The sequence below is a fragment of the Neovison vison genome, chromosome X, assembly GCF_020171115.1.
Source record: "Neovison vison isolate M4711 chromosome X, ASM_NN_V1, whole genome shotgun sequence".
NCBI classification, from domain to species: Eukaryota; Metazoa; Chordata; class Mammalia; order Carnivora; family Mustelidae; genus Neogale; species Neogale vison.
In genome coordinates, this window is record NC_058105.1 from 97,114,502 (window position 1) to 97,186,245 (window position 71,744).

A 71,744-nucleotide genomic window follows, 5' to 3' on the forward strand; every position below is an offset into this window, starting at 1 on the left:
TTAAACACGACAACTGCCCGCCTTATAATTTAAGTATTTTTTAGCAATGGCTGTCTGATCATCTCTTCTAAATAATAATAATAAAAGGTGGGGCCGGTTTCGTTCTTCCTTGTTTTCTCCCTTAAAACACTTAGGAGTCCAGTGGCTCTGGGGTCCCTGAGGTCCTTCTTTTTGATTCCAATGTGTCACGACCCCTTAACCCAGCGGGCTCTGTTCTTTCTCTCAAGTTCCCCGTCGGCTCCCACATAGGGCCATCATCCTCAAGCTGTGGATAAACTTGCTGGATATTTGAGTTACAGACAGAAGCTCCTCAGTGCATGGGTTCAGAGAGCTGGAGCCTAGCCATCATCTGAGAGAGGGGAAGAATCTGGGGTCCCCTCTCTCTGCCACTGCTGTCCGCTCTCTGTGTCTTGCTGCCTTTGCTCATTCTGCTTTCCTATTTGTTCTCTCTGCATCTCTCACTGACGGCCTTTGCTCTCTTTCTCTGTGTCCTCTGTCTCCCTCTACCTCCCTTCGTTCTTGTCTGACTTGTCCCATCCCACCTCCTTTCTCTCTGGGAATCTGTCTGTCCACAGGGTTCTCTCCGTGTCTCATTGCACCTGTGCGTCTCTCTTGGTCTCTGTCACTCTCGCATCACCTTCCTGTCTTCTTGAGGTTTCGTGTCCCTGAGCCACTCTCTGGCAGCATGTCTTCTCCTGTCCCTGCCATCTATACTTGTCTGCCCTGCACAGTTTGCTCTCAGGTTCCAACTCAGGGCCCTGGCCTGATCCGAGGTGTGGAGGGCATGGGGGTGGGGGAGGGGGGAGAGGGATGGAGTAGCTCCAGGCCCCTGTCGGGTGGCTTCTCTGCGAGCAAGCTTGGCGTTCTCAGCTGCTCTGCTGTCCTCATCCTTCCCCAGACTGGCCCAGAAAAATCAAGCTCAGGGGATGGAGCGGTCAGTGGCTCCGGTGGGAATTCAGTGCAGGAAGACAAGTCTAACTGGGAGGACAGAGAACACAGGCCGACAAACCACCCTCACACTCTGAAGCAAAAGCTCTCACGCTTGGCAGCTCGACCGATGGTCCACTGAGATCGCAGCAGTGGGGGTGGGCACCCTCCAGCCATCAGGTCAGGAGGGATGCTGTAGGTGGCCCAGAGCACCTGGCCTCAGGCCACACCGCTGCTGGGCAGCCCGCATCCGGTGACTGAATGACAGCTACTTATTAAGACATGGCCTTTTCAACCCATCAACCCATCTCGGAAGGCCCATTCTGGCTCCGTGGCTCTCCGTGGGGTTGGCCAAGGCCCGCTTCATGGCAGTGAAAGACCCTTCCCCCAGTTGTTAACTAATTAACTGCTCTTTTGCCTTTCTGTAACCGCTTGGTCAGCTCCAACTGTCCACTGCTGCTTCTTTCCCCTCCTTCCCCAGATGTAGATCCCAAAGTCTCTCCCTAACTAACATCTTGCCTGCTAACCCAGCCTCCGGGTTTGCTTCTGGAAAGCCCAGCTGGTGATGCTCACTGTCTCCATATCTCTCTCTCTCTCTCTCTCTCACACACACACACACACACACACAGAAACAGACACAGACACACACTCTCTACCTAATTTCTTCTCTCCCCAATTCCTAAAACCTACCTTTCTCCTTGGATCTCTCCTTCATCATGTACCAAAGCCCTTTTCCCCAGGCAACTCACCTCGCCTCACTGTCCCCCACAGCCTGGTTCAGTCATACACTGGTCTCTCTCAGATTGCGCTAGAATCTTTGGCAATTCCCTGCTTCCCTTTCTCCTCATCATCACAGTAGAAAGAACTTGGGCTTGGAAGGGGAGAGGCCCAGTTGGAAATCCTGACCCCGTCACTAACCAGCTGGGGGACATTGTGCAAATCACTCCCATACCCTGTGCAGCACATTTCTTTGTCTGTGAAAGGGGTTCCTGAGAAGTCGATCTCACAGTGTGAGAAATGGCGCCTGAGCTCGCGGGGTGACGGTACCACACAATCCTGCAGTCCTGAACATGTGTCACGTTGGTTCTTTAGTTCCTGTGACAATTTTTTCCTTTGATTCTTGTTCTCAGGTTTCTACCTTTTGGTTCTCTGATTGTTTAATGGCAATGGAGCCCTCGCCACAGAAACAAAAACAAAAACCAAACAGCAATTGTACTATTTACTAAGCCCCTACTATGACTTTTCTTTTAAGTGCCTCATTTGATTCTCACAGCTGTCCCATGGTGAGGGCTCTATTATCCTCTCCTACAGAAGGCGGCACAGAACCTTGGGAGGCAGAGAATTTATCCAAGGTCACGTGGCAAGTGACTGGCGGTGTAAGACCTGAACCTAGGTTTGATCATGTCCGAGGCCCACGTGGCACAAGGGGGACAGAAGTCTCTCAGACATCATGACCTGTGCCACGACATGGAATAGGATCCATCCATGGTTGTGAATCCCAGGAACCTTAGGGAATGGATGATGACCTTGACACTTCATTAGAAATTTGGTTCTAGCCGATTCACTACCCAAGAGCCAGGGGAGCACAAAAAGGTCGGGAGCCCTGAGACCTAGTTTAAGTTCTGTTTTTAACTCACTGACCTCCTCCATTTCCGGCTGCCTGGGAGCCCTAACTCTTTCCACATTCATTTACATGCCTATTCATGGGTCATGGGGCAGAGTACAAAGAGCTTGTTTTGGGACTTAACCCCACAAACCCTACATTTCAATCTAGGGTCTGTAATTTACCTGCTGTGTGACTTTGAGCAAGTCACCGAGCCCTTCTGAACTCAGTTTTCTCTTTATAAGGGGGTGGTAAACTTCTTTTTTTTTTTTTTTAAAGATTTTATTTATTTACTTGACAGAGAGAGATTACAAGTAGGCAGAGAGGCAGGCAGAGAGAGAGAGAGGAGGAAGCAGGCTCCCTGCTGAGCAGAGAGCCAGATGCGGGACTCGATCCCAGGACCCTGAGATCATGACCTGAGCCGAAGGCAGTGGCTTAACCCACTGAGCCACCCAGGCGCCCCGGGGGTGGTAAACTTCTTACTTCACAGGGTGATCATGAGAAAATGAGATCATCATTTAATGTATGGAAAACTTCAAGGTATTGTATCAATCTTAGTTTATATTATCATTATTATGAGGAATCAGTAGTTCATATGCAATCCTACTGAGAATTTCTGGAAGCTGGGACTTCCCCCTTTGCAGTGTCTACAACGCGATTTGTGTACAGTTGGCACTAAACACTTGAACCGGCCTGAATGGAGTCTGATAATCCAGGAAGAATATCTGCTGTCTTCTCTTTAGGAAGGTAAGTGGGCTTTTGAGAAGCAGGCAGCACCTCATTCATACCTTGAATTTTATAGGGCAGACGACCAAACAATTTCTCCAACCACCCATTGGCATAAGCTGGAATATTCATTTTGCATTAAGATCAAAGAACAGAGGCTCGAGGCTTCCCTCCAGGATGGCTCTATATGACAGGTGGCTGCCATATTGGAATTGCAAACTCTGGCTCTCCGGAGCTTTGGGCCCAAATCACATGTATGTCAGCAGAAGCACACGTTCAGGGGGAGCGCCGACTCTGCAAATGGGAGCCCAGGGATAGGCTGTCCCAGGAAGAGGAAAAGGAAAACTCTCTCCTGGAAAGAAGAAGGGCTCAACGACTGCCCATGAAACACCCCCCTACCCCCAATCCTGCAACTGCCCAAAAGAAACAGGGAGGCACTGGTCGGAAATCAGAAGGTGGGAGTGGAAAGCAGCGGTGCCTGCCTCTCTTTCTCTTCCTGCTGTTGCTTTCTTCCGCTCTGAGAGTCTCTGGGAGGAGCTGCATCCACTTCTCTAGGGTCTCTGCTCCTGCAGGGGTGGTCCCTCCCTCTCTCCCTCCCTTCAAGTCCTTGTTCCCCACCTGCCTCTTGTTTTCCTAGCCTTGGGGGTGGGAGACTCCTGCTTCTGCTTCTCGCCTTTGGGTTCACTTAGCTTCTTCTTTGGCGTCTTTTAAGCCTTCCAACACCTGTTTTAAATCCCCTCTGAGGGGTGCCTGGGTGGCTCAGTCAGTTAAGCATCTGCCTTTGGCTCAGGTCTTGATCCCAGGGTCCTGGGATCCGACATCGGCTCCCTGCTCAGCAGGGAGTCTGCTCCTCCCTCTCCCTCTGCCCCGCCCCCTGCTTGTGCTCTCTTTCTGTCTCAAATAAGTAAACAAAATCTTAAAAAAAAATCCCTTCTGAAACACCTCACTGGTTTCTGCTTTCCTGACTAGGTATTCCATTATGTGAAGCCAAGATCAAAAAGCAACAGCATTTGGTGAGACCTATGGACGAAGTCTCCCTTCCATTCATCGCAGAAGACATGTGATGTCATAATCTTACGATGCAAAATGAATTTTGTTGCAACAAACAGGTTAATAGTAATAATAATAAGAAGAATACTAGTTAACCTGGTACATAGAGGCCAGCATAATATGTTGAGAAGCTGAATCACTATGTTGCACACCTGAAACTAACGTTAATGTTGTGTGTTGACCAGGGTCCAATAAAACATTTTTTATTAAAATAAATAAGTAAACGGGAAGAATTGCCTGGTGAAAATGTGTCAGAGATCAATGTGTGCCTTTGTCATATCTGGGTCTGATATGAGGCAGTAGTGGAGTGTAAGAGGAAGCAGGCTGGCCTGGATTCCGCGGACACAAATTCTAAGAGCTTGTTTTGTGGCAAATGATGAATTTGACCTTGGACAAGGTGGTCGATCCCGCTGAACCTTTGTCTCTACATATATGAAATGAAATGATTGCAATAAATCGCCTCCGTCTTGCAAAAATATCTTGGATTTGGTGAATCTCAGTATACATACTGGTGAGTTATTTCATAAGTATTATGCGGGCAGGGACTCTGTCTTGTTGGTCTTCATAACCATTACACTGTTTGGCCACAGAAATACAATAAATATTGATTGACATGAAAAATAATATCAGACACATAAATAGTACTTACTATGGGCTGGCATTATTTGAAGCACTACACATATAGTAACTCATTTAATCCTCCCAATAACCTTGTGGGAAAGGCACTATTATTGTTTGCATTTTATGGGCAAACAGAGTGAGGTGCAAGGCCCAGAGAGTGAAGTTGCTTGAAGACAAACAGATAGGGGCACCTGGGTGACTCAGTTGTTAAGTGTCTGCCTTTGGCTCAGGTCATGATCCCAGGGTCCTGGGATCGAGCCCCGCGTCTGGCTCCCTGTTTTCCGGAGAGCCTGCTTCTTCCTCTCCTAATTCCCTTGCTTATATTCTCTCTCTTGCTGTCTTTCTCTCCCTCTCTCTCTCTCTCTGTCAAATAAATAAATAAAATTAAAAACAAACAAACAAACAAACAGATAGTCAGAGGCCAATTGGTATTCAAATACAGGAAGTCTGGCGCCAGAGTCCAGCTTTTTAAAAAAAGATTTTATTTATTTATTTGATAGAAAGAGAGAGAGAGCGCAAGCAGGGGTGGGGGTAAACGGGGAGGGAGAAGTAGATCCACCCCACCCCCACCCCCACCACTGAGCAGGGAGCCGGATCGGGAGCTGGATCCCAGGCAGAGCCCAACTCTTAACCACTGTCTTAGCATGGCTTTCTCCAAAAGCGGACCTGAAGACAAGCATTCAGGTTCAAGTAATTTATCTGGGAGATCACTTCTGGCAGCACTGTGAGCAATGAGGCAGAAAAGAGAAGAAAGCTGATAAAGAGCGTGCTAATAAGTGGGTTAGTGCTCTGGGCATTGGGGCTCCGTCCTGGGGTGGTCGTTCCACAAGGCTGGATATAGCCCAGTGTGGAGGACCACTCCTGGTGTGATAATCCCCTGGCCTTTTGAGCCAGTCCCCGAGTATGCCACATGTGCTCCCTGTGGCCAGAGAAGAGCCTCAGCCAGAGAGCTCTCGTAGGGCAGAGGCGCACAGGGGAACTTTCCTGCAGCAGCTTCCCAGCTGGGATGAGGGGAAATGGGCAGGGCATCGGCCGTGTCTACCACACTTGCTAGTCACATGGCTTCTTGCTTACTTGTTTGCATGTCTGTTGTCGTTTACAAGTGAGATGGCAAGTTCAGATCACTGTACAGATGCCAAGGACATGATCAGAGCCTCTTTTTCTACACCCAAGGGGATGTTGTTAATGTCAGTGACCAGGACGATCAGTCCCCAAGGCACATAGACCTCACCTCTTGCTTCTACCCCTCAGCCTCCCCACCATGTCTTCATGCAAGACTGACCCATCTCTCAGCAATCTCCAGTCTCTGACCCTTTCCGAGCTATGTTATCGCTGGGATAATCTCACGGAAAGGCAAATCAGATCATGCCGCTTCTTGGCGAAAAGCCCTTAGGACCTGCCACCGCTTTCAAGGAAGAAGCCGATTTCCTTAGGGAGGCACACAAGGCTACTGACTCTGTGTCCAACGTCACCCCTCCCACCTCATATATGCACGACCTCATTTTCACAAACGATCTGCTTTATCTATGCCTTTGTGCCTGAGAATCTCGTGCCTGAACACCTGTTCCGGCTGCTTCCAGCTCTGGTTTCTAAGACTAGCCCGGGTATCGCTTCTTCTGGAAGCACCACCTTCTTGCTCCCGCCCTGCATGTCCCCAGAGGAGGTACCTCTCTTAGCTTCCCACACCCAGCTCAGGGCTTGGCATACAGTTGTAGGTACGATATTGGTCCTCCACAGTCCTGGACTGTATCCATCAGGAATCACTAAGACCCTTTTGCTGACAGTGGAAAGTGCTTCGACACACTGCCCTGTGTCCAGCATCACATGAGTGTCCCAAGGAGCCTCAGGGTCATGGGACAAACGCATCTGAGACTGAGATTCAGGAGGACCAGGTTTGAATCCCCCTCCACCACTTACAAGCCATATGATCCTGGGTCTATCTCTGAATGGTATGGGGGCTCAGTTCCCTCATCTGTAAAAGGGGGTTGTATCACGTGCCTGATCTACTTTGTAGGATGGTTATTAAGTTGAAATAATGAGAAAGCGACTTAGAACTCCCCTGGGTTCCCCAAGAAGCAGACTCAGACAGGGTCGGCTTTTAAGTTGTTTGTGTGTGAGGAGATCTAGGGAGCACTGATGGGGTTGAGGAAACAACATGAGAAAGGAAGGCAGCCAATAAAGGGCAGGCTCATGAATGGCTTACTGCTCCAGACAACTGGGGCTCAGTCCTACTGGGAACCCTGGGGGATGCTGGGGAGCACACTTCAGCATTGTCCCACCCAAGGGTGAGCAAGCTGGAATATTTATGCACCAACTTCTGGTCTGACACTCATGGAGGGCTGTTCCCTTGCCGCTCCCCCTGCCGCCCCGCCCACCAAATAGTCCCGGGCTCTGCAGCATGGGCCAATAAGGTCCCCCAGGCACTCCCCACCCCAGCCCCATCGGGAAGAGTCCATTTGCGTGAAACTTCTGACTATTGGCAGCATTTATATTTATGCAGCACAAAGCAGTCCAGTGAGTAGTGATAAGCGCTGACCCTGGCTCCGGCTTGCCAGGGTTTGAATCCCACTTCTGCCACTTGCGGCAGATTATTCAATCTTTCTGTATCTCCATGCTTATGTGAAAAGCAGGCCTGCTAAGGGTCCTGATCTTGTGGGGTGGCTGTGAGGGCTGAAGAGATCCTCGGAATGAAAGCATATGAAAAAGAGTCAGGCACTTAGCAACTGATATGTCTGATGTCCTTACAGAACACACGTAAGAGTGTGATTCCTGTTTGAGACCTGGGGAAACTGAGGCACGGGGAAGCTTGCACTCACTGACTTGTTGGCCAGTGACCGCTTCCTTCGATTTCTGAGCCTCAGTCTCACTCCCTGGTCTGAGCCCACACAGGCCGGCTTCCAGGGGCTCCCGCGCCCCAGGCTGAGGCACAGCTGGAAACACTAGTGTATGTGTGTGTGTGTGTATGTGCGTGTGTGTGTGTGTATGTGTGTGCCTTGTCCTCCTGGTGCTGCCAAGCTGCAGGGGCTCAAGGAGAAGGAGGCGGTGTTTCCGCAGGAATGCACACAGCCAGCCCAGGCGGCTGCACTCCCAGGAGCTCCGGGCCCATCAGGTGGCCTCAGAGCAGAAGCTACGGGGTGATGGCTGGCGAGCTCCGCACCTTCCCCTCCCTGCATCGCGTCGGTGCTCTCTCTCTCTGCACACTGAGGGAGACAAACACCTCTCCCTCCTGGCCCTAGCATCTTCTGGAGACCTAGGGACACACAGATGGCTTAATTCTGATCACATTTGGTACCATCTCCCTGTTCTTGGTTCCCTGTTCATTAAAGCGCGGGCTAAGAGATGAGGGAGCTATGATCCGAGAGAGGGAGAGGGAGAGACAGAGAGTGAGAGAAGACCCCACTGGAGGAATAAGGCAAAAGGATACAGAAGAGCATAGATCAAAAGAAAGGATCAAACTTCCCTGATCTAAAGTCAAGGGTGGGCAAGAGCGGAGACAATTATAGTCTCTGCTTTCTGGCCCAAAGCTCCGCAGTGATACTGGGTTGCTAACTCCCAACCGGGGGCCTGTGTGCGGCTGTAATCAGGACATTCCTGTCGTTAGTACGACGGAAGAGGCAAGCACAAAGTGAAAGTCCCCGAGTGTGTTCTATTGATAGAGCTCAATCGAACATGGGGACCGGTCCTGGCCACGGGGCTGTGGTAAATAGGAAGGCATCTGTGGGACTCCCAGGGAGTGCGGGAGAGCGAGGTTTAAGTCAGGACCACAGGGCATCCCGGAGGGTCCCGTGCCAGCAAGCAGGACGGTAAGTGTCTCCCTCTCTACTTCAACCCTGCCTGTCAAGCAAGGGAGAGCGCTCTCCTCCCTCTTGGTCGTCTGTCATTAAGGGGACAGCTCCAGAGGCCCCTCCGAGAGGCAGGCATGAGGGCACACCAATGAGGAAGACCCAGCCGCAGGCTCCAAGGGCCCCCCCAGTCTGGAGGAGGAAGGGGGCTCATCTTGAGGGCCCACTTCCGTGGCAGAAAGGCTTGCAGAACAACATGCGTGTGCGGGCGTGCGGGACCACCTCCCAGACCACATCAACTCCAAAGTGCGGGAGAGGCAGTGACAGCGCTCTGAGTCACCTAGGAGGTGCGATTTGAGAATGCAAAAACCGTGACACACTCACACGCCCCAGCGGGCCCGCTGTGAAAGACGAGACTCCCTTCCGAGGCTGGAGACAGGACAGACTTGTCCTAGCACGCGGTTTGACACTGCCGTGCATTTACCCGGTACCACACAGCTGCCTGGAAGGAGGTGGCCGTCACCGCCTGGGGACAGAGGCTGTCCTCCTGGGCAAGGGAAGAAGTGCCCTCTGATGGAGTCATCTGGGGGGAATAGGAGAGGCCCTATGACGCTCCTGTCCCTACCCTCACCTCCGCCTTGCAATATCCAAAACGTCAGGGCAGAACAAATGCCTCCCCTTGGCATTTAAAACAGAATTTCCTCCACCTGCAGAGGACGTCACATCTGGGGCAGCAAGAGAAGCTCTTCTGCGCTCAGCTCGCTCGATGGCCAGAGTCTCTCTGAGCACCTGGTTTGTGGTGAAGGGGACTCTTGGGTGGGGGGTAGGTGGCAGGCCGTTGGGAAACACAGGGAGGTGTTAGCAGTTTCTCAGACCTCCTTTCTGAAGGTCCCAAGGCCGCAGAAGGCAACAGAGTAGAGGGTAAAGTGGCAGGTTCTAGAAGTGCAGAGAGGGAGCTGTCCCCCACCCCTTACCCCCACCCAGCTGTGGCCTTGAGCAGCACCACCTCTGGGCTGATGTGTCTTTAAGAGAGGGGCTTGCAAATGCTCATCAGATGGATCACGGTAGGCTCTGGATATGCGAAATACGACGTGACAGGGCGTCTCTATATTTTTAGAGACGAATTCATTATGGCTGCACGATGTTGAAAGGAAGTGGGGCACCAGCGCTCGGGTGTTTCTTCCAGTGGAAACCTTTTCATTTTCCTGTGTCAGCGTGTGAGTGAGGGCGTGTGGCAGACACGGATGGTTGTTCACACAAAGGTTGGTCCCCTGCCTTCCTCGCTAATAGAACCGTGGTTAGTTTGACGGCAACATGCACTGGATGAGGGAATACGTGACAATTAGACCAAGAGAACCAACGAGATGTCAGAGGATCTGTGATGGAGGGACCCTGAGAAGTAGTAGCCCCTGGACAAAGACACTTTCTTACTTCCTGTTTGGGATGCTGCCACTCACAGATGATGCTTGAGGCCCCAGCAGCCCTCTTGAGGCCATGAGGCAGCAAGCCTAAGAGGGAAAAGGGACCAGGACAAGGGATGCCAAACGGAGGGGCACCGTTGGCCTCATTAAGTTGCTGAACCCACCTTGCTACCACCCACATTCAGACTCCTTGTTTTTGTTTGTTTGTTTGTTTTGTTTTTAAAGATTTTGTTTATTTATTTGACACAGAGAGAGAGCGAGAGAGGGAACACAAGCAGGGGGAGTGGGAGTGGGAGAAGGAGATTCCCCGTGAAGTAGGGAGCCTGATGTGGGGCTCGATCCCAGGACCCGGGGGGTTATGAGCTGAGCCGAAGGCAGACGCTTAACAACTGAGCCACCCAGGTGCCCCCGACTCCTTGTTAAGTGTGCCTCATGTGTACTCATGGCAAAAGGTGCCATTTCTGCCATTGGCAGATTTTTCTGATGTACTGAAATATCATCATTGCTACTTCATACTCATGATGGCAGTTGAGCACCAGAGTGGTCAACGAGTTGAAAACATGGACTGTGAATTCAGCCTGATAGTAAATAGAAATTGTTCTCTGCTTAGGTAGAGTACAGAGCCTCACCCACCGACACTAAATCCATTCATAGATTGATTGATATCTCTTGCCTTTCACTGTGAAGGAGCCCGGGACAGCAGAAAGGTCAATGCTCTGTGTCCAGCTCTGTGATCCTGGGCCTTAGTTATCTCTCTTCATAGAAGAAACAAAAGGGGTTGAAATAGAATCAGGGTCTCCTGACATTCGACCTGGCATTAGTCCAGGACAAATTTTCCAGACTGCAAATTTACCACTAAAAACCTTTAGTTCTTAAAATCCATAAAATTCATCTTTAAATAAAATGTCTTTAATGTGAATTAATGTTTTATTTCAGTGATAAAAGAAATGGATGAGAAAGAGTTTAAATAGGTTTCCACTGTTTATTGAAGAATTTAATAAATATATATTACATCTATATAATTTTAATTGATCCATGGTGGAGAATTTAGAGCGCCTGCCCCTCCTTAGTCTAGTTTGTGTTGGGAAACAGTGCACTAGATGGATCTTTAAGATTCCTTCCAGCACTAACATTATGATTCTAAGTAGAAAAATGTGTTGGAGTTCTTTGCCAACACAGAGAGCCAAAATGGCGGCCTCGGCTGGTGGTGTTCTGCCTTTCTGGGTCAGGGAGCCGTTTGCCAATACCACGCTTCACTCGTGACCCTGAATGAATATCTGAACACATTGTTCTGTGGAAGTAAAGCAGAAAGCTCCAATTTCAGAACCCTGTCAGAACCTGGCCTGTGGAGAGCCATTTCTTCTGCCCTTCTAATTCTCATTTTAATAGAACAAGATCAATGGCTGAGAGTCAGACTGTCAAATAATGGAGGACTATTTACTGAGCCCTGTTACAGGCTCAGTGCTGTGTAAACACATGTCCCTTTTTTCTGGGATGTCTTCATATCCATACTCTAGAGAAGTTGATATTAAAAAAGGCCCAATCCCATTTTTTTTCTTCCAGGCAAGAGAAAAGCAGTTGGTTCCATAAGTGGATAGATAGGATTATTTTTCTCCGGAGTGGGGCTGCACTCTGATTATATTAAATCCAACATGATGAGCCCATTCCCATAATTGTTGAAGCTTATCTCTTTCAGGGTGGTCTGACAGAGCCCCTCAGACTGAATTCTTCTGACTTGAAACCACAGCTTAATTTGGAAAATGAAATTGAAATTGAAAATGAAATTTGGAAAATGAAACCCAATATCCCCCATGTCTTCCCATGATAGCCCCAAAGTATCTTTTCCCAGGGAGTCAGGGACTCAACACACTATGAGTTTCTATTCCATGCTCTGCGCCCAGCCAACGGAACTTCTGTTGAATTAATTCATTATCCCAGGACCAGCTTGCTATAAGATATTCTGCCATTTCGGCTGTGCGATGGTCTGACCCTCAGGACAGAAGATAAAGCAAGAAGGCAATGCTGGTTGAATATCTGGGATATTGGGATGAGGGAGTGTCTTAAGAGAAAAGGGAGCTGGATCAGAAATGGAGCTAGGCTCCAAGAACCCCATGGGTTAACAGAAGGCCAGTGTGCCATCTTTCCATGTGAGGAAAGACTGCCCAAGAATGACACTAATTCTAAGGAAAGCAGTGGGATGGATAAAATGAGAGAGATTATGAATCTGAACTCCAATTTCCCAACAAAGCCTTATATTTCTGATGGCTGTAAACCAATAGATTCCTTTTTCTGTTAAAAAATAATGAAACTTTATGTGGACCAGGGATGTGGTCCAAACTTTAGCAGGGAGACAAGCAACAGGGAAGGTCTCAGAATTTTCAGGAAGGTCAACTGAGCTCAGAGACCGAGAAAAAACAATGTTGATAATAAAAGATCTTTGGAAGTACAGAGTGTTTCGCGGTTTCTATAACATCATCAGCTCTCAAGAGCACACAGCATGTACTCCAAATGTGGTCTCAGTGCGGCAGGACACCAGGGACTATTAGATCTTGGACCTGAGTATTGTATGGTTACATGAGTCATACAATCTAGGGTGGCATTAATTTCAGGGGCACCTCATTTCCCTGCCACAACGTCCCTATGGGGTTGGTAGGTCAAATATTGTTATTTATTACTTTTTCCATTTTTTAAAAAGATTTTCTTATTCTTTGAGACAAGAGAGTGTATGAGCAAGGGGAAGGACAGGAAGCCCCTGTTGCGCAGGAAGCCCGACACAGGGCTCAATCCCAGGACCCTGGGATTGTGAACTGAGCTGAAGGCGGACACTTAACTGACTGAGCCACCCAGGTGCCACTACTGTTCCCATTTTTATTATGAAGAAATACTCAAGGTCACAAAGCTAGTAAATGGCATAAGTGAGAATGAAACACAAGCATCCGACTCCAAGATCAATGTTCTTTCTACAACAGTATCATCCAATTATCTCTTCAATCATTTATCTAGTCATTCACCTATCCATCTGTCCATCTATCCATCCATACATCCATCCACCCATCCTCTTATCCATCCATCCATCTATCCATCTGTCCATCCATCCATCCATCCATCCGTCATCCTTCTATTCATTCATCTATCTGTTCACCTATTCAACAAATACTCTTTGGGCCCTTATGTGACAGATGCTGTCCCCAGTTCTGGAGATGAAAAAAAAAAATGTAACCTTGGTATCTAGGCTTCCCCAGGCTTTGAGGACAAACAAGGTCAAGTTAGAATTCATCTGTATTAGTCATGGTTCTCCAGAGAGACAGAACCAATAGGAGTGAGTCCATAGAGACAGAGGGAAATTGATTTATTGTAAGAAATTGACTTACATAATTATGGAGGCTGGCAAATTCAAAATCTGCAGGGTGTGCTGGAAGGCTAAAGACCCAGGAAGGGGCTGATGTTGCAGTATAGGTCCAGAGGCCATCTGCTAGCATCATTTCTGCTTGCTGGTACAGGTCAGTCTTTTTGTTTTATTCAGGTCTTCAACTAATTGGATGAGGCCCACCATTATTATGGAGAGCAATCTGCTTTACTCAAAGCCAACTGATTTAAATGATAATCTCACCCCAAAGCACGCTCACAGAAACAACCAGAATAATGTTTGACCAAATATTTGGGCCCCATGATCCATCTTAGTTGACACATAAAATTAACCCTTTCAATATCATTCTCACTTATAAGGCTCAGAATCACAAAGTTGTCTCTAAATGTTTCTGGGAATGCCCAGAAAGAATCTTGACTATACATGAGAACAAGTCCTATCCTCATAGACCCTGCTTCAGGGCCTCCAAGAGGACACAGCTCCCCTGAGGGCCATGGTGGAACCCACAGCTCCACCACACAGCAGCTCTTTCCTGGAGGTGCCAACCTTGAACTCTTAGCATGCTGGGATCTGAGATGAAGAGAGATGAGAGAAGAATGACCTCTTCTCTAGACTTGGTGGGCTCTTTATCACTTGGGTCATGGGCAGCTACACTTGATCCTGTCTTGCATGTTGATATTTACCCAAAAGGACTAACTGATTTCACTTAAAATGTAGGACCACAACCACAAAAAGGTGCTCTAACCACATGGCAAACCTCTATTGGAAGTCTATTATTTGCCCTCTGATAAAACAATTTCATACTTTCCTCATTTTCTTCAAACTTCTGTATTTGCCCCACTCTGTGGTTGCAAGCTTGTGACCTCATTTCATCCTTTGTTGAGAAAGTGGAAATAAGCCCATGGAACCTCTATCTTTTCAACACCAAACCCAACATTTACTGATTCGGATCTCCATGCTACCAAGTTCCCCCATCTAGTGAACACACCCCTCTCCTCATCTGGTTGGTTTTCTAAGGAGCATCTGGCATAGCTGAGCCCTTTTGGTTTCTTAAAATACTCCCATCTCTCCACTTCCATGCCAAAAAATGTACTCCTTGTCCTCTACCTCTATGAAGAGAACTCCAAAGTTTAGTCCTAGGTCATCTTCTCTTCTTTATCTATGCTCACATTCAGGTAATCTCATCCAGTTCATGACTTTAAATATGGACCCATCTACATTCCAGATTTATTTTTTCAGCCCAGACCTCTCTCCTGCACTCCAGGTTCATGTATCTACCTGTCTAGTTGTGTTACTTTGGGTCCTCCAAGAAGCAGACTAGACTGGACACACAAGAGATTTATTGGGAGGAGGCGGAGGCACTTGTGAAGTAAAGCAGGGAGGGAGCTGAAGAAGGTGGCCAGAGTCTCCAGACAGCAATGTGGGATATGATACCTGCAGAGGGAAGGGGACAGGAAGGAGTCTTGGACAGAAATGTTCACCCAGTCCAACAGGGAGTCCTTGAGCCAATGCAGCCCATCAGAGATGTCCCCACATCTTACAGGAGCGAGCCTGCCTTAGTATCCCATTATAGCCAGTCATTGTCTGAGAGCAGCCTGCAGGAAATGTGGCCTCAGTGTGAAGCAGCTGATTTCAACAATAAATTTTGCTTCTTGCAACAAGAGATCTAAGTCTATGGTGCCTTTTCATGGCCCTGAAACCGATGTCTTGAAATTTCTAGTAAACACCTAAAACTTAACATCGATAAAAAATTAAATGACTCTCCTCACCACATTTGTGTTCCCTTAGGTTTTTATCATCTTGGTAAATGGTCTTGCTCTCTTCTAGAAGCTAAAGATAAAAACCCAGGACTCCTCCTTGCTTTATTCCCCACTCCTATTCCCTACTTTCAGTCCACAAGTCCTTCTGGACTTACCCTCACAATCTTGTATTCTATTACTACTTCTCTTCATGTCCACAGCTACCACTTTATTCTAAGCCTCTGTCCTCTCCCACCTGACCTCCTAAATGGCCTCCCCACTGTCACTCTTGCTGATTCTTCACCCACATGACCAATTCTTCACAACACCCAAAGTGATCTTTGCAAAGTAACTTAGAACATGTCATATGCCTTTGCTTCTATGGCCTCCCATTATGAATAATTACACTAAAATCCCAGCACATTGCCTTGTTCTACAATGTTCTACAATGACCTGTGTCATCTGGCCCCCATCTACTTCCCCACGCTCATGGGATCTAGGCACACCTGCCTAGGCCTTCCCTCTATTCCTCAGACACATTCCCTACCCTCCCCCAGAGCCCTTGCCTACATTCCCAGAGCTTCACATCCCTTACTTCTTCTCATTCTTTAAAGATCACTTTGCTATTGTCTTCTGAGACAGCATTTTTCCAACTGTCTTGTTTAAAGTAGACACCCTCAAGTTATGCATTAGTAGAGAATGGTTGTTCTTTTCATAGCCCATATCACACCTTGTCTATTCATCTCATTTTTGTATTTTTCTGTTTCCCCTCATGTGAATCTAAGCTCTGTGAGAACAGAGTCTGTCTTATTTAATGCTTTCCGTCCCAATACCTAGCACAGACCTGCAAATCCTAATGGAAGCATACTCACTATTTGTTGAATGCTCAGTAAATTAACCCTTCTTTTGCAGGGCCTCAAAACTGTCTTTCATGTGCTATTGATGGCTATTTTAGTTAGAAATAGGTTTTGTTGCATATAACAGTGGCTTAGCCATATGGTGATTTCATTTTCATTTTTCATGGTTCGGGACCGTACCACATTTCCACAATGCCACCAGAAGCCAAAGCTCCTTCTTGCCTCCATTCGGCTGCCCTGAGTGTATGGCTTTCTTCCTTCGCATCTTACCTCATGGTCACAAGATGGCTGCTGCTCCATCTGTGTAACATCTATGTGCCAGGTTAAGAGAAAGAGGGAGGCCAAAGGCCAAAAGCCATCTATTGAATAAAGCCTGCCTCTTAAAGGAGCTGTCGCAGCATGAGTTCCTCAGGCTTCAGACTCTTCGATGGACAAGAGATTTATTAGGGAGTACTCGTAGGATCAGGACACAGAGAAAGGAGAGGAAGGAAGCAGAAGCAGGTATTGCAAGAACCCAGGCCATCATGCAGTCCCAATGAAGGTCTCAACTAATCCCACTGGGATCTCAAGAGCCTGGATGACACTTTGGAGTTGACTCAAGTTGGGATGAATAGGCCAGATATTGTCAATATTCCATGCAGACAAGTCTCCTGTGAAGGTGATTCCTTCAGCGAGGCAATCCATGCATGTGCTAACAGCCAAGGGATGTCTGCCGGCAGTGCTCCCATGGCTAAAGCAACAAATTCTTCATTCCTGAAGAGACACCTGGGTGGTGTCTAGCAGGGAGTCTAGTCCACAAGCTCTCTTAAAAGCCTTGTATAATGATTTCTGCTTCTAGCTCAGTGGTCAGAATGGTGGAATGTAGCTACCATCAGCCGCAAGGTAATTGGGAAATGTAGGCTTTTATCTGGGCACACTGCCACCATGAAGAAAAGGAGATTTGGTTAATTTAGGATAATTAGAAGGCCATCAGCAGCCTCTGCCATGGTAGACTAGATGCTACGTCCTCTTCTTCACGTCCCTGTCTCTCTTCTCTCTACTCTTCTAGTGCTCTAGCATTAAAAACAAGTAAACATGGGGTGCCCAGGTGGCTTGGCCATTTAAGTATCTGATTCTTGATTTCGGCTCAGGTTATGATCTCAGGGTTGTGAGATCAAGGCCTGTGCCGGGCCCCACACTCAGCGAGGAGTCTGCTCCCCTCCTTCCCTCTCCCTCCCTCTGCTCCTCCCCCTACCTGTGCTAGCTCTCAAATTTTAACAATTTAAAAATTTTTTAAAAAGAAGCCAACAAGCCAACAAACCAGATAAATAAACAAAACAAATGCATATGAGCAAATCTCCTCCCTTCTTTATTAGCCAAAACACAAAGTCTCCCACCCACGTCAAAGTCTTTGTGTGTGGAACTTGCAAGGAAAATGGCTGCCGGCTGAGTTAAGATGAAGACATGTCGACCCCACCTTTAGGAGACTCACAATATAATGACAAAACGGTCTAATATAAGGCAATCTGGTATAAGACAATGACCTAAGTGAAAGGAGAGAAAGATTCTAGAAACAAAGAGAAGGAAAAGGAGATGCACCCTGGTCTATGTCAAGGAGTCTGGGATCTAGAAGCAAAGAGAGACTGGAGACATCACCTTGAGGAAAGAGGAGCAGATATTTTCCAGAGACCAAGGGGCAAGGAGCTGGATGACAGGAAATAATATAACCTAAGGTGGGGAGACTGAGCCCGGGGCAGCCAGCATCTAACCTTGGGAGACACGAACTGTGGGATAGGCTCGGGTAGCTACAGCAAAAACAGCATTGGCCAAGTAGCCAGAGTCCCTTCTCTGGCTCCTCACTCATTGCTGCCCAGGTCCCGAGATGCTTTTCTGGGCAGGTCTCCAAGCTAAGGCAAGTATGGCTTCTGACAGAATTGCTGGAGAGAGGGGGAGAGAGGAGGCTTATAGCCAATGGTGGGTGTGTAACACCTATGAATGAATTAAATTTACACAAACAGCCCTTTTACAATTGTCTAGACAGGAAATAGAGAAGGGAGCTCAGTGGAAAATATCAATTGTGCCCACACACCTTAAATGTTCCAGTCACATGAAAGCAGTAGCAGCTGGAGGTTCTTAAGACAGCCGTGGTATGACAGAAAAGGCTCCGGGTTTAAATTACAGCTGTAGCATTTACTAAATGCATGGTCACAACTCTGAGCCTTGTTTTCCTGTCTTTCAAATGAGATGCAGGACACTGTTGGTGGCCTACCCAGTTATTATTTACCTCCTCCATCCTTTCTTAACCAACCTCAGTGTCATTCAGGAATGCCCCTTGCTCAAGGAGGCCATGTGCTTCAAGGAAACTGTGCTGCAGCCCTGTCCTCAGAAGGCACAGGACTCATGATATGACGAAATGAAATATGGCAGTCATGTTCCCTTTGGTATGGTTTGACAGGGGCATGAGGTTTATTTACTTTTATTATTTGTTATTTATTGTTATTATTTTTTAAGTAGGCTCCAATGCCCTAGCACAGAGCCCAGCATGGAGTCCAAAACTCATGAGCCTGAGACCAAGACCTGAGCTGAGATCAAGTGTTGGGTGCTTAACTGACTGAGCCACCCTGGAACCCCAACATGTGATTTAATTTTGGCCAATGCTGTGTGAGGGAAAGTCTGTTGAAGCCATCTGGAAAAGATCTGGTTAAGAAAAAAAGATAGGTAAAGATAAAAATCACTCTTCTTCTATTGGACTTTGTGGTATCTGCAAATGACTTCTTAAAAAACAGCAGCCATCTTGTGACCATGAGGATTAAAAGTAATCCAACTGCTACAAAGGCTATCTGCCACAGTAGGGATTAAACATGATGACATGTGAAACCACTAACCCAAAGCCAGTACAGTACACTAGACCCATAATATCTATCTATTAATTTATTTGAATTCCATCTTGTTACAATCTCTCCCCAAATCCCCACTATTCATGTAAAAATAGTGTTTGTTTGTTTTTTTTTAAGCTTGAAAATGTTCTTGTCCTTGGCTCTGGCTGGGGGTCATCCCCAAACTGGGTCATTGTCCAGCCAATTCAGTATTTGACCTGCTTCCCAACCACTTCCATCGGTTGTTCCAGAAGTGGTCCCCAGAGTATGTCTCCTAGCCAGAAACCACAGCATGGGACTCTGGGCACAAAGACAGAGCCTCCTATTTCTGGTCTAGGGATAATTCCTCCTAGAAAGAATGAGGACATCTTACAAGGCAGTGCACATTTTTAGAAAACATGATTTAGGAAAATTGGAATTAACTTTATTTGGAAATTGGTCTCATAACCAAGTCAAGAACCTCCAAAAGGAGCCTTGAATTTACAATTTCAGGATTCTTGTATTCCTTGTCCAATTTGGGAATTAGTGCATAGACTCCAGATGAAACAATTTGACAAGCACAAAAGCAATGTACAGTATAAATATTCTTATTTCCTAACTACTTGTCAGCTATTTCCAGTGAGTAAATATTTACACATTTTCCTCTCCCCCTGCGGAAAGCAGTACTCACATATATGAACATAAATATTTTGGTGTATGTAAATATTTACTCGCGTGAGCAATATAGTTCTTTTTCTAGTCTCCCTTGTAAGTTCTCTAATAACAGAACAATTCCTGCTTACAAATAAGTTCTGATCTTGCAACTCCTCTAGAATATTCTTCAAATGAGAGGCATTTTATGGTAGAGGTTAATTGCTGGTTAGCCAAAACAACTGGGATCAAATCTGAACTTGACATCCTGCTAGCTGTGTGACCTTGGGTAAGTTATTTAGCCTTGCTGAGCCCAGACTTTCCTCATCTATAATAAGATAGGGATAATAATAGTATCTACCTTATAGGATTGTTGAGGTTTTTAAATGATTTAACAGATAGGAAGTGCTTCAGAAAGTGTCTAGCACACTGTAAGCCCTTAATAAATAAATATTAAATGTTATCATTGCCAGTCACTGAAAATAAGTGTTCCTTTTTTTTTCTATTTAGCACCATGGATTTAAATATGTTTACAAACAATGCCATAGTTTGATTTAAGTGTCTCTTTTTCTTCTAAGTGTCATTCAAAGAATTTTTAAAAGCTGACCATAGATTTCCTGTAACCGAATTTCCCCAGACTGGCTGTTGCTGATTTCCCACCATCCACCGGGTTCATGGCCATCATTTTTCAAGCATTTTTCTCTTTGCCAGGCCTTGTGCTTAGTACTTTTAAAGGCAATATTGCATTAAATCATTGTAACCGCCTTATGAAGGGGCTAACATTGGTGTCTTCATTTTCCAACGAAGAAATAGAGGCTCAGGGAAGTTAATTAACTTGCTTTAAGTCAAACAACTAAAAAGTGGTGGAGTTGAGACTTAAACCAAGGTCTTCTTGATGGGCAGGTCCTTGCTCCAAACCACTGTGCCATTCTCTCCTCAACATTCACACAGAGATGCCCCTCAAAGCAAGGGCTTAAGGGGCTCTTTGTCACTGTTGTTGTTATGGAAGTGGAGTAAATTCCATTGTACTTTCGAAATGTCATGGCCCCGAGCTGGCCTCATCACTGCCATGTTGTAAAATGAGGTTGAAAACAGAGTGCTTGAGGCTCATGGCACAGTGCCCCATCTTTTGAGTTTTCACCTAGATTCTTCTCAGTCACACTAGACCAGATACAGACTCTCCCCACCCCAGCTCCTGATCTTAAGTTCACATTGTTCAAGCAACTCTCGATGGTGCCTGGAAACACTGGGTTTGGTGTCTGTGGTCCCTGTCCCTGTGAAGCCCCCAGAGGCATCCCCGCATCAGACCTCCTAGTTACAGGAGGGAAAACAAGCCTTCCAATCACGCCATTCCTGATTTGGAAACTTTCCCTCCTCTTGGCCCCCAGGGCTCTTAGCAGCCATTAGACTGGGTCCAGTGGTGTTTTCCAGTACCCCAGGCTCTTGAGGCCCTTTCTCTACACTGCCTTGGGCTTAGCCAGCCAAACCTCCCAGATCCTCCCAGGGCGGCACCATGTCTGCTTCCTCCACAGCCCTTCAGGTACAGGAAATCTCTCTTCTTCTTCCCATTTACTGTTCCTAATCAACATACCTACATCAGAAGTCAGGGCAGGAAACAGAAAGCCATCTAGGTATTTTGAGCGGAGAGGGATTTCATGCAGGGAATTTGGTGCTTTCAAAATCTCCAGAAGTGAGGAAGGACAAAAGGGTTTTGGCTTTTGCGTCATAGGACAGATACCACTACAGCTATGATCCAGAGGTCGGGAAAAGTTTACTCATTTCTTTCACCCATATCCAACATCCATAAAGCCACCCACATCCATAAGGTTGTGGAGAAGACAGCGGAGTCCAGCTGTTGCCTACTCTCATGGGGCACGGTGCGCTTGGCCACCTGAACCGCCTCAGAGGGATGGCCTCACACCACCCTTCCACCTTCCAAATCTCTCAGGACTGTGTTAAGGAGGCAGAACCCTGGTTTGAAAGGAGTCCACGAAATGTAGGTTTTAGCTTTCCAACAGCTCCAAACAGAAGGAGGTTCAACTGCAGTTTGAGAAGAGCAAATGCACTTATCCAGTCCAATTCCTTCCTAGGCCTGATCTGAATTTCCTTTACGAACTTAAGGGCGAGAGATGCACCTTCTTATTCCCTTGGGCTCTCTCCCTGAGACTCAGCTCATATGCCAGTTCAGGAGCCAATTAAAAAAATAATGATTCATTTCTATACGAAGCACTTTTGAGCATGACTATGTGTCAGACGCTGCAGTGAGCCCAGAAAGCAGAGAAAGGACTAAGATTTAGTCTAAGCCATCAATAAATGCATAGCCCTTAACAGGAGAGGGACAAGTCTGTAAGGGATATGGTGCAGAGTGAGAAATGGCAAGAGGGATATGTGTACTGGTTTCTGTGGGAGTGGAAGAGAGTGTCAGAAAGGAAGTCTCCTACCTCAGCTTCGGGGTTGTTTGAGAAGGTAGAGGGAGAATTGAGGGAATGTGTACGATGAGAAGCAAAGGCCGGCATGGCTCCAGTTATCTCCTGCTGCCTAATGAGCTCCTCCCAAACTTGGTGGCTTCAAATAAGATTGTATATGGTCCTGATTTCTTCAATCTGGGCTAGAATCGGCTGGGTGATTCTTCTGCTGGTCTTGCTCTCAAACACTCTCGTGGATGAATTCAGCCAGCTGTTCAGTTGGGGGCTGGATTCAGCTGAGCTTTTCTCTCTCTTCATGTAGTCTTGGGGCCTCTCCCTTGCCGCATAGCTCCTCCACGTGGTCTCTCTAGCATGGTAGCCAGACTCCTCAAATAATGACTCAGGGCTTCCAAGACCTCAAAAGCAGAAGCTTCTAGGAATCTGAAGTGGTAGGCCAGTGTCCAAGGTTCACTTATATTCTATTCAGTTGGTCAGGTGGTCATAGGATGAGGCCAGATTCAAAGGAAGTGGATTACATAAGGGCATAAACACCAGGAGGCCTGGTTCATTGGGGTTGGCACATGGTTGACCAGATAAATAAGGCTGGGAGAAGCTCCAGATAGAAGTGAGAGATGCGCAAAGACATGGGGTTGTGAAATTCTCTGGCATCTGGGGGAAAGTTAAGCACTTCAGAATTGTGGGAGGGAAGGTATATAAGCCACAGGGAGTACAGTACAGCTATAGAGCTGGCCTGCTCAGTCATGGCCTCTGCCCAATCCTCCTATTTTGCCTCATCTACCTTCCTTGGATTTGGCTTGCGTCCTGGCCAATGTCTTCTGTTCTGCTCAATTTCCAATTTCCATCCCTTCCTTGGTCTTATGAATACAGAAGCTATGTGAGAGACTTTGATCTAGCCACCAAACTCTTTTCTCTTCTTCCTGAATCTTGAGGTAGACCATCCATCCACCATCATTGTCAGGTTCCTTTGCCGTTTGATGCAGCAATGTTAATGGGGTTCTCGCTGATAGAGCATGGATAGAAGTGGTGAGGTGCAGGCCTTTTAGACCTGGACTGTCTAAAGACAGTCTAAAGACCTGCCATTTAATCTTTCATGTTCTTATACTTCTCCAGTTGGCTAGAAATAAAGACAACCCTCAAGGCAACACTGGGAGCCTTGTGTTGAAGATGGCAAAGCCATAAGCTAGAAGATGCCTGGGTTCTTGGATCATTGCAAGGAGGCTTTCTTTCTGACCAGGATCACCCATGCTAGACTGTGAGTGAGGGAAAAAAAAACCCCTTGTGTTGTAATAAGCCCTTGAGATGTGGAGGTTGGTTAGTGATAGTAGCTGGTACTGCCCAACTCCCATAATGGAGAACCCAACCTCCTTAGCATCACCCGAAGGAACTGGAGAATTTGTGGGGAAGGGGTTGAGGGAAGAGGAAACCCATAACTCAGGCTGCAGTAGGACCAGCCAAATCTGGGCAGAAGTTTTTGAATGAGGCAATGACAGTTTTCCTTTCTATGAGACCAGACTTACCTAGAGTAACATCTGGAACCCACTGCCGATTGACTCTTTGACACATTCCCACCTGAAAATGGATTTTACCCTTTGTCTCTTAAAGTCTCTAAGACAACATGGATCCCTGGAAACCCTCCCAGTTTAAGCTACTGACAGGTGAGCAGTATAGGTTTTTGGATATGTTAATTAAAGGAACAGCATTTCGTAGAAACACAATAATTTATATTTGATGTTCTGCTTAATTGGATTCCCACAGCAACCCCTCGAAGTCAGATGGGCGCCGTCTATTATATCTCTCTGGATGGGAAAACTGAGGCTGAGGGAGAGCTGACCCAACTAAGATCTCACAGTTAAGTTGAAGACAGCTGGGACCTACGTCTTCTAGCCTCAGGACAATTGTAAGCAAAATTACTCAGCCCCTGTCTATGTCCCACCCATCCCCTCAAGGCCACCTGAGTTCATCGTTGAGGTTGACAATTCCAGAGCGCAGTAGAGCCTCCCCAACCCGCTTCCCCCCGAGGGCTGCGTTTCTCGGCTTCCCTGTTTGAGAAGGCTTGTTGAGCTTTGCACAGGTGCAGCTGGCAAATGTGAGTGACTTCACAGCCCAGGGGGAACCCTCCAGCAACAGGGGGTCCGGGTATAAATGCCTCAGCCTCCCCATTCCCTGAACTGTGCTCCAGTGGGGGTGGGGCAGTTCTCAGCGGAGCCCTGGAAGGTGCCCAGAGTTCATGAGCACACTCCCTGCCCTGCCTCACTCCCTCTGCTCCCTCACTCCCATTCTGTGGGATCACCCCCCAACCTTAACTGCTGTACCCACATCCTGTCCTGGAGGGGGTTCTTGGGGGAGCCTGCACTGTGGTGGTACACATGTAGTGGCCAAGCTGGAAGCACCCAGAAACATTTCTCTCTGACCTGGACTCAGAAGCCCTCTCATGGCAGTGAGCAGGGATAAAGAGCATGTGGTCCCCTTACCAGACACCTCCCGTCAGACTCTCATCCTTGTCAGAGGTGGTCGGTGGCACCGGCCAGTCCGGACTCGCCTTCCTATTAGTGACTTTGCTCAGCCGCCCAGCTAGCACGAGGCACCAGACGGGCAGCCGTGGGCCTAGAAGGGAGCAGGTGCTGCTGGCTCACCAGCTCCTGTCAGTGAATCCAGGAGGAGGCCTGAGCAGGAGTAAGAGACTGAGCCTGCCCCCAGCGTTCCATCACTTGCCATGGCTGCCACCGTTCCCGGTCTCTTTCTGGTCGGGAGGGAGGCATGGGCAATAGAGATGTCAGCTCAGCAGTGGCTGATCTGTTGAGACAAGCTTAGCGTGGCATGGTGCCACGGGGAGTGGCAGAGGGGCCTCGACCAGATGCCCGAGGACCCACAGGCCTGGGTCTGACATGCTGAACCATGTCGGGCTGGGTGTGCAAAGATGCTATCTGTGAGCCTTCTCCCAGAACAGCTGTGTTCATTCGTTCGTTCATTCATCCATCCATCCATTCATTCATATAATATTCCCTGATGCTGCTTATGTGCCTGGCGCCGTGGTCCGAGCTAGGCACAACGGAGAACGAGGGAGAGGGGATCTTTCCCTTCCATGAATGGATAACAGACAATGGAGGCAGGTATTGATCTAATACCAAATATACACAATTATATGGCAGCTTGGGGTTTTCCTGCCCACATTGCTTACACCCAGCCTCTGTCTGGAGCCCAAGCCTGTATCAAGACAGGGAATTTTACAGGTGGAGGAAAGACACCCCTTTAGCATGATAAAGCTTTCAGAGTTACGCCAGGAGGCAGGCAGCTACCACAGTCACTGCTAAGGAAAAATAATACACAGAAATTCTGTCAGTTATTGGCACCGGAATCTGGCCCAGCTTCCTTCTCTGCAGGCCATGAGGAGACAAGTCTGAAGCACCAAGTCCTGGAGAGGGTGGCGGGAGCCTTTATTTACCGGGTGGTGTAAATGGGTGATGTAGCGGGACACCACCTGCATCTCAGGGGCCATGAGTATGAAGGGACAGAGCTCTAAATGTCAGGTGTGGGGCAGTCTATCTCTCCAGGTCTTCCCTGTGCTTCCCGCAGAGGCTGACTGGGCCTGGGGGTGCCAAGGGATGGACTCAGCCTTTCTGCTCATCTAGAAAAGGGCGGAACCCCAGCTCGACCCATCGACACCCTTCAGGGCCGCTCAAGGGCTACTTCTCGCAGGTGACATTCGGAGTGGCTCCCCAGCCCTTCAACCCCTTGTCCTGGGGAGCTCCACAGCTGTCAGAGAGGAGGAGGAGAGGGGGTGGAATAGCCGGATCAGATTCACTTCAAACCAGCAGTGGAACGGTCCCCGTTACATCATTAATCCCCTGGGCCATGTAAAGTTTCATCTGCTTTCTCTCAATGATTTGTACCAGCTGCATTTTCTAAGAGCTCCAGGACAACGACCGAGTAGACTCACCCACATGTGTACGAAAATCCTGGGGGAGCTGCTACAGAGGACGGGGGTTCTAGATTTGCCGTCGACTCATTCTGGCTGTGTGAACATGGGTGAGTGAGTCACTTTTCCTCCTTGCCCTTCCTGCCGTCTCTGTAGCATATGACAATAAGCAACGTTGTACGATGTGGCAGGATGTTGTGGTGCTGACCACAGATCCAGGGGCGGCTGGGGTTTGGTGGATCCAGGCAAGGCTTGGGGCTTTCCTGGGCCAGCTATGCCCCACATGGCTCCCCTCCTGGACCAGCAGCCCAGGCGGGCATGTTCTCGGATGAAAGCAGAAATGACAGGAGGATCTGGATATAGGCGAGGCTCAGAACTAACGGCATCCCACCGGCCAAAGCAAGTCCCTTGGCCATGTCCCACACCAAGGGTCAGGAAAGGATACTTGCCCCCACCCCATGATGATGCCGTGACAACAGGCAGGGTGAAGCCCCAGGACCAATCATTCAGATGACCACACTTCCCTCACCAATAATGCCAGCAGATCATCAAGTCACAGGGGGTCCCTTGGGTCCCTTACAGCCTAAACATTCCGTAACTCTAAATAATGAGGTAGAAACAGTGTCAATGGATATTGACCAGTGACAGCAAGCAAGAGAGAGATCTGGTCTGTTTTCACAAAATTTCTCTGAACGCATGAGGAAATCACAGCCAGGTCCAAAGTTGAGGTTCTCGAAATCTGCCCAATTCACTCAAACTGGGCAACTGTCTTTCACAAGCTTGGCATATGCGACTGTCTATATAAAAATGTGGGGCAGGGGCAGGAGGGGGGCTCTGTTCCAAATGCCCACACCTGTCCTTGTCCCCCTGATGCTGGCAAGGTGCGTTCACCTGCAGCAGAGGTGGGGAGCTCAACTCTGCCCAACATGTTCTGCTTTGGGGGCAAAAGCAGCAGCTTCCTGCCAGAGAATATGCAATTAAAAAAACAAATTATATCAGCAGGACTCTCTTTGCTGGAAGTGTGAACTTGATAGAAATCAGAAATGCAAATGGTATTGAAGTGCAGTTAAAACTTCCGTTTTCCAAAAGGGGGAGAAATTAATTGCTTTTCTACTTACCGTAGTGATAAGCCAGAGGCACAGGCTATACACAAGGAGGAGCATCCAGAAACCTTCCAGAAGAGAGAGGAAAGGGAGGCAATAAATCTCCCCTAGAAAGCCTCACGGTCCTCGCTACAGATGTGTGCTGCATATAATTTTTTGGCTGTGCGGTTCAGGGACCTGCCAAGCGTTTAAGGTCCAACTGACTTCTACAAAGAAGGCAGGAGAAGGAGATATTGGGGAGAATCCTCATACAAGATAAAAGAAGAGCTCATCCAGGTCCCCCTGATCTGCTGGGGGAAAGGTGGTAGTTTATGGATTTTTATTGCAAGGATCCCTGCAGCTTCTTGGCTTTCTGGAACACATACTGTTCCAAGAATGCCCCTCGAGCCACAAACCACCACCAACTTATTCATATGTAGGCCCTGCCAGGAAGGCCCAGTGTGTGGGGATTGGGAGGCCTCCTGTGAACAGGGTTGACCGACCCAGGTTGCTTGGGACAATCCCAGTTTACTCCTGTGGTCCAGGTACGTCAGCCAGTCAGCAATCCCGTTCACACTCAAAAGTATCTTCATGGCCTAATAGTTTTGGGAACCTGCTTGCAAAAGAAAGACATATCTCTTGCCCAGCAATTCCACTCCTAGGGGTCTACCCAACAGAAAGGCATGCACATGTTCGCTTAAAGGACACTTAACGAGAATAATCCTAAGCATCAAAGACTGGGAACAACCCAAATGTCTATCAACAGGAGTAGACATAAACAAGGCGGGATACATCCACGTAATGACAAGCTCTGTAGCAACCCAAACCAACAAATGGCAACCACCTGCGGTAATACGGATGGACCTCACAAATGTAATATTGAGAGAAAGAAGTTAGGCATACAAGAGTACATATGACGCGATTCCATTTATGCCAAGTTCCCAAACAGGCAGAATCCCTCCATGTTGCTAGAAGCCAGGATAGCGACGTCCACCGGGGATAGGCATCAAAGGAAGAGAATATAAGGGAGCTTTCGGGGCACTTGTCCCCTTGTTTCCTGATCTGTGCACAGATGTGTTGGTGCAGATGTGTTGGGTTTGTAAAAAACAAACAAACAAACAAAAAACCATCAGGCCATAAAACTGGGATTCTGGGATTTGTGCATCTTCTTCTGTATGTCTATCTCAATGGGGGAAGAAGATAAAATAATATGGCCGCCTGCCCAGGACTCACACACCACCCTCAACTTGGCCAGCCCCATTTCCCATCAGTGTTCTTGGCTCTTCTTGCATCTGGCGCCGATGGGCGGAAAGGAGCCTCTGTTTTCTTCTCTGGTACACATCTTTTCTTCATGCCCTAGAAGAGCCTCATTAGCAGCTTCTGGTGGTGCCGCCCCCGCTCTCCCAGTGTGGGCGTGGTAGAAATGTTTCCTTCACCCTTAGGCATTACAGGTGTTCATCTCTTTCCTTCACTTGCTGCTATGGACTGATTGATTGTGGCCCAGCCCTGAATTCATATGTTGAAGTCCCAAGCCCTGATGCGATGGTCTTTGTTGGGGGAGACTTTGGGAGGTGATTAGGTGTAGGTGAGGTCATGAGGGTAAAGCATCCCCATGATGGGATTGATGCCTTTGTAAAGAGATGCGTGGACCAGAGTTCTCTGTCCCCACTCTGTGGGTCTACGACAAGAAGATGACCATCTATGAACCAGGAGGAGAGCTTTCATCAAGAACGATACCATGCTGACATCCTGACCTTGGACTTCCAGCTTCCAGAACCATGAGAAATAAGTGTTTGTTGTTTTTTATTTTGCTGTGTTTTAAGATTTTATTTATTTATTTGACAGAGAGAGAGAGATTGTGTGAGTGCATAAGCAGGGGGAGCAGCAGGCAGAGAGAGAGGGAGAAGCAGACTCCCCGCTGAGCAGAGAGCCCGATGCGGGACTCGATCCTAGGACTCTGAGATCACGACCTAAGCCGAAGGTAGATGCTTAACCCACTGAGCCACCCAGGTGCCCCAGTGTTTGTTGTTTACGCTACCCACACTGAGATACTTACCAAATTAAAGACACTTCATTTTTCAAGTTAGTCCTCATGGGGCTTTCCAGATACCCTTTTCTGAGTCACTCCTCATTCTATTAACCCGCTCTAAGGAGCAAAAACCAAAGGGCAACGTATATGTTCTGGTCCTCACATGATGGCAGCTCCGTCCTCAGATGGAAGCTTTCTACCCTTCTCTCAGTTCCCAAGCACAGGCACCTTACTGATCTGAGCCCTGCAGAATGTAAACGCTGTTTACACATCCAGCGCAGGCAAACCAGCAAAGGCAGAGAAGCATTCTGTGCCCTCCCCTCCCCTCTGCTGCTTTTCTTTTGTCCACCTCGGTGGGTCACGGCATGAAAGATCAGGCGGAATGCAGGGCTTTACACACGCCCGGCTCCCTCCCATGAGCGGACCCTTTCCCTTTTCTCTCTTCCTACAGCTGCTTCTTTTGCCACCGCCCCCTCCTCCCGGGGTTCTGTTCTGCCTTGCCCAGTCTTGCCTCTCACATCGTGTTCTAGGGGACTCTCCTCTCCTCACTCGCCACCATGCCCTCCCTCAGATACCCAGTAGTCCCACAGCCACACCCTTGGCTCAGCTCAAGGGAGAATGGACATTGTACAGCTCACAACGTCCCAGTCAGACTATCTCAAGAGAGGGCTGTGCCATTAACTCCCCCAGGGACTTCTAAACCTTCTAACTCCCTCAGGGTCCGGATCCTTGTTGTCACACAAAGCAAGCACACAGAAAGAAAGGAGATGTTTTCTTGAAGCCTGAGATCGGATTTCAAGGACAGCAACAGCGTTGTATGGGCAGAGACCAGTGAGATGGTCCCTAACCCATTTTGCTTTGTTCCTGGGCACGCGGCTGCATTCCATGTTGCAGCTGCCCTCTGGGGGTGAAATGTGGCCCGGTGATGACTTCTGGCCAATGAGCTAGAGATAGAAGTCAGGTGTCTCCCTTCTGAGCCTGGCCCATAAGTACTTCCCACGTGGCCCTTTGATTTGTTTCTTCCATTTCCTCTATTTGGGGGTTGGCCACTGGTGCCCTGGGTGATATGGGAAGACAGGAGTGTCTCAGCTCTATCTTCCCATTAAAGTCACCAGGGGAACATCAAACAAAACAAAACAAAACACCCAACTCTGTGTCCATGTCTCACCCTTAACCAACGGAATTAGAACCTCTCGTCTCAGGGTGACTGAGCTCCTCATTGGTTTAAGTCTCCCTGTGACTGTGAAGCAGAGTCCTGGCCCCTGTCACCTGCTGGATGGATGTTCCTTGAGAAAGAAAGAAATTTCTACTGTGTTCTAGAGCTAGCTTTGTTTTCAACTGATCCGCTGGCCAATTGCCTTCCTACATCTGGATTCTCCAGTCACATCCTGACCCATCCGTGGCTGGAAGGAGGATCCTGGCAGGAGGTGAGTAAAGAGGTTCACCTCTGGGAGACGGGAACAGGCTGCCCCCCATCCCGCCCCTGGTCTCTGGGAGAAGCTTGAGAATCCAGTGTGGACAAAGAAGGACAGCAGCATGAGGGCGAAGGAAAGGCGGAGAAGGGAGGTTGCGCTTCTACCCTTTTGTGGCCTGGCAGAGCAGGTCCGAGTGCACGGGGGAGGGGGGATGCATTGTCAGCTGACACGCCCCAATTTCAGGCTAGGTTTCAAGCCCTCCTGGTTTTGGAAATGCTTCATCTGGATTGTGACCCCTTTCTATTGGATGACAAGGTCTCCTTGGCTCTGTGTGGAGACAGGCTTCCCTGGGTGGTAGATTCGGCACACTTCAAGGGCTTTGCATTTTCGCTGGTTCAGCTGGAGTCTTTGACTTCAGGCAAAGCACCAGGGAAACCCATGCACTGGATGCTGTCTGTGTAGCTAGTGACCCTTCCTGGCTCTTAAGAACAAGCCTCTTCTCCCTTCTCATTTGCCCTCCTCCTCCTCTTTCTTTCCCTTCTCTTCCCTCATGCCCTCCTCCCCTACCTCTCTCCCTCCCCGCTCTTTCCTCCCCCTCTCCTCCCTCCTTCCTTCTCCTCTTTAAATTTCTCCTTCCCTTGCTTTCCCTCCTTCTCCCCACCTCCCTTTATCTCCCTGTACTGCCCCTTCCCTTCCTGTCCAGGTTCTTCAACAGAAAGTTAGCCTCCCACTGCAGCCATTCTCGAAACCCTGACCAGCCAGGCTATGGGGGTGACCGTTGGCTCGTCTGCTGCTATTCACTGACTGGTTCGAGCACTGTCAGCATGGGGCTCGCCGTGGTCAGGCACCGGGCTCTGAGTGGAAGGTACAAAAACAAAGGAGACCATGTTGGCTGTAGAAATGTTTACAACTGGACAAAGGGCAGAAGTGGGAGGTTACAGTCGGGAACCAGGGAGGCAGAGAGAGTAATCGTTGAGACTCCATTTTCTCACCTGTGAAGTCGGAGTCCTGACTGGATGCGTTTCTTACTGTTGCTCTAACAACGTATCACAAACAGTGGTTTAAAGCAACACAAACTTCTTCCCTTCCAGTGCTGGGGGGTCAGAATTCCAAATAGGGTCTCCCTGGGCTAAAATCAAGGTCTTTTTTTTTAAAAGATTTTATTTATTTATTTGACAGGAAGAGATCCCAAGTAGGCAGCGAGGCAGGCAGAGAGAGAGAGAGATGGAAGCAGGCTCCCTGCTGAGCAGAGAGCCCGATGTGGGCTCGATCCCAGGACCCTGGGATCATGACCCGAGCCAAAGGCAGAGGCTTTAACCCACTGAGCCACCCAGGCGCCCCTAAAATCATGGTCTTGGCAATATTGTTCTCCTCCTGGAGGAGGGGCGTGGGTGGGTGGGAATCTGATCCTTTGCTTTCCCAGCTTCTAGAGATCCCCGGCATTCCTTGGCTTGTGGCCCCTTTCTCCATATTCAAAGTCAGCAGCATGACATCCTATGCCCCCTCTGATCTCTGTCTCTGTCCTCACTCCTCCTCTGACTCTAACTCTTCTGCCCTTGTGATGGATGGCGCTGGGCCCACCCAGACAGTGCGGGTTAATAACCCCCATCACAAGGTCCTTAACTCAATCACACCCCCAATGCCCCTTCTGCCAGATGAGGTCTCACTCACAGATTCCAGGGACTAGGATGTGGCCGTTTCTGTGGGACACACCCAGATGGGTCAATTGTGGGAGCATCCATAAGGCCCCTGGCACAGAGCCTGATCCACGATTGGCACTCCGTTCATGCCACCCGCAATTATTACCACCATCCTCTTCTGCAGTATGCGCCCTTGAGTTTAAAGTTGTGCTGACAGATTATACTGCGGACAGGGTCAAAACCCAGCAGATCTAACATCTGCTGAGCCACAAAACAGGGAATGACAGCCCATCTGCCTTGGACGACAAGCTAGTCTTACCTGTGCCACATCTGGACCCCTGAACTTGGCCTTGCCATCTTTGCCAGGCTGGACTGCACGTGTTGACTTGGGTGCCCCCTCCTGCCCCTCAGTGCAGGTGTCCATCTGGTGTGTGGGCTCCTGGTGAGGGCAGCCTGGGGTAATGGCCAGGAGACCTTAGGCTGTGCAGTCAGGCACCAGGTTTGGGGCACAGTTGGGTCAGGCTCCTCCCATTATGGCCTTCCTACCCCTGGACACTGAGCCGCCCCACCCCACACCCCCGCTTCTCTAGAAGAGAGTGACAAGCCTTGAGCATGGCCTGGCTAGTCCTATATTTGCCCCAGGTGTCAGGATTAAAGGGAGGGGACACATGTGGGCCCTGGGTTAGTTGGCTGCAAACGCACCAGGCCAGTTTCCTTGCTATCAAGGTGGTAGTGTGGGAACATTCTGGGCTTATAGGGGAGCAGATTTAAAATCAGATTCCTCCCCTCCTCACACACACGGAGTTTGACACATGAAAATTTGGGGTGGAGCCCAGGAACATGAATTCTCAGCCAGTTTCTGGGTCATCTTGATGCAGAAAGTCCTCAGACCATACTTGGGTCCTCAGCCTGCCCTCACTCTGCCACCAACTACCTGAGTTGACCTTAGACAACTAACTTCACCTTCTAGAGACTAGTTTCTTCAGGACCAGTCAGAGGGGTGGCAGGGGACATCCAAGGCACTTCCAAACTGGGAGCCCACGTCTGCAGCAAACTCCCCCTTTTGTTATTGACTCAGAACTTCTGACCTTTGATCTTCTATCTAGAATGTTTCTAGAATTTTCTGACAGCCTTTTTGGGGAGGAAGGGGGGGTAGCTGAGATCAAGGATTTCTTACATTGGGAGGGACAAGATGAAAGTTGTAGGGCAGAGCAGGAAGAAGGTGTGAATGTGGGAGCGTGTGTGTGTATGTGTGTGTGTGTGTGTGTGTGTGTGTGTGTGTGTGTAGGGCCTATGCACTCATGTGTTTATGTCTATAGGTGAGTCAGCTGCCTCTCTATCCCAGAGTTGCAGAATCCCAGAACTCACAGGACATGCAGACTCCAAAATCCAATTCCCTTGTTTTGCTGGTGGGTCAACGGAGGCTGGGAGGGGGACTGTGAGTTGTTGCTTGGAGTCACATAAGTTCTTACAGTAGGAATTTCTTGACCTTTGTTGTTACAATTACCTGGAAGAGCTTTTAAGAAAGACAGGTACCTGGTCCCCATGCTTAGAGACTGCAGTTCCATGGGTTCAGGATGGAAACTGGGCACAGAATTTGTGGAGGTCCCCTGGGGACGCTCATGGGCAGCCAAGGATGAGACCCACTGACATGGTTGGAGCACATTGCCCCTGCTGCTGAAGAGCCGTCCCGGCTCCCCTTGGACATGGGTGGTGGCGGCATCCTGAACCCGTGAGCTGGGTATTGAGGCTCCCAATCCCTCCTGCCCCCACCCAGAAGAGCCTGGCCCCCAGCGGTGCAGTGGGAACACCAGGCTGCTCCAAGATGCCTTCAGAAAGTTCCTCAACAGGCCTCACCTGGAAGCTTCTGCTTAACTGGAAGAAGGTTTAATTTTTTAATTTTTCTTTTTAAAGATTTATTTATTTACTTATTTGAGACACAGAGAGACACAGAGAGAGAGAGAGAGAGACAGAGAGACAGAGAGACAGAGAGAAGGTGCTTGAGTATATACCCGAGTAGGGGGGTCAGAGGGAGAGAATCTTCAAGGAGACTCCCTGCTGAGTGAGAAGCCTGACATGGGGCCCAATCCCACGACCCACGAGATCATGACCTGAGCCGAAACCAAGAGTTGGATGCTCAACCGACTGAGCCACCCAGGCGGCCCTGGAAGGAGGTTTTAAAGGCTAAAGGCCGTCTGTGAACATAGGGAGCTCTGCTCTAATCAGAAGTGCGCTCCCCAGGGCCTGGGGAATGGGGGGAGATGGGAACATGGGGCCCATGAGCAGAGATGGGAGAGTACATGGAGGAAACTTCCTTCCATGTTGGTGCTCCCAGGGGAGGAGTAGGGGGCGGTAGGGGGCAGGAGGGGGAGGAGGACTATAAACTCATCTGCTGAGTCCCTCTCTCAGGGATTCTAATTCATCTGCTCTTTTTCTGTTTGGGGGACAAGCACATGGCCTGTAGCCTGTGCTTTTTCATTTACATTAAGACTTTTAGTGGAAGAAAGAACTCCAAAAGCAACAGTCCTTCCGTTCTCTTGGGCTGCCTGTGAAATCAAGCCTGGAACAGCCTTCCCCTGAGTCCCACTCTGCTGCCCTGCCCGTCACCTTTTTCTTTTCTAATTTGTTCTGTTTCTTCTCACATCCCCACTCCCGAGCTCCTATGTATAGCTGTGCAAGTTGTGGACTGCACAACCGCCCCTGCCCTAACCCCTGCTGTATTATCCTTGCCATCCCTCCCCAGTCCCTCCTACCCCACAGATCCCTTCCTTTTACTTCATTTCCTGCAAGTTCTTCCTCCCTAACTGTCTCAAGGGGAAAGCCTGGCCTCTGTAGGGCCTGACTCACATCCATCAACCTTGGCAGGGTGGGGCAGGGCCAAGGCCAGGTGTCTACTGCTTAAGAGAGTCAAGGGGCCTCCTTTCCCAGCGGGCTGCCCCAAACCACTCACAAAACCCAGAATCTCTTGCTCATCGCAGGTTTGCTTTGCCAGATGTAAATTGTTCTCTAGGTTCACCAAGAGGCCATAGAAGCTGTTTCATAAATAAGCTTAGCGTGTTTTCCCTTTAACCTGGCAGGCTCCCCCCCTCCCTCGACACAATTTTGCTGGAACTACATAAATACATCCTCCTAGCGTCCTGCACAGTTCACAGCCTCAAGCACTGTTTAAAAAAGTTAACATGTTTAATCTCCGTAACGATATAAGTATTGACCAATTTTACCAGAAAAGGAGGGGAGGAAAAAAAAAAAAAAAGAACAACTACAACCCACCACCAAAACCCGAGGCTGGGGTCACATGCCTGAGGCTGGAACCGAAGTCTACTGGTCCCAAAGCCTATGTCCTTAGTCACTACACCCTAAGGTCTCCAGTCCCCCTGAGCTGTCTCAGCCCTGCCTCTCCCACCTTCCCTGCCCCCCTCAACATCTGCCCTCACAGCTCATCACGCCGGCCTCGCCTCTCAGCCCTGAGTGGTCAGCTGGGCTGCCTTCCTGCCTTCCCCCCACCTCACATAGGTTCCCCTGGGCTACTTCAAGCCGCTGTCACCTTAACACTGCTGTCCCTGTCAGCGTCAGCACAGCCTGGGGAACCCCTCGCTTAGGAATATCCCCATGGGGCTGGCATTCCTGCTGGCTGTCCCCGCATCCCACAGGCAGGACCCAAACACACAACATTCTCCCCTTCCTTTCAGACCCCCGAAGTCACCTTCCTTTGGTTCTGCGGCACAGACGGGACATAGGCCCACAGCGTCCCCTATGGTTTGAACTCCTACCTTAATGAACCAATAGGGACAAGGAAATCCTCACCCTCAACAACTACACCAGGCCCAGGCTGGATGGCTAGCTGCCCCCTCCCTCCCAAGCCTCCCCCCCCCATCTCCTCCCCAGCCCTCAGGGACCAAGATGGGGAAACTGTCCTATAATAGCATTTTACAGGCACGTGCTCATGATCTAGGTATTTCTCTCATCTGGTTATCTTTAGAAACACGGGGAGGGAAGGGGGGATTAAAGAAATCCTCCCCTGCTTCCATCTTGGAAAAAAAAAAAAGGCAGAACATTCTGATTCACTACCTTATCTTTAAAGAAACCTGACATGGAAAAGGCAGGGAGATAAGATCTATGACTTCATCAGCTTGTTCTCTGAAGTTGTTTCAAGCTCTCCCATCCCCCCCACCCAAAGGCCCCTTCATTTCCTGTTTTCAATATGTAATGGCAAGGAATTCACAGCCGAGTGAGCCTGGGGGTCAGCGCAGGAAGCTGGCGCAGAGAGGAAGCTTTTAAGAGCCAAACTGAAATCTGGCCACAAGTCAGGAGCATCTCTTTTTAATTCAGATTTCTTTTTTTTTTTTTTTTGCCTTAACTTTGCGGTCAGCGGCTCTGGATGGCTTGTGGTCTCAGAACAGCTGCTGGTTTGGAATATCTTAAATGCAATGTGAAAGCGCATGAGGGTTCAAATTAAAAAAGAGAAGGAGAACTCTGCCATTTCATAGCAGGAATTCTTGACAACCTCTCTCTTTCAAGATGCTCCAAATGCCTCCCAGACGCCCTTGTATCAGCTCTTGCCGCCTCCCACGGTGGAGGCCAAGGAACTGGTACCATCTGAATCACTTTGTGCCGGGGGAAAACAGAGACACCCACGTGTTCCTGCTTACACGGTAAGTCGGCACAACATTGTGACAGGTGTTTTCCTGGGCCCCAACCAGCTTAGGGAGGGGTGTGTACGGGTGCAATATGGGTCACAGCTAAAACGCCAAGAGTAAGGAAAACCACCTCTCTCTGGCTCTGGCCACCGGCTGTAGAGACGCGCGCGCTCCCCGGAATCTTGGGTCTTCATTCAGTGCCTTCCGTCACCAGAGGATCCTTGGGTGGGTTCTTGTTGGTTGCCATGGTAACTCTCTTGCCAGTCAGGGAACAGCAGCCCCTGCAGGGGGCATGACCCCGAGAGGCTTCCACTCACTGGCTGGTCGCCCACTCTCGGAGGGGCTGAGCGCGTGGTGTTTGGATGGCATACCGATCTTCCTGGGGGTGTGAAGTTCCGTCTCTCTCCGCTGGTCTTCTCTTTCTGGATTCTGTCCCTTCTTCTTCCCAAAGGCTAGAAGCTCGCACACACAAGGGTGGACTTGGGGCCAGGGTGCAGACCTGAACCCTGCTGCTGAGGGCTGGCCCGAGCTCGGGGCCTCCAGCCAGCAATGAGGGGCCGCCTCTTTTAGGGGGCTGTCAGAGTCCGGCTAACATCTTACCCATATTCACTTTAGTGAACCCCACTCAATTTTCCACCGCCGGGTCTGTCATTCCTTTACCTCGGGGATCCCTCAACCTCAGAAGTGTTCCTTGCCCACTGCGGCTGTCGAGGGCCAGAAGCCCTAGAGATGTCATACCCTTCCTGATGTCCCAGAGCAACTGTCCACCTCTGACCAACAGGACTCGCCATAAAAATGTCCCGGCTCCCCGCCCTCAGGCGGGAGGACTCTGTGGCACATGATCTCAGCGTCTCCACAATGGCCCTGGCTTGCTGACACCCTGTGTCTCTACCCCACTCTCCCTCCTGGTGTTTCTGGGGCTCATCTCCCAAATAAGGTGCTCGCCCTTGAATCCCTGTCTCAGTTCTGCATCCGGGGACCTAAACTGAGCCAGGGAAGAACTTCTCTGATACCCAGCCACTTGATGGGGCTGCCACTTCTAAGCACATGACAAAGATTTCAGAACACTCTCGATACCTGGCTGGGGGGGTCTTCTTTGACCTCTTCTAGACCCTTCTCCCCTTCCCCTTCGTGATTCTGATTCTCAAAGTCCTGCCCCCATCTATAGCTACAAGGTACCCTGTGTACCACAAAATAGACTCATTTTATATTTTATGGACAATAAAAATGAAGCTCTGGGGCGCAAGAGATTTGCCTAAACTCACTTGATTTGTACGCGGCCAGCAAAGCAGGAAGAAAAAACCTAGGCGACTGGCCTAATGGCTCAAGGCCCTTTTCAGGTAGGACTGCGCAGGTGTAAACCTGGCTTCTGGACTTCTACTCTGAACTTTCTTTTCTTTCTCATTATGACAAACAGTTGCGCCCCCCAAGTGGTGTCCTCCAAGGGGACTGTTGGGATGTGTCATTTAATCAGTGAGCAGGGACTGCACTCCTTCCCTGAGCCAGACATGTCTACAGATCAGCATCTCCAATGGCTGGCGCCCCAGTAGGGTGATCACAAAGACTTCAGAGCCCACCTCTCTCAAGGCACAGAGAAGTGGCCACATGGACAGGACTTAGCTGGTGGCATGGCGGAGGGTTTACAGGGCGACAGGGATGACACCTGACCAGGGAGAGGGTCTTTGCCTTCACTCTTCCCTTGGTCTGCACTGCTTGGTCTGCACTGTTGTGCCCCCAGATACCCACATGGCCCAACCCCTTGCTTGCTCAAACATCACCCTCGGAGGGACCTTCTCTGGCCACTGTCTAAAATGGGGTCTCCTTGTAACACATCGACCCTGCTGGATTTTCCTCTCCGCATGCATCGCTCCCTGACATTGTGTCATGTGCACATTTTCAGCTGCTCCCTTCACTCCCACCACCAGACTGTGTGCTCCCCTGGACGGAGAATCTTACCTATTTTGTTCACTGCCCTTTTACCAACACTTAGAATAAGTGCCAGCACATTCTAGAAGCTCAGTAAATTCTTGTTGAGGTGAATTAATGAATCAATGAGTCACCGAAAGGAAACAGACAGGGCAGGTTACTTGCCTCATCCTGGGTGACACATGCAGTCAAGAGGGGCAGAGGCAGGAAGCGGGGAGGGGCACCCCAAACCCACGTGACTCCATGGCCTCTGGCCTGCTTCTCTACCCTGTGCTGGGCTCGTTCGATCTCCAGGTAATGGGGGACATAGAAAGCAGAAAACGAGGACAAGAGAGACCGATGCTCCGTGGAGATAGGACATCTCCCCTTGCCCCCCGCCCTCCCTCCCTGCCCTCTTCTTCCCTCCTCTGTGTTATCCCAAGGAGCTGCTTAAGAAGAAAGCCCTCCCTGGTCTTTCCCCAGAAACTGTGCTCTGAACACTCGGACGCACAATCAACCAATTGTTAAGTCCTCGACAATACCTCATCAGCGAGCACAGCACTATAATTAAAAGTAAATCCAGCTCAAGCTCTTTAAAATAGGATCTAATTTAATTGGCGCCTTTAATCTATCACTGTCACTCCCCGCCAACCAGGGGAGAATGTCATCGCAGCGGTAGGTGGTGAGAAACTTCAGCAGGCCCCTCGGCGGTGGCAGTGGCGGTGGCGGTGGCGGTGGGGTCTCCCCACCGCCCCGGCCCCGCGAACAGCTGGGAAGAAGCAGGCAGCCCACGAACTTGGAAAAGGGAGAGCCCACCGAAGTGGGGGAGCACTCAGGTGTCACTGGGGACTGTGGTGTGGCGGCCGCAGGCCTGGGTCCTCATAGCCCACCAAGGGTCCTGACAAGCCTTGGCAGGGGTCTGGGCGGGGCCTCTTCCCTCCCTCCAGCACGTCTCAGAAACAAAGCTCTGGGTATGGTCTGCAGAAACCGCAAAAGAATCAAGCTCATGGTGGAAAGACTGGCCATGTTGGGTGTGGGTTGTTTGCTGGCGGGAGTCGGGGAGGGGGGCAGGGGGAGGGGTGTAGTGAGTCTCTGCTTTGTGTCAGCATTAGTTCCCAGCCCAGCTCAGAAAAACAAGTCCCATCCTTTTAGAGAAACATAATACAAAACCCAGAAGAGTGGAGCAGTAGTGAAGATCGTGGTTGAGAGGGCTGGCTGAAAAATCCTATAGAAATGGGTTCCCATCCTGGAGAAACCACTCAGCAACCTGTGAATGTGAGAATGCTTGTAAATCCCTTGGGCCTTAGTTTCCTCATCTGCAAAGTGAGGGTGGTGATACCTACTTTGCATTTCTGTGCTGAGGTTCAAGGGCCACGCCTGGGGCCAGTAGAAGCTGGGGGGGGGGCAGCGCTGGGGGGGGGGGTGTTTCACCTGTGTGCCTGGGGCTCACCCTGAGGCTGACTGCCTCCAGCTCCCCGTCAGCCTATGGCTTCCCGCATCTTCCTGCCAGAGGGTGTTCTTTAGCCATGGAGGACCCCCTCCACCAGGGAGAGATGGAAATTCATAAAACCCCAACTTTCCACACCCAGGCATGGTCCACACGGTCTGTCCGAGGCCTCCAGAGGCCCCAAGCACCTCATGTCCCCTGCAGGAACACCCTGATTCGCTTGCCCTCTCCCGACTTTCCTTTTCCCTCTCTCATTCCTCCGCCCCTCACTGGGGCCTCCTGGGTCACTTCCCAAAACAACAATTGCTCTGAAATCCTTGTTTCAGGGTCTGCCTGGGTGGGAATCCAAGCCTAGACATTGGCACATCAAACACCCGATAAACACTACTATGTGACTTCTGTAGTTTCCGGATATTTGAAATCCAATTGTGGATTGCTTTGCCTATATTTTGTGCGTGTCTCCTTAAAGAAATTGTCTGGGAGCACTCCAGGAAGGACTCCTCTCCCTGTAGCCCCATCTCAGCCCTCCAGTCCACAGCCCTAGGGAGGACTGCTAAGCTAATGCTCTCAGTATCCCCAAGATTCCTTGGACCCTATACTGCTTGGACCTTTGGGTCATGCCAACTCCATGTGAGTGTTGAGGGGTATTGCAAATTGAGCTGTGTCCCCTGCACCCCACCCCAAAGGTATGTCCTAACCAGTAGTAACCTGGTTATGGGACCTTATTTGGAAATAGGGTCTTCCCAGATGCGTAAGTCTTGATCCACTAAAAAAAGAGAATTTGGACATCGTGAAGGACACATGTGGGGACAACACCACATGAGACTGAGAATTATGCTGCCACAGCCAAGGAACCATCAGAGGTCAGTAGAGAAGCCTGGAACAGATCATTCCCTTGTGTCTTCAGGAGAAACACAGTTCTCCTATGTCTTGATCTTGGACTTCCAGGCTCCAGAGCCTGTCCCTGTCCCCTGCTGCCCTGTGGCTGTCCCGGGAATCTGGTGGGTTGTCTGGAAGACTCTCCCAGGCTTCATCCTCACTCTCCATCAATAGGACATTTGACCCTGAAGAGAAGGGTCCAGAACAGTCAAAGCCTTGCTCCTCTCAGCAGTGTGTGGTCCCCAGAAAGGGATCAGCAGCCAAGAATTGGTCCTTTTGTGGCCAGAACTGCAGCCCGGTGTCCTGCCAATGACTCAACCTCCTGCTGCAAAGTGTCCCGGCTTCCTCACACTCCCTCACACTTCACGGTCTCAGCACCGACCTCACCTGCCGGTGTCCCCGGCCGGGTCCATCGCAGTGACCTCGTGGGCCAAGCTATTCTGTTTGCCCCTCCAGACCCACCCTTTGGGCTCCTCCACTCTGCTCTGAGCCCTGACAGGCTGGCCTCTGGGGGCTGTGTCCCCAGGGAAGCCTTGCCACCCAGCTTCTGGTTGGATTTAACCAGTGGGCCTCACCAGCAGGAGGGAAGAAGGCGGGCAGGCTGAGAGGTGGGAGAATGGGTTCCCTAGGCTCCCTCGCCTTTCCTGCCAGGGTGAGCCTGGCCCTGCCTGCCTCCCCCTCTCTAAGTGCCCCCGCTCCTGTCCAGCACCTCCTCACCACGATTCTTGGGCTCCAATGTCACCTGTCACCATCCAACCCACCCTCCAAGCTTCGCTCAGAGTGAGCTTTCTAAGGCTCTGACTCCGTCACTACGAAAACACCGATGGGTCTGCAGTGCAAATCCCTCCCCTCCCCCTCCACAGTCATGTTCCTTTACAATGTGGCGCCGCCTCCACTCTGGCCATGCCTACTGCTCCATGGAAAGCAGCCAAGGCTTGGGGCCCTGGGCAGAGCCTGTGCTAGGTGCCACGTGCCCTGCGTGCTCAGAGCTTGCTGTCCGTGCTCCCTGCAGGGCACTTCTCCTTTTTCTGGACCTGAGAGACATGCCGCCTTCAAGTCTCCAGCCACATAATCACGTGCCCCTGGAAGATGTCCCTCAGCTTCCACCTTGGCGGATTCCGCGTTCCCACATGGGGCACATGTATATCTCTGAGTCATGGCTTGTCCAGGCAGCCCGCAGGCAGACTGCTGGCCTTTCTGTCTTTTTCCCACAGGGTGGACAGGTGCCACATGTGTAATTCATGCCTCCATCGGTAGCAGACCCTGGTGATGTCCGTCCTGCATCGTCCTGACCCCCCGAGTTCCCTGCAGCGTGGCTGGGCAGCTTCAAAGGATGCTGACAGCTTGGATTGAGGCCCTAGGCTTCCTGGCCTCTCTGGAGTAAGGATTCCCAGCACGTTCCACACGATGCCTCAGAAAGTCCCCAGGGAGACAGCGCCCCATTGCCCACAGCAGTAACATGCTTGTTAAAGCACCCGTGCTAGGCCGTGCTTCCCCTCCCGTCTCCCTTTTCTCACTCCCTCAGTGGTGCCTCCTAGGTGTTCTCCTGAATAAACCATCTGCATCCCTTAGACTTTGCCTCAAGGTCAGCTTCTGGGGGAACCTAACCTGAGACAGGGGCCTGAGCAGCCACACGGGGCTCTGCGCATGGTAGGCGTCCCATAAATGCCCCAGGAATGAGCGAACAAGGGGTCGGGAGCCGCCGGCCCTCTCCGGCCTCATGGGGACCCCAGCGGTATTCAGGAACTGTGCCTGTGTTCTGAGTAGTCGGGTACCCTCCTCGCTGGGAAGGTGCCGCCCACATCTACGCGGGCAGCCCAAGATTTCTCCCGAGCCAGCTGCCTGCTGGGGAGACCGGGGCAGACAGGCAGTTCTGATTATGTATGCAAATGTGGGTCTGGCCCCGCAGCTCATGTGAGAGCCACACAGCTCGGCTGAAACCACCCTGGAGAAAGAATCTTGCAAAGAATACTAAAGAGCATCCAAGTGTGAAGAATGAAACACACGTGAGGTTTCTTTAAAAAAAAAAAAAGAAAGAAAGAAACCAAAACAAACAAACAAAACGGGAATCAAATGTACTTTTCATCTTGGCTTTCTCACAAATAGGCAGCCCCGGCAATGAGCCTGAAAAAGCCAAAGAGGCTTTTATACCGACTTCTGACCGCGACTGAGACCGGCAGCCGGTCATGGGGCTTTTCCCGAAGATGAGCTCCATGGGGCTGAGGTGGTGGCAGGCCGGTGGCATCTGCGTCTCATCTCGACCTTCGTGGTACACACGTGACGTCCAGGTGTGGGCTCGCCATGGAGACCCGAGCACAGCCAAAGGCTTGGAAATGAGGACCCCAGGGGTCAGGGACGGCATCGCAGGCTGTAAGAACAACACGTGCTGGAGGAGCCCCGGGCCCTGGCTACCGCGTGGGGTGTAAGCAAGAGAGGGAAAGGGAGGAAGAAGGGGGAAGAAGACAGGAGCCCGATCCCAGAAGGCCTGGAGTGTCTGGCCAGGGCGAGTCCCTGACGGATCCCTGAAGGGGGGAAGAGGAGGCCGGCCTGAAGTGGACTGCACTGGGCCATGTGAGCACGGGAACCAAGGAGGGAGCACGTGCATAAGACAGGCAGAGAGCGGTCTCAGAGATTTGAAGGGGTACGCTGGAAAGTGTGGGAAAGCCAGGAGTGTCTGGCTCCCAGGTTTTGACTTTCCAGATGGAAAATGAGGCCCTTGGCTGAGCCAATGTGTCCAAGAGACAGAAGAACATGAAAGGTAGTTATTTGGGGGGTGGTGAGAGGGCAGGATGGTGAGCTCTCATTTGGGGTTCCCAAGGATCTGAAGCGCAGGTGGGGACCTCCAGATGGAGGCGTCCTGCGGGCAGCTGGATGGATGGCTTTGGAGGAGACGTGGGTTTTGCCATCATTAGCATGTAGATGGTACCCAAAGCCATGTGAGCACAGGACTTCATCCAAGGCAAGTGGACGGAGAGAGAGATGAAGAAGGTTGAAGACATATTCCAGGAAAAAGAACCATTAAAGGAGTTGGCCATGAAAGGGGAGGCCCCCAGAGGAGGGGCAGAATGGTCAGAGAGGTCGGGGAGCAGGAGATGCTGTCAGGGAAGTCAATGGAGGATCCGTACAGGGGCCAACGGTAGCAAACCGCGCTGAGCAGCCGGGAAGGCGCAGAATGAAAACTCGTCTCTGCCGGCTCCTGCCCCCTCCGTGAGTGCCTGACTTGGTGCTGGGAGCTCTGTACACACCTGTCAATCATTGGGGAGAGGAGGGTTTATTGACCGGTTTATGGGCTACCTAGGCCCTTGGTCTGCTCTCTTTTGAGTCATTTCACAGTTTATCAGCCCTTCAACCAGAGGCTGGACAAGGGAAATAAACTTTTCCCAGTCAATTTTATGACATAATCTATCAGTTCTTTGGAAGGATTTAGCGGATGAATAATTTGAAAAGATTAGTTGGTTTCTGTGTGGTGTGGTGGTGGTGGATTATCTATGAATTTCCTTGTTCAAATTAGGGCTGGTAGTCTTCCTTAGAGTTGGCCATCATTCACTTTCACCATGTACCCAAAGAAAGCCACATGGCTAAAAGAGAGACCTATGTTTTTTTTTTTTCATCTAATAGAAAAAGCAGACAGAAATAGAATATATATTTAGCAAGCCTCTGGGGGAAGGAGAACCTTCTCTGTGTTAAAATGATAGAACAGACCAGAAAAGAAAAAGACCCACCAGCCTAACTTCACAGTTAAAAATATTTGTTTCTATAGAAGACATATATAAATATGCACAAAATATTAATAAAACACTTGCAGCAAAGTTCTTTCTTATGTAGAGATCAGAAATGGGGAGAAAAGAAAAACACTCAGGGGCACCTGGGTGGCTCAGTTGGTTAAGCGTCTGCCTTTAGTTCAAGTCATGGCACTCTGCACTCAGCGGGGAGTCTGCTTCTCCCTCTTCCTGTGCCCCTCCCCCTGCTCATGCTCTCTTTCTCTCAAATAATAAAATATTTTTTAAAAAGCACTCAGTCACTAGTAATTCAAAGGGCAAAGAGCATGAGCAGATAATTCACCAAAGACAAAACATAAGCAGCTCAGCAACATTTCGAAGAGTGTTATGCCTCACTAGTAAGGACCTAATGCAAACTAAAATAAGGAGGTACCATTCCCCACGCCCCCCAGTAATGTCACCTAAAATCTTACTTAGTGCCGTTGAGGGTTTGGCGCGATGGTTGCGGATGATGACGTCAATGGACGCAGCTCTGTTGGCAAGGCATTTGGTAAAGGCAAAAAGATCTGGGGAGACTCGGCAACCCCACTTCCAACCCGAGGAGCACAGTCTAAGGAAGCAATTGTAAACGCCGCATGCCCGGGCAGGGCGGCAGAATGGCAAATACCAAAATCTGAACTTCCAGCTTCAAGGAACTGATAGAATAAATTGTGGTGCATTTACCAGACGAAACATTATGAATCCATTAAAACCGGTGGTGAGGAAGTCGAGACAGCACCAGGGGAAAAGGAATGTCGCATAATGTCAACGGGTAAAGGGAGGCAAATTTGCTTAAAGCAGTATATGATAATTACATAGATTCAGACTCACAAACACGCACATGAATTAAAACATGTAAAAAGGCCAGATGAAAATACGCCCAAGCACTATGTCACCACAGTGTCGTGTTGGGGATGATCTGTCTTTTCCGAGTTTCCCAAGCACCATCATGATTGGAGGCGTGGATTTAGGGGATCAAATCATCTTGGGTTCACAGCTTAGTTTGATCACTCACTGCGTCATCTGGAGTGAGTTATTTCATCTAGATTTGCTTTCCTCCTCTGTAAATTGAGATTTGGAATGACTCCCCCAGAGGAGTATTATGAGAATTAAGTGCAATATGGGGAAAGTGCCTGTCATTGCGTCTAAAACAAAGTAAGCCATCAATAGATGCGAGATTTCCTTATCGTACTTATTATTTAAATAGTGCAACAAACTTGCTAACGCTGTCAACTGGCAAGAATGCCCTGAATCCAAATAATACTGTTTTTCTTTTTCCTGCCCTCCTTTCTTCACAGACAACTGCCAAGAAAGATTGTCAAAGAGTTAATTTTAGAAGGGGGAAAAAAAAACGTTTCCTTTGCTTAATGAATGTGAACTTCCTCATTTTTCTGGTTTATTTTTCTTCCAAGTTGTTTTTACAGCAACACTGCCCTGGCACAGTGACAAGACTGGGAAATTTCACGTGGAAATAACCCTCTCCATTTCACACCCTGAGATGCCAGATCTCAGGGGCGCCGAGGGGCCTGGGTCACACATCGTGCCTGGTATTTTTGGGTGCCTCAGCCCTGTAAGGCCCCTTTACCATCATCCATGCTCTTGGGCCTTTCTTTCTTCCCCTGATGAGTATTAGCGGCCATGAGGGATTTTGTGGGACACTCTAAACAGAAACCCCAGTAACACAGGGCTCAAGAGGATGAGACAGAGAGAGAGAGAGAGAGAGAGAGAGAGAGAGTGAGTGTGTTAGGTGGGTCGGGACTTCATGAGAAAGACCACATTGGAAGTGGGTGAAGGCAGAGTCCTAGAGGGTAGTCAAAGGCCACAGCAAATGACGTTGGGTGGACATCTCTTCTGTGGCCAAGATCTGTGTACATGTGCAAGCTGTGGGCTCGGAAATCTCCTTCCCTGACCACTGCTTCCTATTTCCCCCCCACTCTTCTATTCCATTTATCTAACCCTCCTGTGTCCACTGGGCCTCAGGCTCTCCCCCATCTCCCATCCCCCAGCAATCAGCCTCGCCTTTTCCCTCTCAGACTGGCTTTGGAAGCCACTGGTAATCTTTAGTTTCATGGCCTTACTGGTATCCTCAGTGCCCACCCCCCTGCACTGGTCTTCCCAGCCGAGCACCTAGCTCAATCCAAAATCCCAATCCCCCTCCCTGGTACCAGTCACCCTGTTGGAGGAAAAATCTCACAACTGTGTCTAAGTTCTTGTTCCACCTCCGTGGAATGATCCACAAGGAGTGGATCTTGTTCCACCAACTGCACTACCCCGACCCCCTCCATTCTGTAGGGCAGCAGCTTCCTTTCCCTCCCTCCTCAAGCTCACAACTGCCACCCCTCCAGGTCCCCCAGTCTTGTTAGGCGCCCTGACATCCTGATTCAAAGACAACATAGAGGCAAGTTGAGGCACACATTCCACCCTCCTTGGCTTCAGACTTCACCTTTTCCTGGTTTCCATCAGTCTCTGAAGAGAAGTACCCCCTTTCCTCACCAGGAATAATTCCTTTCTCCTGGTGTAGAACGGCACCCCCCAGCACAATTCCAACACCCAGCTATGTGAGCTATCCTGTGGTCAGCAGTTCACTCTGTGTCAGCCACAGTTCCAATATTTTATCTTCTTTAATATTTATAACAGCTCTAAAAGATTTGCTCTATTGTTAGTTTTAAAGGTAGAGAAACCTACCTAAAGGTAGAGAAACAGGTGAAAAGAGGAGAGTAATTTATTCAAGGCCACCCAGTAATGACTGACCAAGAAGGAATGTGGACCCTGGCTCTCTGGCTCCAGGACCCATTGTCTGAACGAATGTGTGATGCTGTCTCTCCTGGTTTTCTCAGGAAACTTGTTCCACCAAGTATTTCTTCTCCCTAATCTCTTCAGTCTCCCCCTGTCTACACATTTATGTTATCTCTCTTCCTCAAATCAACATTCGCTTCCAACTCTTCCTCCTCTATGCTCTCGGTATCCTCCTAAGGTCAAACTACCAACAAAAGCATGCAACACGCTCTCCCCACATCCGGATTGCTGTATACTCTGTGTACACCCCTCGCAGTCTGACTTCTTCACCCCCAAAGCCCTGACACCTGAAGACCCGCTGGTAAATCATATTTTTCAAGATGACTGCCACAAGACCCTTCAACCTGCTTGCCTTTCTGACCATGTCTCACTGATGCTCTCTTCACCGAGGAGCTGGGGCTCATGTTCCCTCTCCTTGAATCGGAGCTGGCCTGTGACCGTGGCAGCAGTGACTTTATAGGACTCTCGAGACTGGGTTATAAAAGGCAGTACAGCTTCCACCTGGTCCTCTTGAGATGCTCTCTCCTGGAATCCAGCCACCATGCTGCGAGGAAGTCCAGAAGCCACATGGAGAGGCCACGTGCAGGTGTCCTGGCTGCTAGCTCACCTACGGTCTCAGCCAACAGCTGGTGTCCACCACCACACATGTGAGGGAAGATCGGTCCAGGTGATTCCAGCCTCTAGCCGGAGGGTCTTTCTGGTGAAGCCCTGACGTTAGGAGCAGAGGCAGCCTATCTCTGCTGAGCCCTGTTCTAAATAGTGAGGGATATAATGAAATGATTGTTGCTGTTTTAAGGCACTCTGTTTTGGGCTAATTTGTTATGTGGGAAGAGTAACTGGGATAGGCCTCAACAATTCCCAAGCCTGTAGTCAGCCTTCCAGATCTGTCATTTGACTTTAGTCATTTGTCATTTGACTCCTTTCTCTACCGTTCTATGTTGTCCTTCTGCTCTTTCGGCAGAGCCCTAACACCCACAGCCACACTCATCACCTGAGGGGCACCTCTTCTGAGCTCTGGACTGAACACCCATCTGCCTCCAGTGCTCCCAATCCACATAGATATCGCTCAGGCAAGACACAGTTGATTCCTTCCCTCCTTCTGGCTGCACCATCTGCTTCGTCCCACTTGGCTCCCCATCTCAGCAACTGACCTCACCATCAACTCTGTGGCCCCTGGGAGAAACCTCAGTTCCACTAAATGCAAATGACCCACCCACCAAAATTGTGTTCAAATTTTGTCATCTCTTCTCAACTCCCACAGCCAGATAGATCTTTGTCATCTCTTATCTGGAATAATGCAATTATCTTCCAACTGGTATTTCTGCCTCGAGTCTCTTCCTTCTGTCTCAGCTTAGTGACTGCCACCTGAGATTATTCTGAAGCACAGATCAGAGTCCTGGCACTTTGGTGACTCTGGCTTCTTGGAATGAAGTTCAACCTCCATAACGTGGGATGCAAAGTCTCAAAACTGGTCCCAGGTAGCCCATCCAGTCTTTTCTAATACCAGCCTTTTCCCCACTCCCACCATCTTAAGTCTCAGCTGCTTACAACAACTCCCCAAACTTGAGAGTGTTCTCCATTCCCCGCAAGCCATTGTCTTGAGTGTTCCCTCTGCCTGGAATATTGGTGATGTTCAAGGTGTCTTCTAGACCCAACTCAAATCCCTTCTCTTCTGAGAATCCTTCTTTGATGCTACCAGGCAGGCAGCATTAGCCACATTTCTTCCTGCTCTTTGCCCCAGCAAAGTGTTTATCAAAGGCTATTATTTTCATATGCTAAAACGTGAATGTCTGGAGGATGTAAACTGGAACTTACCACTCTATCTTTCAACGAAGATTGAATGAATAAGGAATCAAAGGGATATAATCATGGATAGATGGAGGCTGGGAGGGGGTGTGTGGGTGGATGGATGGTTGAATGGACAGGTGCTGGGTAGCTTAGATATGTAGGTGGGAGATAGTTGGGTTGGTGACTGACAGCTAGGTGGATGGTGGATAGAAGGAGGGATGGATGGTCAGATAGTGGACACATGATTGGATGGATGGTGAGCCCATTTATGGATATGAGATGGGAAGAAACAGGAGGGAAGGTGGGATGAGTAGGTGGCTGGTGAGTAGGTGGACTGAATATAGCAGCAGTTGTAGGACAGTGGATGGATGAAAGATGAGTGGTGAGTGGCAAATGTGTGGGAGGAGAGTGGAATTGTGGGTTGACATCAAGAAAAATCTTAGAAAGAAGAGTGGGGCGCCTGGGTGTGCCTTCAGCTCAGGTCATGTTCCCAGGGTCCTGGGATCGAGCCCCACATTGGGCTCTCTGCTCAGCGGAGAGTCTGCTTCCCTTCCTCTCTCTGCCTGCCTCTCTGCCTACTTGTGATCTCTCTCTCTGTCAAATAAATAAATAATCTTTAAAAAAAAAGAAGAAGAGAGTGAAAAGCCTTCAGAGCTGTGTGCCCGAGGTCATGTGGTTGGGAGCGGGCTCAGTGACAACTCCAGCCTCAGCTTGCTAACCTAACCCCTCCACTTGGGGATCTTGGGGAAGGGCCCTGTGCTGCTCAAGTCTATGTTTCAGAGTCTAGCACAGTTTCTGCCTTGTTCAAATAGGGTTTATTAATATTGGTCTAATGGAACACAGTTCTTCCCAGATGATGTCCTTCCTCTAGCAACTAGAAACGTAGGGCTTAAAGAAATGGCCTTCATTTGGTTCAGGAGAGAGTCTGGGCTGCCTTTGGTCCTGTCCAGCCCACTACTGCTTCATTCTCTGACTTTTTCAACACAGACCAAGGGTCCTCCCTTAACTTCTCTGGGCATAACATTTGTCATCTGTAAAAAGAATCTTGGATTGATTCAATTCTATCAGCTTGACATTTCTCAACTCCAAGATCCCAAAGAGTCATAGAAATACGCCAACTACTCTCAGTATTTCCATTATCCACACGTTTGTCTCTGGGAAGCCCACCAGGCGACCAATAGGTCCAATACCTTTGCTTTGGGCTAGGATTATATTCACTTAGGCAGAAAGAGCAGCCAACTTCAGCTTGTGCTGACCAGTAGCCCTGTTTTATCGTTTTATTCTTCTTTATTGGAAACAGATGGGGAAATAAATCATTATGGAAGAGAGGTAGCTTGGTTGCAAAATCTTTTCAAACATGGTGACCCTAGGTGGAACATCTATCTCTTCATGGTCCTTAAATTCAGCTGGCCTACCCCCACTTCCCACCAGGGCCCACCCAGACCACTCACCTAGTCCAGGTAATTGCCAGCTGGCTCTCTCTGTCCTCAGCTCTTACCACGACCTCATTCTGGCTTGTAGATTCATGGCTCCCCAGGGTCCACAACTGCATTGGGTCCACATGGGTTTTTGGAAGCCCTTGTGGTCTCCTCCCGTTGTAACACCGGTTGAGTTCTCCTTAAGCATTCTCCACAGCCTCCTCAGCTGGGAGACTCTGTCCCTTCTCCCATGCCTTTGCTCCCCTCTGGCCACATTCCCTCTCCCTCCCTCTCTCCTCTTCCACCTCTTCACTGAAGAGGGGGAATCCAGACTGTGATCCCCAGGATGGGTGGGCTCGAAGGTGTCTTCTCCTGGAAACCTCCCATGGCATGTGAGAGGGACCCTCACGGCGCAAGGAGGGAGCTCTTGTAGCTGTAGAAGGCTGAACCAAAGGGGATACCCTGAATTTAAAAACTGTGGTTTAGGCCCTTGCCCCTCAAAGTGTGGTCTGTGGACCAGAAGCGTCAGCATCACCAGGGAGCTGGTGAGGGGCCCCCTGCCACCTCACAAACCCCCTGAATCAGAATCTGCATTTTAACAAGATCCCCAGGGGATGCCCGTGCAGAGTAAAGCTCTGGGACTGATGACAAAAATTCAGTGTGATTTCGGCAATAAGTCACAAGCCTCAGAAGCTCCAGGATGGTGTCTCATCCTCTTACTAACAGAAGTCACATGGGCCCCATGGAATAGCTGCCCCTCCCCGAAGTCTCTTCATTGTAAAAATGCAATTAAAACCCTGAGTAGTTCGCTCAGCCATTTCTACCTCGATACGATTTGGTTTTCAGCCATAAGCAAAGCTGTCAGCCAGCACTGGTCTGAGGAAGTGGGACGATAAAGAGATAAGCTTGAGTAGGAAGGGCAAAGGGAACCGGGGGGGGGGGGGGGCAAAGGGAAGGGCCGGGGAGGGGGGCGGACAGTCAGACAGCGCTTCGCAGGGGGACAGAAGGAGAGATTGAGGTAACGCAGTGCGGCATGGGGGAATGAGCAGGCCTTACCCGGGGGCCAGAGGGAAGGGGGATGAATGTAAGAAGAGAAAATGTGGACACAGATAGAGATCCCAACAGGCGTCTCTCCCAGAGGGAAGGCCACGGGAGCACATGGCAAGAAGGCAGCCATCTATAAGCCCAGGAGAGAGACCTCCAGAGAGATCAACCCTGACAACACGCTGATCATGAGAAAATGTGTCTGTTGCTGAAGCCCACTGTTCTGTGGGGTTTTGTTATGGCCGCCTGAGCAGACGAAGATACCACCTTTGCCGCTTTGGCTGTTTTATCCAGAGCGCGCTGAGGAAGTGTGTCCTCTGGGAGAGGGAAGCCCCTCCTCCACACATAGACCCTGCTTCTCCTCAAAGTGGTAAGAAGAAATGGAGGTTTGGCTGAACTCAGAAGAGAAGTCTGCTAGCCCCCCCACCCCGTGTTTCCTCTCAAACTCTTAGCCACCCTCCCCACGAACCTGCCCACATGGCTACTACCCAGTGCCTGGGTCCTACCAATGGGGAGAGGTCTCGGTGTCTTCGGACAAAAGCAATAACACCGTCATGGTTCCAGGCACCATTCGAAAACCTTGTGCGTCATTAGCCCTCAGGGAGATTCAAATTAAAACCACATTGAGATATCACCTTACACCAGTTAGAATGGCCAAAATTAACAAAACAGGAAACAACATGTGTTGGAGAGGATGTGGAGAAAGGGGAACCCTCTTACACTGTTGGTGGGAATGCAAGTTGGTGCAGCCTCTTTGGAGAACAGTGTGGAGATTCCTCAAGAAATTAAAAATAGAGCTTCCCTACGACCCTGCAATTGCACTCCTGGGTATTTACCCCAAAGATACAGATGTCGTGAAAAGAAGGGCCATCTGTACCCCAATGTTTATAGCAGCAATGGCCACAGTCGCCAAACTATGGAAAGAACCAAGATGCCCTTCAACGGATGAATGGATAAGGAAGATGTGGTCCATATACACTATGGAGTATTATGCCTCCATCAGAAAGGACGAATATCCAACTTTTGTAGCAACATGGACGGGACTGGAAGAGATTATGCTGAGTGAAATCAGTCAAGCAGAGAGAGTCAATTATCATATGGTTTCACTCATTTGTGAAGCATAACCAATAGCATGGAGGACAAGGGGCGTTAGAGAGTAGTAGGGAATTTGGGTAAATTGGAAGGGGAGGTGAACCATGAGAGACTATGGACTCTGAAAAACAGTCTGAGGGGTTTGAAGTGGCGGGGGGGTGGGAGGTTGGGGTACCAGGTGGTGGGTATTATAGAGGGCACAGCTTGCATGGAGCACTGGGTGTGGTGAAAAAATAATGAATACTGTTTTTCTGAAAATAAATAAATTGGGAAAAAAAAAAAAAAAAAACCTTGTGTGTGTCAAGTCACCCACCAAAGCTTGCAAAGCAGGATCTTGTCCCTATCATGTGCCATGGACATGGTCACGCAACCCCCCCTTCACAAAGTGAAGGATTCCCCCCACCCCGTTGATGGGAGGGCTGCCTTCAGAAGGGCCCAGGCTCTGAGTGTCTGCGGGAGTGCCTCAGTTTAAGAGGGTCAGTAGGGGCACCCGGGTGGCTCAGTGGTCAAGGGTCTGACTCTTGATTTCAGCTCAGGTCGTTATCACAAGGTCTTGAGATTGAGCTCATGCCCAGCATGGGGTCTGCTTAAGATTCTCTCTCTCTCCCTCTGCCCTCTCCTGCTGCACTCTCTTAAAATAAGATAAAATAAAATAAAATAAAATGGCTAGTAGCCCTCATCCAATGACTGATCAATGCAGGGGTTTAAAACCCAGATCCCTGTTCCCCAAATTCGGACCATCCCAGCTCCAGAGCTCCCTGTGAGGTCAGCTGACATCTCTGAAGAGATTCCATCACATCCTGTCTTCTCTCTCGGCCCACCCTGCTCCTTCCCCTCCCCTCCCCTTCCCTTCCCTTCCCTTCCCTTCCTTTCCCTTCCGTGCATCTGGACCCCAGGAGCACACCCTGATACCTTCCAGCGTGCGCATCTCCAGCTCGGAGTCAGCTTCCTGAAAAATTGAGCCTTTAGCCCTTCTCTTGGACAAATCAGGAAACTGAGGCCCAGTGGAGTTATGCAAGTGTCCTAAGGGCCACAGCATTAGCAGGTGATAAAAACTGGGACATGAGCCCAGGTTGTCAGGCTCCAGAATCCATACCTTTAAAGTCTACTCCTGTCTGATGGATAGTTGAGCGCCAACTGTTTCTGTGGTAGAATGTGACCTCGAGAAGGTAGCAATCCGGACTCTCCCCTCCCACCTCCCTACCAGTCGATTAGAACACAAGCAAAATGGATTTCCTCAGGGGTCCACCAGGGCTCCGTTTTAAGAGGCAGCCCAAGGGACCACCTATGGAGGCTCTCCCGACACCTGCAGCCGAAGTGGCTCTTTCCAGGCCAGCAGTCACGAAGGCAGTCTCCCCTCCTCTGACCCGGCCCTCCCTACCGCTGTGCGGCTCATGTAGAAACACGGCGTAATTGCTCGCCTCGTAGAAGCGAACTGAATCAGCGCCCTTCTGCTGACAGCATTAGTGACAAGTGATCGCATCAGGACACTGGATCGGCAGCCAGGACCTGGGCGCCTGTGTTGTTTACTGGTCCACCATGTATAATTTCAGAGTTTAATTTTATCTTCCCAAACTTACAGGTGCAAAATGCAGGATAAAGTTCTTTAAGGGGCCCCTGTGAGAAAGCAGGCTGCGCTTGTCCTCCCTCCCTCCCCCACCAGGAGCTCTCAGGGTGGCTTGCTCAAATTAAATCATTATTGAGGACGAATAATCCTGGTGGGTTCAGAAAATCAGTTTTAAATTCAGCCTGCTAGCAAAATTCTGAATGTATTTACTTTCTAGATTTCATTTCTCCATCCATATTAAAGCTCCGTGGCATTATCAATTATGGGTTTATTGCAAAGCACAATAGGATTCAATCTGGAGGAATGCCTCGGGGTATGTCTTAGGAGGACGATAAAGCTAATAGTAATGGGTCTACAACTTCTAAGGCTAATTTTCACAGTTACAAATTTCGTAAATAAATAGAAGGCATGTCAGTTTCCAGTCACCCAGCTTGAGGCCTCTTCTACTGATAAAACAGGACCTTCCGTCGCTTCCATCGGGGGGCTCCTGTTTGACTCTCGATGGGCCAGCCTGAAGTTTCCCTGATCCCCCCAGGAAGGGAAATGATGAGCAGTTCAGAAGGAGACCTTTGGCCCCCTCTGCCGCTCCTCCCACCAGGTTGGGAGCTGGTTTGGATGAAAATGGACACAAAGCTTAGCCAGCCCTGGATTTGGGAAGGCCACTAGAGAACTTCAGCCCAGAATCGGGCCAGACTCTGCGACTGGGCTGGGTGGGCTGTCATTCATGAGCCCTGTGGGGCTTAAAGCAGGCTTCAGGGCTCCGTGCAGGATGGGGCTGTGCTTGATCCAGGCCGGGGCCTCTGCTGTCCTTCTGGAAAGAACAGGCCGCAGGGAGAGGAAGGCGCTGGTGTAAGGGCTATACTTCTATGCTCCTGGCTATTTGCAGCCAGGTTTCTCTTACACACGGAAGACGGGCCCTACCTGCCCACTCTGTGATGCCGCTGCTCACATACCTCTCACCTGGCCTGCCACGTGCTGCCAGACACACTGGTCCCTAGAGCTGCCTCCTCCTCCGGCTAGCTTCGGCGAGTGGCCGTCCTTTTCCTGCGAGCTCAGACTCACTTCCCACTGGCAGCATCTGCCCTCAGGTGTGGACCTTTAGTCTTTCCACTTTCGACCCAGGGCTTTGCCCAGAACAGTCCAGAAGGGCAAGGTTAACACCCAAAGAGGCACTCTCCACCCAACAGAGGTGCAGGGCTCAGGGATATATGTGCCTGGCTCTCTTCTCTCAGGTAGACAAGTCCCGAAGCATTCCATGTACCTCTCGGGGTGTTCCAGCAGGGGCAATTCCTGGTTGTCTGTGGCAGTGACTTTCACACACACTTACACTGGCTTCCCCCTGTTTCTTGCCTCCCTCTCCCTGCTCCTTCTTTCCTGAGGCTTGGGATCACCTCTTGCATGAATGCCCCACATCCTAGTCTTAGTCACCAGTTTTGCTTCCAGAAGAACCCAAGTGAAACACGTGGGCATCACAGGATCTGCTCCTTCGAGTAGGATAAATGCAGGCATCTTCCAAAAGCTCTTGTAAAGTGCACGCATGTGACTTAGCGAGGGAAGAAAATTCTTCTCCCTCCCCCACTTTCACGTGGAAGCTTCGTCAGGGGAGTTATTTGTCACCCGGGAAGGCAGGGAGAGAGGAGAGCCAAGAGATGTAAGATTATTAATGTGGGGAGGGGGCTGGCAGGGAGCAGGGCAAAAGAGGCCCCGGGGAAGCAGGACTCAACAGGAGTGAGAAGAGCAAGGGCAGGCGGCAGGGAGTCTGCTCCAGGGGGTGCGTGTGTGCACGCACATGTGTGCATGCGCGAGTGTGTGCACACGAAGTCCTGTGCATGTGTGCACCCGTGTCGGGGGCAGCTGTACAGCTTCCAGAGGGCCTGAAGTTGCACCTGCAGGGGACGAAGGGCTTGGATCCTAGGCCAGTGTGCTGGGATAGGGACTTGGCGACAACCACTTTGCCCAGGGCTCCTTTCTGACCAGACACAGCTTCTGTCCAGAGCAGGGACCTCCAGATGCCAATCTGGGCCACGAGGTTGCCCAGTTATCGCTGGCCCAGAGGTGGTAAAGAAACTGCAGAACCAACACAGAGATCAGTCCACAGACATCTTGGACACCTGAAAAACTTAGCCCCACCTGAAAGCCACACCTATTCAAAATGGCTGATGGGTCTCAAGAGTTTAAGTTATTTGCCATGTGTTAGCTATATATTCTTCAGGACAACCTTTGGAGGTAGGTACTATTGTCATCCCCTATGTACAGATGAGAAAACTGAGGTGGAGAGTGGTGGAGCAACTTGTTCAAAGTCATGCAACCAGTAAAGCACAAGCCTGGGGTTTGAAGTCAGACAGCTGTGTGAGCAAGGCAAAGTGTCTGGTGCTGTAGAGAGGCACAGATGTCATACAAGACAGATTTCTGGCGTTCAAGGACCTTAAAGTTTATTGGTGGCGGGGGGTAAGAGACATTTACACAAATAACAGAATATGAAGCAAAATGAAATCTGCCCTTTAAGAGCCTCCGGGGTACCATCCTGTTAAACAGTCTCTGATTCTATGGCTTATGTCTCACTGTAGCTTTCGTAGGTGCAGGTGCTTGGAAATTTGGGAGGTGGAGGCACTTACGGTCCCAGGAGGGGATGGGGTTAGGCTGACGTGTTAATTCAGATGAAGTCATGCCTTCTCCTTGCTGCTGGGAACAGGGCTGTGATCCTCCTTTAAGGCTTCCTGCTGAATCACCCCCCACTTGGTTCAAGTTCCTTTTGGATGCACCTTCTTTCATTCAATTCTTCTGTAAACTTGGAGCCCCTCTGATGCCTCAAGGCAGCATGAATGCTCTAGTCAGGCCCACTAGACAGGCCCCTGGGTGCCTGTACCCTGCTGAGTAGTCTGTTGAATCTACAAGAGTATGTAGGCTCTGATAGGCTAGGCGCAGAGTGAGTTAGTGAAGAAAGCCATCTGAAGGGAGAGGGAATCTGGGCAAAAATGAGAGTCCATCAGGAAAGAGATGATCACGTGGCTCCTAAGAGAGTAAGACCCTGAGTTTCTGAATTTCTGCGCCTTGTACCATTTCATAGGAGACTTGCTGTTCTCCCCTTCCTGCCACTGAGATTATATAAGATCTGTGTATTCACAAGTAAACCTCTTGTTCCTGAGTGGAGTTCTCTTCTTTCCAGACAGAAGAAGCATTTATTAGTATTTATTTTGTAGATGAAATAGAACTAACTGTCATATTATGGTCTACTAACCAATAATAAGAAAACATGTTAAAGAAGGCGGCAGTAGAATGTGTGTAACAAATACGGGAGTAAAATGTTGTGTTCTAAGATATAGAAATAGTGGATGCCAACTTATAAAGTCAACATCTAGATTCCATGACACAATGGGCCAAAGCGACTAATGAATAAGTGTCACACAAGGAAATAGTAATTGCAAATCAGAGCCTCGGAAAACACGAACTTCACATGTACATTAGAATTTATTCATTTAGACAGTTATAGAAATTCTCCTTGAGTGCCCATTTATATGCCAGGAACTTTGTTAGATTTGAGGAATATGGAGTTGAATCTGCCTTTGATGATGCCTTCAAAGTGCTTCCAGTCTAGATGCGGAGAGGGGAAATTAGGCAGACATTAACAAGAACACCTAGAAACACCTGTACTGGAAACATGTAGTGCTAAAATATGACAAAAACCAGGAGAGATTGGAAATGAGGGAAGTAAAACTCCCAAGGTGCCAGAGTCAAATATAGATGGAAGGAAGCATAGTAAGTCTATAAATTGATATGGCAGCATTCAGGGAGTCTACCAGAAAGAATATAGACTCTAGGAGCTAGGGGTCAGAGTTTGAACAAGAAGGCAAAGTCAGAAAATATGGTAGTGACCCACATAAAACAGGAGAGCTGAACATGAGGTCTTGCATAAAGTTGAGACCTCAGGAGGATGAAAAAGGGTTGTGGACCACTCTGCCATCAGTCCAGGCTAGTGACAGTATCACCTTTTCCCAGAACTCTAGGTAGTAAATAAAAAGCTCTCGATGAGAATTCAAAGCCTAAGAGAGTCTGAATTTACTCCACCTGTATGATATAGGAATTCCTCAAGCCATAAAATTACATAAAATCTGACCCTAGAAAGCAGAGGCAAAACTCGTCTGTACCAGTACTGCCAAATTACAGAGTAGAAAAGACTTCCAACCAACCTCCTACAAAAGCCTGCTAACGATGACTTCACAGTAAGACACATCACAACACATCTGAGGGCATGATTCACCATGAGAAGGAGTCAGCAGGAAAACAAATAAGCAAATGAAAATAGAAACATTCCCAAAGACTTGGGTATAATAGAAAAACTGAGTGAGACTGTAAAGTAAATATATTTCAAATAATTAAATCAATAAAAGATGTACAAGTCATAAAGAAAGGACATAATACTATGTAAAAATAAAGCAGACGTATTAAAAAAAAGAAGCAAAGAGAACGTCTAGAAGTGAAAAAAAAAAAAAAACGAAATTAAAAATGCAGTGGATGAGTGAAACAGAATAAGACCCGAGGCTGGAGAGAGAGTTTTTGAACCTCAAGATAGAGCTGAAGAAATCACCTACAGTGTACAGTGAGATGAAGTGATAGGAAAAGTAAAAGAGGGGCTAGAGAACATTGGGGCTATAATGAGAAGGTTTGACACAGAGCTAATCAAGCCTCCAGGAGAGGAGACTCAAAAATGTAGGACTATGACTAAATTAGAAACACGGCTGAGAGTACTTTTCAGAATTAACAGCATCCATAAATCCTCCGATTCAAAAGCACAGTGAGTCCTGGGGGCAAATGAATATTGATCTACAATCAGGTATATCACAGTACACCTTTGTGACTACAGAGACAAAGAGGGAACCTCAGAAATAGACTAAGCGAAAAGAAAAACCATTTACAAAGAGCAACAACTGAATGACAGCAGCAGATTTTGCAGCAGCAAAATCTCCTTCTGCAGAGGCCAGAAGGAACAATGGCCAAAGAGCAGAGGGAAACATAACTGGCACTTCAAAAATTCTATACCCACCTAAACTGTCATTCTATACCCACCTAAACTGTCAAGAGTGAGGATGGCAGTGCTCAAACTCAACATTACTAACAGTGGGGCCACACATGGCTCTTGATGTGATCCAATATCCAATAAGCCATGTTGCTTACAAAATATTGTCCAAAATGTGTAAGATGAAAAGAAAGGGACAGGGGAGGCTCTCCTGCATGAAAAAGAATTTAAGCAACCGAGTAATTAAATGTGATATGTGGTCCTCAGCCTGACTTCTGAATGGACCAGATCAGCTGTCAAAGACAGTTTTTGAAAGAGTTGGAGCAATGTGAATATGGACTGGATATCAGGGAATATTGCGGAAGCACTGTTAATTTTGTTCAGCTTGTACAGTAGTGGTATTGTGTTTATGTTTTTAACAGTCTGTTTTCAAGATTGCGCTGAATCACTTAGGAATGCATATTAGCCAGGATCAAGTGGCATAGTAGAGGAAAGTCTTAATAAAGGGACTATTTATGAAGGTGTGACCAGGATGTGGGCAAACCAGCAAAATATGCTGAAGTGCCCGGAGCTCTAGTTCTCAATCGTGGGTCTTCAAGGAAACAGGGAGCAGCAGCTCCCAGGACCCCAAGGAAGAGGTGTGGCTATCGCTCTAGGATTCCTTCCAGAAGCTGTAGACTTCAGTGGAGAAACAACACTGCCAACTCTCAGTCCACTTTCTCATCTGTTGGATCCTCCTACTGACCAAACCCAACCAACAGCCAGGGGGCAAGAAGGTCTTGGGGATGCGGTCCTAGAGTTCAGTCTCTCAAGAGCAGAGAGAGAAAAGAATAGGGGAAAGAAAAAGGCAAAAGTGAGGATGCCTATAATCTATTTTTAGAAAAAAACCAGATGAAATAAATACGGTGTATGTTAACAACTGTTAAATCCAGATGAAGCATATGTGTGTTTGCTGTACTGTTTTTCCTACATTCCGTATATTTGAAATTTTTCACAACAAAAAGTAAAAAGCAGATTGAAATAAATTAGAGTGGTTAGAATGAAGTCTGGGAGAAATTATGCTTCTGATCTTAACGGAAAGAATTACCAAAGGATTTATTTCAGAAATGTACCTCAGAAATTCAACCCAGAAGGGAGTGATAGGATGTGAAAAACAATGGTGAGCAATGAACTTGGTAAACAGGTGGGTAAATCTAAGTAAGCATTAATTAGAAAAAAAGAATAGCTGGAAATCACAGATCAGTGCGTAAAGGGGTACTGTAGATGTAGGAGGAGAGAAGAGGATATGTAAGGTAGACAAAAGGAAAGTTACTTTGAGGAAGCCTTCCCGAGAAAGGAAGGGCTGATGAGTTGACCTGAGTTTTAATGGTCAAATAGGATTAATGGAAGAGGAATCAGAGGGAAGGACAAGGCAGAGGGAGAGGCATGAGAGAGCACTGAGCTGGTTCTAAGCATAGTCTGTGTCTGATAAACTTGGGCAGGGGTACCTTCAGGGGATGGCAGAAGTAGGCAGGCAGGAACCACAGCCAAAGGTTCTGTTAAAAGTCAGATCTCAAGGGTCTAAACTAAAGCCCCGGGAGCAATACGAGGATTTTATGCAGAGAAATGCCCTGATCAGACTTGCATTTTGGAAATGAAACTCAAAGTCAGTTTTGGAGGACTGATTGGAAAGTTCAGAGGGGTGGACAAGAGCAGTAAGAGCTGCAATCAAGGCGAGGCAGGGTGAAGCTCTAAGGCAGTGACAGATGATGGAGAGGAGACAGATTTAAGAGAGAGCCAAGAGGTCAAATGAATAAAACTTGGGGACTATAGGATGGGGCTGGTGGGGAGTGGTAATGAGGGAGAGCCAGGAAGTAAACGTGGCCCCCAGCTCTTGCCTGGGTAACTGATGCATGCAGGTGAATTCATGGGACTGTCAACCTTCAGGAGGAGCAGGTTGGAGATGAGATGATGGCTCAATTTTGTTCAGGTCTAAATACCTTGGTCAGAAGCTATGCACTAGGGGGAGGCCCCCAGACATCAAGTGTAGATTTAAGACAAAGTGATGGTGAAGGTATGTAAGCCTTCTGTATTCCTTTTATCAGGAATAAAAACTTTCCTATAGTATATCCCCTTTCCATATGTATGTACACGTGCACGCATGTGTGCGTGCACACACACACACACACACACACAGTCTCATTGGCCAGATGAATTGGGTCATATGACATCCCTTAGCTTCCCAGGAGGCTGGAAAATATAGAGAAGAAAATTGTCATAATTAGCTTAGACAAATCATGATCTGGTGCCTGGGGATGACATGTTGCTCCCAAACAAAACGGATTTTCTGTTAGTGAGGAAGAAGGGAGGATGGGTGTTAAGCAGAAAACGAAGAGTGTTTACCCCACACAATCATACTGACGGGGGCCCGGGTTTGATAACTCAGAAGGATGAACTGTGGAGGCGGGGGAGAGGGGAGGGAGTAAGCTTCACCAGATGCCCGATTCTGAAGCCTAGTGATAGAGACTGGGAGATGCCCTGCTTCCTGGTCAGCCTAATGAGTGTGGAGAATTGGCTCCAGATCAAGGCACATCAGATCGGGGGACAGAAGCCAAGAATGACTGAGAACTTCCTGCCTCAATAGTTTGCTCCAGGACCCAGGACGGTGCTGAATGTGCATTGGGAAATTTGATGGACCCAGTTAGAGGGATTTGTGGTGGCAGAGGGGGGAAACGAAAGAAAACCAAGTCAATGTTAGGTTTTGTATTAGATGCAGCTAAAAAAAAACCCAGCCATTCCTAATGGATGCAGTGTGTTACAGCTTCAGTATCGCTCTGAATTCCAAGGTCAATAACTTCTTATTCCCAGGTTCCCACCCTCATCCCCTCAAGGTCTTGGACTGTCCTTGGTTTTGCTCATCTAGGACAGGAGCCATGTCCCCAACCTGAGCCAGATGCTTGCTTTGACTGCCAGCATCACTGTCCCAACGCCCCTCAAAGTGTGTGCTTGGCTGGTCTTCATTAGAGTTGAAATTCCTTGAGGAAGAGTAAAGACGGTATCGCTCATCTGTCTTTCCAACATCCATAGTATTTCATGCGAAGTTCCCCTCAAAGTGTTTGTCGGGTTCAATTTTATTAAGTTGAGGAGGAATTTAATTTAAGTGGTTAAGGGAACCACCTCCAGAGGCAGTCTTCCCAGGTTCAAATCCCAGCTCTGCCACTTATTAGCTCTATGATCTTGGGCGATTGGTGGTGTTCAGCAACATTTTTTTCTTTGAAGAGCTAATAATGGTACTTACCAACTCCACTCCCCAGATTGTTTTGAGGACACAAAGTGCTTAGAACAATGCCTGGCACATAGAGAAGATCAAGTGTGTGTTCTTTTTATTAAAAGTGCAGTTGGTGGTGGTTTGATAGTTAGGGCTGGCCCGGGGCTAGGAGGCCACATTTGGCATCATCCCCTCCCACCGTTTCCTTTTCTTTCCTCCTGCTTCCTTCCTCAGAAATCTTCTTCCTCATTTGTGGCCTCACTGTAGTATCCCCAAACCACTGTCCCTCCCCTGTGCCTCCCCAGTTCATCTAAGCCTCTTGCCGCCAGCTCTTTATCACAGAAGGAAGGATCTGAGTCACTACTTCATTCTACCATGTTAGTGCCTACCACCAACTTAAAGTTTCACTCCCCACCCCTGCAAGGGTGTTTTCATAGTAATAGAGCAGACTTCAAGATAAAAGGCCAAGAGAGACATCTTGTGAGAGAAAGTAGAGGGAGGGACTTCCGGGTGTCCTTAAATCCCCACCTAGGCCACTGGCTCCATCGGTTGGGAGCTGGTGGTCATGCATATTTTCCACTGTGTAGGCTACAGGGCTGGGGTACAGGGGACAGGGCAGTGTGAATGTCCTCATCGGGCAGATACTTCCAGTGCCAGAGGACCAGAGGAGGCCAGTGACGGGAAGTCAGGCGAGGAGACCCGGGAAGGGAAAGTGGGTTTCCTTCCAGGCTGTCTTGGAGGGAGATGAGACCCCACTTTCCCATCCCACATGTGCTCCTTCCTCCAGGAGGGAGGCTAGTTCAAGGAGGTAAAGACAGAACTCAGAAGAATGAGGTAACCCTGCCAACAGTGAGAGCAAAGCCAGTGGGGCTGGGCTGCAGGCTTGGAGGGACGATTCCATCCTTAACAACACTTTACAATTTGAGAGTGCCTTTAGGAAAAGCCTTCAGAACACTTCTGCGTGCATTTTCCTAGTTATCCTCGTGATAACTCTGTCTGGTAGGTGGAGGGGGAGGCTGAGTAAGAGAGAGGCTGGTTCTGTCAGGTCAGCTGCTTTAACCAACAATGCCATGATTTCAGTGCCTTCGCAAAATAAAATGCCTTGCTCACCCATGAAGCACGCTGATGTGTTTTTTCTGGTCTGGCTGTCCTCCGACAAGCAGCGACCCAAGGACCCAGGTTCTTTCCATCTGGTGGCTTTGCCATCCCTGAGGGGCCTGGAGACTTCACTTCATCCCTTTCAAGTGGCTAATAAATGAGAGAGAGTGTGGTGGGGAGCATGGGAGGTCTCCCGGGCCAGGCCTAGAGGCCATGAACTTCACTTTCATTGACATCCCACCGACCTTCACTTGGCCTCATGGTCACACCAGACCAGAAGAGAAGGAAATCATCTGGTCAACAAGCAAATGATCTCCACCACACAGACTGTATTCATTATTGCTATTCTCTGTAATAATAACTACACATCCCTGTCTCCCCAGTCTGCTCCCACCACTATACTGAGGGTTACATACATTAGCTCTACTTTTCCCAATACCCCTAGTGGGTAGAGATGGTCACCTGCAATTCACAGGAGATGAATCTGTGCTGGTAAAAGCTAAGGAACTTGTCCAAGAAACCCACAGCCACATACTGTTAGAGCCGGAAACCAAGCTAGCCTGTCTGATGCCAAAACACGCTCTCCTACTCTGCTCCTTCTCCCCAAGCCACTGCTGAGAGGTCACCTTGCCCACCATGGAGAACAAACATCTGGCTACTGCCCTCAACCCAGCTACACTCTGTGCCCACATTGGGTGAACTGGGCACATCTGCATGTCCAGCACACCACACGGGATATGAGATGGCTCAAAATCCATCCTTCTACCGACTCACGTGACCTCCCCATTATCTTCCGCCATGACCCCTCCATGCTGGTGTAGGGCCGCCAGTGAGGCTGGCTCCTCCCAGAGGCCCAACAAGAAGAGGAACAAAAGTCCTCTGTTTTGGGCTTCCTTGTTCTGAAATATCTGGCAACTCCCTCTCCCTCTGCCCACTGGGAAGCCAGCTGCTGACACAGCATTACTTTGTCCAGCTCTCCCTGACTGCCTTTTCACTACTCTGCCACCTGCCCTCCAAAGAGGGCATGGAATTCTTTGTTCTAGGTGGAGCGCATCCTTCCCCAAAGCCATAAACCTCCTATCTTGGGATCAGCGTTAAAAAGGGTGTAGTCAGAGAGAGGAAATCACAAGGAAGGGAGGGGTGCTAAGAAATGCTGCTACAATAAGACCCCTATGGGCTGTGATATGTCCATCAGCCACCTGGTGGCCCTTTCTGAAGGCAATCCCCATCAGATAGAACAGATTCCCAAGCGGAATGTGGGGCCCTTGGTTCGGGATTGAACATCAGGCCAACTCCCTGCTCTCCAAATCACAAGGTCAAAAGAGTCTAACAGCCTTGTCAAGTTGGGAGACAAACCAACAAAGTGGGATTTACATAAATGCCATGGTTCGCAACTGCCCCTGTGCGCTCAGATCTCTTCTTCTACCTTTCCATGGCTGTGCCTTGTCTCACGGGGAACTACATCTCCCAGCCTCCCTTGCCCTCCTGTTTCCAGCTCTGCGCGGCCAATGGGGAAGACTGGAGGACCGGAAGAAGGGAGAAGCCAGGGTGTCTTACCCCCTTACTCTTTGCTTCCTATGGCATCCCCAGCCACAGAGATATTCCAGTGCCTCCCTCGGGTGGCCACGGCTCCTTCTGGGATGCCTCCACCACGGGTCAAGTACCCCCGGATGGCCTCAGCTCTTGGTCTCCACATACCACCTCTTCCTCCTGTCCCCTGAGGCCCTGAGGTGGTAGCAGCTTCCTCATCATTCCGAGTGGCTTTCTTGCTTCTCTATTTCCTGTGTAATCAATTCCCTGAATTAATTTGAAAGACTTGCCAAAGTTTCTGTCTTCCTGTCTGGACCCCAAAAGAAATACATTACAACCATAATGCATGTATATACTTTAGGAAAAAAAAGAATATGAACATCTCATGGCCACATGTCTTCTTTCAAATTCAGAAAGTTACACACAAAGCTTGTTCACGGCTCTGGCGTTAGTCTGCCTCTGTGGCTTCCCAGAAAAAAAGTGACACCTCCAGCATCGTGGCTTGCCACTGGAGGTGACACTCGGGTCACCCCCCGATCCCACAAGTGAGAACAGTGCCCTGTATAAAAGGCCACAATTAATTTTTATTGCACATACATGTGGGGAGATACCTGCTTGGCCTCCGTGTGAGAGCCATAACTCTCTTAAATTGATGTGTCAGCGAACTAAAACTCAATATTTTTTTTCACACAGTATATTTTACAGTCAGAGGCCCTTCCCTAATCGGAATAAAGCAATTTGGCTCCCTGTCATTGCTCACTGAAAACATATGAGCTGGTTGGCATTTCTAGCAGCCCAGATTTATCAGGGTCTCTGATCGAGTGCACAGGAGGTTCAGGGCTGTGGCATGGACAAAAGTGGATTTTTTATGATGGCATTGTGCTGCGTTTCTGCATAGCTAGATTTATCCCTTTATTGCAGAAATATGTTTACTGTTTCGACTCACAGATCTACTTTAGATGGAAAAGATCCCACAGAGTTTGTGTGAGGGCTTGGGGTCATTCTTCCTGGAACTTCTAAGCTCCCATTTCCATTCTGTACGACAGACCCCAGCTTGCCCTCTTCAGCACTGTGGGATTCTGGAAGTTCCAGCTCTGAAATGCGGTCTCCTTACAGGTTTACGATTGGCAGCAGTAGAGTCGGCTAAGAACAGGATTTCTGGAGCCCTGGTGCCAAGGCTTTGCCCACGAGGCTTTGTAAATCTGTATCAGGACTGAGGAAAACCCTTCTGAGGGGTGACTGCCATCCTCGTCGTAACTGTAGCGGCCAGTGACAGTGTCCCCTTGGATCTCCCTTACTATCTCTGTGCCCCCATCTGGCTTCGCTGTGCTTTTCTCCTGGCTGCCTACACCTATGGTCCTCAGACCAACTGGAACCACTCTGCCCGCACTCTTGGAGAGCCAGAAATGCCTGGAAGCTTACCTCCCCCAGGATGGCCCTTAGCTAATAACTGATGCTGTGAGGAGTTAGGAAAACCCAGCTCCCTTGCTGGAACTCCCAACAGAATCTGAGGCATAGCATATACACTAGCCCTCTCCACGCCGACCCCCTGCCCCATGAGACCTGCGCTGACCTGAAACTTGCTCGGCTCCCTTCCCCTCATGTCCTACCACCACTCCCTTACTGCCCTCCCCAGGGGGCATTTCCTTAATACATCACTTGCCTGAGTCCTCATCATGTAGTCTATTTCCAAGGAACTCAACATGACAGAAAGTATGTTAGAACGCTCCTCTTTCCAGTCACATACCTGATACTACGACAGTCCTTCCAAGTGGTTATCAAGCAACTTCTTAGTTACTTCTAGAGACGAGCAATTCACTACCACCAGGAATGGAAAACTCATGCTATAGTCCCCTCCATACATCAGAGTGTCATTGAACACAGCAGCTAGGAGCAGCCTTGGAGGTCATCTAGATTAGGCTGAATCTTGACATGAGGATGTTGTTCATGCCCCATCCCATGTTCCCTCAGTACACTTGAATCACCTGAAGTCTTGGACAACTCTGGGCACACTAACAGCTTCCCACCTCAAGAGTCTGCCCCATACTCCTGACATCACTTCCTAGAATCAGAGGTGTGACTCACAGTGCGGTTATGTTGAAGCCCCAGCCTCCCTGTCCTTCAGGGAGGAGAGTCTGAGGTGTGAACCACGTGTTGTCTTATGTGGCCCACCACTAGGGGGTGAACCCTAGTTGCCCTGAGTGGGAATCTGCTGGTCAACTCACATTATCTTAACTTCCATCCCTTCCTTCCATCCATCTCGTCACTCCCTCACTGTGCTTCTTGAGACCACCTCACAAATCGGTGACCTACACCCAGGTCCTCCTTTCAGTGTCCATTTTGAGGGGATTCAAACTAAGACAGGGGCCCAGAGAAGCTAAGGGGATTCCTGTTTCCACTGGATACCCTCTCCCCACCCCTGCCCCGCCCCCGGGACACTTCCCATCCCTGAACCCCTGTTGAACTGGCAGAGCTCTTCCGGTGAATGATCACCAAGTCTAGCCCCTTGAGCTCCAGGCCAGGGCGCTCGACGTGTGGCCGTGCCACATGTGTGCATTTTGTTGAATATTTAAACTATGTTCTGGTTTGTTTGGGAATGCATTGCTTGCAACTTGACTCAATATATAATTTTTATAACTCATTTGCATAAACACGCAATATTGTATTTATGTGTATATCATACATATGTCCTCAGGACGCATCTTCTACACCATAAATTGGATTGATTTGTTGGTACGTGTTATGGGTATTACTCAGGAAGGGGTGGGTCAGGCCTCCTGATTCTCAGGTCCATGAATGTTAGTTCACTGTGGCCATGGGCAGCCCTATGAGGCTCCCCTAAGGGTCCAGCAGAGCAACTCCCAGACAAAGGCCCTCTGCTTGATGCGGTATGGCTTTGACCCCCTAACACTCTTATACCCCTGTGTTGAACCCCCAGCTCTGGCAAGCAGGGCTGGGTTGTGGCAAAAGCCATAGGATCCCACTTTTCCCCTGGGTTAAGACCCGGGCTGCTCCGTGGCCATGTGTCATCCTTTCCTCTGCCCATCCACTAGGACAGCCAAATGGGAGAAGAGTTCTCAAAAGGTTGCATCCCAAGGGAAGATGAAAAGACCCTCATCCTGCATACTCAAAGCCCTCGAATCTCCAGGTGAGACACAGGCAAAGGGCACCTGCCCACACTTTGCCCTTCACCCATGGCTCCCAGTCCCCATCCTCCCCAAAGGTTTAGAGGGAGGAGAGAGAAGCCTAGAGCTCCCCCTAGAGGTTACATGTTTCCACTGACCGTTTCTTCATCAAGGCTTGGGAGACCCGGAAGAATAAAGGTGGTTCTCCGTTGGAGCACAGGGTTAGACCGGGGCTACAGATGGGTAATACATAGGGCATGTACCTCAGAATTACACTTCTGAACCTTGTATGATTAAAAATCAAGTGTGAGCTGTATAATCTGGGCAATGCTTAGGATAAGAGTTATCAAGAGTTTCTCAGGAAATACTACCCCATGTTCGTTCCTGAATGGCAAAACCACGCATGGTTGTAAATGGGAAATGCAGAACTATGGACGGCTACTTAATAAAGAACTGAAGAGCAGCCCTCCTGCTGCTTGGGCTCCATGGAAATGGGTTTGGCCATCTTTACTCAGTCACTATTTTGAGTTCAAGAAGAAGGAAAACTGGTAAACATGGGCTTTACTACTCATGTCATCACAAGGTCAAATGCCCCAGAAGAAGTAATTCAGCTATGGAACCAAACCTCGAGTACTCCTATGATGTTTTAATAGGTACCTGGTAAGTGAGACTCTTCAGGGCCTACATGGCCTATGAAACCATCCAATCCAAATCCGGATCCTGAACTTGAACTATCAGCTCCACCACTGAAAAGATGATGCATCTTAGGAAAGCTGCTTAACATCTCTGAGCCAGAAATTCCCTCATGATGATGTGGAACTACTCGTGACAGCCCTTCCTCTGACAAGACGGCTGCTGGCGTAGATTGAAGAACTGGAAATCATGACCACTTGCGCTCACTGATAAATGGGCTGTTTCTGCTGAGGGACTACAATACATAGACAGGTGTGAAGGCTGACTTAGGGTCTGAAGGGACCTGAACACAGGACACAATTTCCTTCATTATAGATTGTGCTGGGCTTTTTGAGAAAATTATCATATTGGCCTCCATAGCTAGATAGACAGATAAACATTTGGCCACAAGATCCATATGGACAGGAGCTGGCTTGTTTGGCTCCCTGCTGTAAACATGCATCTCACACAAAGCAATGGATTAACAAATATTTATTAAACTGATTGCTTCGCTATTTCTTATGTACCTGTCGCTTCAGTTCCGGCAGTTGGACGGAACCCCAAAGGAGAGCTGGCAGATTTTCTAAAAGAGAAGGGAGTGTGGCCCATGTGAAACTGTGCCCTGGGTACTGGCAGAACAGATCCTCATCTTTGGGCACGGGGTGGGGCATGGGTCCTGGGACAGAGAACAAAAGGGGGCCAGAAGAAGAGAGACATGTCCTCTTCATTGCTGGAGTAGAGGATGGACCTTCAACACCTTAAGCATGGGAATGTTCAGGGTAAGATGGGGACTCAGAGCGGCATCTCCTGGTGAGTCTAAGTGGCACCCCATTAAGTCCATACATCAGTACACACTGGGTGCCCTGCAAGAAAGGATCCTGGGAAGAGAAGAGCCTGGCTCAGTCCAGCCCCAAACCAAGAAGATGCTAGAGCCTGGTGGTTTCCCTATACAGGAAGAGCCTGCTGGGCTCAGGATGTCCTACTCAGAGAAGAACACCAGAGGGAGGGAAGTAGCCTGACACTGTGAATTGCCTACTGCAGATCAAACAGTGGGGCTGGAGAAATGGCTCTTATTGCCCTGACACCAGACAACACAGGGTTCAGGGGTGGTGGGAGGAGAGCAGTTCCAGACAGCAGGTATAGACAACTTTATAAAGGAGTTTTACAAGAAAGGGGAGGGGAGAAATGGGTAGTAGCGGGATAGGTGTCTGCATCAAGGAGGTTTTAATTTCTTTTTTAATGGCAGGCATTATGGCATGTTTTGATGCCAATGGAAATGATTCAGTAGGGAAGAGAAATACGGCAAAAGCAGGAGAGGGCAGAGCTAATTCTAAGAACAGACCCTTGACTGAGCAACAGGGGATGGGACCCAGGTCCCACTTGGAGGAGTGGGCCTTGGAGAGAACGCACAGTTTATCTATTTCTTCCCAAAGAGAGGCAGAGCTTTGAGTACAAATGCAATCAGGCAGGCAGGTGTCATGGTGGGAAGTAAAAGTTCTCTTCTGATGGTTCCTCTTGCAAGGTACTAAGAAGCAAGGCCAATGGCTGAGAAGGTTGAACAGGGGAGGAACTGCTGGGGGACTGAGGAAAGATGGAAGAGTCTGAAAGAGTCATCTCAGAGAGAAAGGGAAGAGCCAGTTGCAAAGGGGCAGGTAGAATTGCTGGGCTGCACTGACATCCCACTTGAGGTCTGCCACTATAAATTTCCAGTGAGACCAGTCAGCAATGGTGAAGGACTTCTCTTCAGCCAGCTTCAGATGTTCAAGAGCTGGGATGGAAAAGGTCACAGGCTGAATGAAACAAGGCTGAGCTTGTTTAGCAAAGGCAAGCAGAGCAATGGAATTGGGAGATCATACAAGGAGTTGACAACGTTTATAAGGGATGGCGCATACAGTGCATGAACTATGGACTCCAAAGCTTCAGAAAAGTGGGAAAAGGAAGAAGTGAATGGGGTGAGGTACAGTGAAAAGCTGGTGCAGTGACAAGACTGGGGGACCCATGGGGACCCAACGGTCATCAGAGTTGGAGCACTAGAAAGAGTGAGCTGTGAGGATAGCAGGTGGGAATACTGGAAGCATGAAACTGACACTGGGAATGGAGAAATCCCTGCCAATGAGTCCTTGGCAAGGGCTAACATGAGGGTGGTGAAGACCCAAGGGCATGCGAAGCCAGAATGTTGGATGCGTTCCATGTGCGCATTGAAATGGCCAAGAACTAAGAAAGTTGTGGTGGAGAGGAAGACGGGAATCCTGGTGATGAGCTGGGGTTGGGTGAAAGCTGGTGGTGGCCGTAGTGAGCAAAGGAGAGAAGATCACCAACAAGGAGACTGTGGCAGCCATGACAATGCCCTTCTCAGAGTTCTTGCTGCGGGGGGTGGGGTGGTAACCGACTATCCCCCACCCCCGGCCCCCCGCCCACTTCTCAGTCCATCACCTCCTACTGGCTGCTCCCAGCCAGCAAGTGAGCACAACACGGATCTATGAAGGCAAGTGCACTCCTCGGAGATGCAGGGTACTTCAACGACCTTGACACCAGGCCTTCCCATCAGCTTGGGCCCAGACTTTCTCAGGCATGCCCACCCATAAAGTTTACATCTTTCCCTACCCAACCTTCCCATCCTCCGCAGGCTAGACCTGCGTCA

The 71,744-nt window shown here is 49.2% G+C and overlaps 1 long non-coding RNA gene across 1 annotated transcript; it reads left to right on the plus strand.

Annotated features, from left to right (window-relative positions):
• Positions 1-30,079: 30,079 nt before the first annotated feature.
• LOC122896956 lies at positions 30,080-42,463 on the plus strand. The gene is made up of 3 exons (XR_006382450.1): positions 30,080-30,458; positions 36,605-36,738; positions 42,169-42,463. It is a non-coding gene; the product is annotated as an uncharacterized LOC122896956 (long non-coding RNA).
• Positions 42,464-71,744: the final 29,281 nt, after the last annotated feature.